Source organism: Zea mays, chromosome 7 (assembly GCF_902167145.1).
Source record: "Zea mays cultivar B73 chromosome 7, Zm-B73-REFERENCE-NAM-5.0, whole genome shotgun sequence".
Taxonomy (NCBI): domain Eukaryota; kingdom Viridiplantae; phylum Streptophyta; class Magnoliopsida; order Poales; family Poaceae; genus Zea; species Zea mays.
This window is the reverse complement of record NC_050102.1, coordinates 148,128,594-148,200,139: the sequence shown is the minus strand read 5'-3', so window position 1 is coordinate 148,200,139 and position 71,546 is coordinate 148,128,594. Positions and strand designations below refer to the sequence as shown.

Here is a 71,546-nt window from a genome sequence, read left to right as displayed (position 1 = left end):
GTCTTAACTAACAAATCCGGCAAGGTAGTTGCCAAGTATGTTGGGGGCAAGCACAAGGGGTCAAAGACTTGTGTTTGGGTACCCAAAGTTCTTGTATCTAATGCCAAAGGACCCAAAACCATTTGGGTACCTAAAGTCAAGAACTAAACTTGTGTTGTAGGTTTATGCATCCGGGGGCTCAAGTTGGATCATCGACAGCGGGTGCACAAACCACATGATAGGGGAGAAGAAAATGTTCTCCTCCTACGAGAAAAACCAAGATCCCCAACGAGCCATCACATTCGGGGATGGAAACCAAGGTTTGGTCAAAGGATTGGGTAAAATTGCTATATCTCCTGACCATTTCGTTTCCAATGTTTTTCTTGTAGATTCTTTAGATTACAATTTGCTTTCAGTATCTCAATTATGTCAAATGGGCTACAACTGTCTTTTTATTAATGTAGGTGTCACTGTCTTTAGAAGAAGTGATGATTCAATAGCATTTAAGGGTGTGTTAGAGGGTCAGCTATACTTGGTAGATTTTGATAGAGCTGAACTCGACACATGCTTAATTGCTAAGACTAACATGGGTTGGCTCTGGCACCGCCGACTAGCCCATGTTGGGATGAAGAATCTTCATAAGCTTCTAAAGGGAGAACACATTTTAGGATTAACAAATGTTCATTTTGAGAAAGATAGGATTTGTAGCGCATGCCAAGCAGGGAAGCAAGTTGGTGCTCACCATCCACATAAGAACATCATGACGACTGACAGGCCACTGGAGCTCCAACACATGGATCTATTCGGCCCGATCGCTTACATAAGCATCGGCGGGAGTAAGTACTGTCTAGTTATTGTGGATGATTATTCTCGCTTCACTTGGATATTCTTTTTGCAGGAAAAATCTCATACCCAAGAGACCTTAAAAGGATTCTTGAGACGGGCTCAAAACGAGTTCGCCTTAAGGATCAAGAAAATTAGAAGCGACAACGGGACAGAGTTCAAGAACTCTCACATTGAAGGCTTCCTTGAGGAGGAGGGCATCAAGCATGAGTTCTCTTCTCCCTACACGCCACAACAAAATGGTGTAGTGGAGAGGAAGAATCGAACTCTATTAGACATGGCAAGAACCATGCTTGATGAGTACAAGACTTCGGATCGGTTTTGGGTCGAGGCGGTCAACACCGCCTGCTACACCATCAACCGGTTGTATCTACACCGAATCCTCAAGAAGACATCATACGAACTCCTAACCGGTAAAAAGCCCAACATTTCATATTTTAGAGTCTTTGGTAGCAAATGCTTTATTCTTGTCAAAAGAGGTAGAAAATCTAAATTTGCTCCTAAGACTGTAGAAGGCTTTTTACTAGGATATGATTCAAACACAAGGGCATTGTTGGAGACTTGTTCTCAAATGCTAAGAGTTAAGAACAAGGCAACATAGAAAATGTTAATCGTTAATATCCTTCGTCCTCCGAAACATTATTTCCCTTAGGAGATAATGACTTGCGGACGAAGGTGATGAAGGTCATACCTTCATCAATTCATCAAACAATGACGAAGGGTGAAATATAAAGAATGTAAAAGAAAACGTGAACAATCATTTATTATTATTGAGCATAAACAAAGATATTATTGAATTACAAGTGTACCTTCAATTGGAAGGAAATGACAGTACAAGCGTGACGCGAAAAGCGAATGCCCAGTCAGCGTGAACAGTACGGGGATACTGTTCACCTATTTATAGACACGGGACACAGCCCTTACAAAATTACATTCATGCCCTTTACATTTGATAATAACTCTATAGTAGTCTATTGAGGTCTGAATAGCCTTTTCATCTTTAAGTCGGTTCCATTCTTTGCTGTCGCGCCGAAGCTTTCCTGCTCGCACCTTCGGCTCTGAGTCAACCTTCGTATTATTCCGGTCCACTGCAATGCCGACTTTAGTCCGAGGGTACCTGTTTACACATTGTACTGCAGGAATACTGTTAAATCCTGTTTTTGAGGACCTTCGGACGCCGAAGGTCCCCAACAGTAGCCCCTCGCAATATTAATTTGTTCGAAATAATAAATTTAGATTGCGATATGGACGAAGGCTTTTCGCCGAAGGTCCGAAAAAACACCTTCCCTTTGCTAGAATAGCAACATTCAATGACAAGTGGGGTCTTTCAGCTTTCAACGCACCGAGCGTATAAATACGGCCATACCGCAAACTCATTTTGGTACGTGCACTTGCCATCTGCCCCTGCTTACTCAATTTTATCTCTTGCGCGCAAAAATTTACTGAGCTTTTAGTTTTGAAGCTTCGGCACTGAAAACAATTTTTAGCATTTCCGAAGATGTCTGAAGACAAAAAGGCCGGTCCCGAGATGAAGCTGAGTCTCTCTGAAGAGAAGAACCTGGGGTTCCTTATAGCGATGGCGGAGACCAATACGGAAAAAATTACCAAGGAGATACTGGAAGGCTTGTCTGAAGATACTGGTGACAGCGACAGTTACGATGTAGAAAGTGGTGGGGAAGAGTCCGAAGATCGGCCATGGCGGCCAAGTCACGCGGTTTTCGGGAAAACCACCATTAAGCAGAGTCATATTGATAATATGAGGGGCCGATATTTTCAAGATATATCTATTGTGAGAGCTGATGATGGAGAAAAAACTTCTCCCACCCCCGAAGAAGATGAAGTCGTAATCTTCCGAAGCTTTCTCAAGGCTGGGCTTCGATTCCCCCTGAGCAACTTTGTTGTTGAAGTTCTGAAAACATTTCAAATCTACCTTCATCAAATTACTCCCGAAGCTATCCTAAGAATGGGGATGTTTGTCTGGGCTGCGAGAAGCCAAGGTTTAGAACCAGATGCCAAAAGCTTTTGCAACATTCATGAGTTGTTATATGAGACGAAGCCCTGGGGGAAAGAACAATATCACAACAACTTTGGGTGCTACAGCTTCGTTGCCCGCTCCGGGTCAAGCTGCCCTGTGCCGACTTTTCGGAAAAGATGGCCCGGAGCCTGGATGACTGAATGGTTCTATGTAAAGAATGACCTGACAACGCAAGAAGATGTCAAGAGTATCATTATGCGCCCCATCTGGCAACGCTTCGGACTTCGAAGGCCGAAGGTTAAAATGGATGAAGCAGCCGAGGAATGCCAAAGAGCCTTCGGCGTAGTCTGCTCTTTTATTGGGACAAGGGACTTGATTCAAGAACACATTGCCTTCAGGGTGTGGCCACTTGCAGGAAAGTGGGAAATGCCGAAGGAGACCATCAAGGAGTCCGACGAAGGCGGACTGGTCAGACTAAAATACACATTCAAATACGGGGATAAATTTGTTGAACCCGATGACGACTGGTTGAAAAACATTGAAACATTAAGTGATGAACTGCTTGGGGCATATTCGAAGGCCGAGAACACTGCAATGTCAGCAGCCTTCGGAGGCCGAAAAAAGAAGAGGCTGAATCGGGTATTTGATGCCATCGGGTTTGTCTACCCTGACTATTGCTATCCCACCCGAAGGCAGAAGAGAAAAAACACAACCTCTGCAAAGGAAGAAACTGCGGCTGCTCCTAGCGAGCCAGAACCGAAAAGGAAGAAGATAAAGGTTCTTACGCATCGGCCGCGCTATATTGAACCAGCTTCAGTGCCTGAGTTTACCGGAGAAACTCCTTCGGCCACCGAAGCTGAAAAACCAGCCGAGCCAACTTTTCTGCCAGAAGTCATAGAAACGGCCGAAGTGCCAACAAAGACAAAATTGGAGCAATCAAAGATTTTGTTACCGGAAACGAAAGAGAAGGCCGAGGTGCCATTCACAGAAAAAATGGAAGAGGTAAAAGAAGCAACTGAGGGCTCCAAAACATCAGAAGTTTTGAGTCCTACAGCAATCACTGAGACAGCAAAAAATGAAAAAGTGCCAACCGTAACTCCGAAGAGAAAGAGAATGGCTAATGTGCTAGATGTACTAGAGACGATTAAATCTTCGAGCACACCTCCGAAGAAGACTGCTGTTACTTCTGAAACAACAGCTGAAATTTCTGGTTCTACAGCTCCAGAGCAAGAAATTGAAGCCGAAGCTGGGCCCTCAGAGCCCGCAAAGGCAAAAACGTTGGAAAGTGAGGCAGAAAAAATAACAAAGCCAACTTTTGTTGAAGAAACTGGTGTTGTTACCCCCGAAGCATCCCCCAAAATTCGTGATTATATTTTTCGTCATGCTTCGGGGAAAAAATTATCAGAAAAAGAAGAACAAGAGGCCCAGCATTATGCCCAAAAGTTGAAATATCCAAAGGGGGCATTGATATTTAATGGCAGTGGAGAAGAAGATTTCTTGTATTGTCTCCCCGACAGCAAGAAAATTTCTGTCTGTCGGGAGATGAGCAGAAGCTTCGGATTCCCAACTTTAGAAGACGGACTTTCGGTGCTATCGAAGAACGATCTGGCCGACAGCCTGGCTTACAATAGTTTAAAGGTGCGACAAATAAATAAATAAAAAATTTTCGTTTGACAAAACCTATTGACGCACACATATGTCTTTTTGCAGGGCTTGATACTTAGCAATGCCCTCAGGGCACAGAAAGATGCCGAAGACGAAGGGTGTACTATAGCCCTGAGCAACCTTCGTTCCGAAGTAATTGAACTGAGGAACGAAGGTCTCGAAAAAGATAAAATATTATACTCATTGATAAATAAAATAAAGGAAGACGAAGCTGCTTTTAAAAGTCAAGCTGAAGCTCAGAAACGCGAAATTGAAGACCTTCGGAAACAACTGGCCAGAGCCAAGGAAGAACGCATATTGGAAGAAACAAAGCGTGAACTCAGCGATCAATGGGCAGATCACCTAGAAGTGACTGTTGAAGAGCTTCGTTCATCCAAAAAGAGATGCTACAATAAATCTATAGATTGTGTTAAGAAATTAAAGGCTAGCTTCGCCAAGGTTGGCGCATTCTCAAGTGAGGAAAACTTTTCGAGAGGCAATCCCGAAGGTGTCATTGAATGGATTGACCACGAAGCTGAAGCCTTCGAAGAAATTTTAAATAGCCGAGGAGATATATGTGCCTTCTCTGGCGCCAGAGGGATTGCCACCATCTTAGAGAAGAAGGGCTGCGAACATGTAAAAATTTTAGCACAGTCCGAAGCTGCCTTGTCCTTTGAAGATACAAGAGATCCCTCGGCCGAAGCTAGCATAATTGGTGGAAAGTTTTTTACCGATATCTGGGATAATGGTGGCCGAGAAATGGCCGGAGAAATTATTCGAAGAAGTGAAAAGGGCATCCATGATGCTAGAGAAGTAGCTGAGGCTGCTGAAAAGAGCGCAGAGGCCGAAGGTCAGATAGGTATTAAATAATAGTTTTTATCGTGTTGTAATCTTGGGCTTTAAGATTTATTTGCAATTTGTAATAGCAAAGTAGCCGTGTCCTGTCCTTCCTCAGATCCTACTGAAGTATCTCCGGGTGCACGGCCTAAGGGTGACGATGAGATTAAAAAGATGGCTGAAGCTATTATGGATGAAGTTGTCGATCGACTGCTGAACGAAGCTGCAGAAGTGGTACTTAGGGAAGACTAGATGCTATTGTAAAAATATTTTAAATGTAACATGTGTAATATCTTGTAATCCTGTATGTAACATATTTGTTTTATTTTTCTTTATGGTTCAATTCTTTACGATGCATGAAACTTTACATACGTACCTTTTTTGAGTCTTTGGCGAAAAAACACCTTCCCTTCTTTTCATGCTTCGTGAAGAAAAAATTTTTATGTATCACAACAATGTCCATAGTGCTCAGATGAAGAATATCAAGCTTCGTGAAAACATTCTCCGAAGCTATACTCCGAAGATGAAGATTGTGTCTCCTTGTGACAACACGATTTTCACTCTAAGCATACTTCCGAAGATCAATATTGTGTCCCCTTCTTGTGTCATATGCAACATGATGTATGATGCTTATGCTATGCAAAATGATGTGATGATGTTATGTTACGTAGATGACATTTGTTCCGAAAGATACACACATATCCCCACACAATATTTTTGCATCAGCGCTGATTCTTCGCTGTAAGCTCTGCATTCCCTTAGGAACGTCTTTGGAGCTTCTTCGCCTTTTACTTAGGCGGTATAAGCTCTGCATTCCCTTAGGAACGTCTTTGGAGCTTCTTCGCCTTTTACTTAGGCGGTATCAGCGTTGACTTTTCGCTGTATGCTCTGCATTCCTTTTGGAACGACTTTGGAGCAGAAAACTTACACTGCGCTCCCTTCGGAACGACTTTTTGTGACTTCGTCAAACTTACTCTGCGTTCCTTAGAACGACTTTTTGTTGCTTCGAAGAATTTTCGATAGTCCGAAGGTCCTTTTTATTATCACAAACCTGTGAAGAAAACATATTTTTCTTGTAGGAATCAACGAAACTAATTACATGAAACCTAAACAATGTCCTTTATTACAGAAAATAAAACTGAATGAAAAAGATTGCTATTAAGGTAGGATATTTGTCAATAGATGTGCTTTGATTCTGGCACAGTGCTATTGACCGTGCGAGCTTCGGACTGTTCTCTGAAGTCCCTTTGATGCGGAGCATATTGGCTCCCTTCTGGCTGCTGGCCTTGTTGCAACGGAGGTGGAGGCGGAGGCTGTTGCCAGGAAGCTTGAGGCTGACTTGCCGAAGCGGCAGAGGCTGCAGGATGATTGCCCACATATTCTGGGATGTAGGGCGAATGATACGAAGCTGTATGCATGACCTGCTTCGGCTGGGCTTGTTGTGCTGCTGCTTCAGCTATTTCCTTTTGCTTCTGTATAGTAACATGACACATCCTGGTAGTATGGCCTTTATTCTCACCGCAAAATAAGCAAAAGATTCTTCTCGGCTGATCGCTAAATCTTCCTCCAAAGCCCCTGGCGCCTCTGCCTCTTGGAGCTGGTGGCCGGAAGGAGCTTTGCTGTTGTCCAGAAGCCTGTGAGGAGCATTGTGGCCTTTGCTGTTGGCTTCCTCTGTCATCATTTTGTGTAGAATTGTGAATTGATCTCACATGCCTCGGGTAAAACTTCCCTCCAAAGCCCCTGGTCATTTCAGAAAACCTGAAAGCCTCCTCCCTTCTTTGGCGAAAATCATTGTCGGCCCGAATGTATTCATCCATTTTCTGGAGAAGCTTCTCCAGAGTTTGAGGAGGCTTCCTGGCGAAGTACTGAGCTGACGGACCTGGCCGAAGCCCCTTGATCATGGCCTCGATGACAATTTCATTGGGCACCGTTGGTGCCTGTGCCCTTAGACGCAAGAACCTTCGGACATATGCCTGAAGGTATTCTTCGTGGTCCTGAGTGCACTGGAACAGAGCCTGAGCAGTGACCGGCTTCGTCTGAAATCCTTGAAAGCTGGTTAACAACAAATCCTTCAGCTTCTGCCATGAAGTGATTGTTCCTGGTCGAAGGGAGGAATACCAGGTTTGAGCAACACTTCTGACAGCCATAACGAAAGATTTGGCCATGACTGAAGCATTGCCACCATACGAAGACACTGTTGCTTCGTAGCTCATCAAAAACTGCTTCGGGTCTGAGTGGCCATCGAATACAGGGAGCTGAGGCGGCTTGTAGGACGGGGGCCAAGGTGTAGCCTGCAGCTCAGCGGACAGAGGAGAAGCATCATCAAAAACAAAATTCCCATGATGGAAATTGTCATACCAATCATCTTCGTTGGGAAAACCCTCCTGATGAAAATCTTGATGCTGAGGCCTTCGATGTTGCTCGTCCTGAGCAAGATGACGAACTTCTTCAGAGGCTTCGTCTATCTGCCTCTGCAATTCAGCTACCCTGGCCATCTTTTCCTTCTTGCGTTGAACCTGCTGCTGAAGGATTTCCAGATTTTGAATCTCCTGATCTAGATCATCCTCCGGAGGTGTTGGACTGGTAGCCTTCCTCTTCTGGCTCCGTGCTTCTCTAAGAGAAAGGACGTCTTGATTGGGGTCCAGCGGCTGCAGCGTGCCAGCCCCTGGTGCTGAAGCCTTCTTCGGCGGCATGACGAAGGTGATGCTTGCCGAAGATGTTGAAAAGCTCAAGAAATGGAAGTGAGTTCACCGGAGGTGGGCGCCAATGTTGGAGACTTGTTCTCAAATGCTAAGAGTTAAGAACAAGGCAACATAGAAAATGTTAATCGTTAATATCCTTCGTCCTCCGAAACATTATTTCCCTTAGGAGATAATGACTTGCGGACGAAGGTGATGAAGGTCATACCTTCATCAATTCATCAAACAATGACGAAGGGTGAAATATAAAGAATGTAAAAGAAAACGTGAACAATCATTTATTATTATTGAGCATAAACAAAGATATTATTGAATTACAAGTGTACCTTCAATTGGAAGGAAATGACAGTACAAGCGTGACGCGAAAAGCGAATGCCCAGTCAGCGTGAACAGTACGGGGATACTGTTCACCTATTTATAGACACGGGACACAACCCTTACAAAATTACATTCATGCCCTTTACATTTGATAATAACTCTATAGTAGTCTATTGAGGTCTGAATAGCCTTTTCATCTTTAAGTCGGTTCCATTCTTTGCTGTCGCGCCGAAGCTTTCCTGCTCGCACCTTCGGCTCTGAGTCAACCTTCGTATTATTCCGGTCCACTGCAATGCCGACTTTAGTCCGAGGGTACCTGTTTACACATTGTACTGCAGGAATACTGTTAAATCCTGTTTTTGAGGACCTTCGGACGCCGAAGGTCCCCAACAGGCATATAGAGTCTTTAACAAGTCCTCGGGACTAGTTGAAGTTTCTTGTGACGTTGTGTTTGATGAGACTAACGGCTCTCAAGTAGAGCAAGTTGATCTTGATGAGATAGGTGATGAAGAGCCTCCAAATGCACAAGATCAACCATCCTCCTCCACGCAAGCATCTCCACCAACTCAAAATGAGGATGAAGCTCAAGTTGATAAAGTACAAGATCAAGCAAATGAGCCACCTCAAGATGATGGCAATGATCAAGGGGGAGATGCCAATGATCAAGACAAGGAGGATGAAGAACCAAGGCCACCACACCCAAGAGTCCACTAAGCAATTCAACGAGATCACCCCGTCGACACCATCCTTGGCGACATTCATAAGGGGGTAACCACTAGATCTCGTGTTGCACATTTTTGTGAGCATTACTCTTTTGTTTCCTCTATTGAGCCACACAGGGTAGAGGAAGCACTTCAAGATTCGGATTGGGTGGTGGTGATGCAAGAGGAGCTCAACAACTTCACTAGGAACGAGGTATGGCATTTGGTTCCACGTCCTAATCAAAATGTTGTAGGAACCAAGTGGGTCTTCCGCAACAAGCAAGATGAGCATGGTGTGGTGACAAGGAACAAAGCCCGACTTGTGGCCAAAGGATACTCCCAAGTCGAAGGTTTGGATTTCGGTGAAACCTATGCACCCGTAGCTAGGCTTGAGTCAATTCATATATTATTGGCCTATGCTACTTACCATGGCTTCAAGCTCTATCAAATGGACGTGAAGAGTGCTTTCCTCAACGGACCAATCAAGGAAGAGGTCTATGTTGAGCAACCTCCCGGCTTTGAAGATAGTGAGTACCCTAACCATGTTTACAAACTTTCTAAGGCGCTTTATGGGCTCAAGCAAGCCCCAAGAGCATGGTATGAATGCCTTAGAGATTTCCTTATCACTAATGGATTCAAAGTCAGAAAAGCCGATCCTACACTCTTTACCAAAACACTTGAAAATGATTTGTTTGTATGCCAAATTTATGTTGATGATATTATATTTGGGTCTACTAACGAATCTACATGTGAAGAGTTTAGTAGGATCATGACACAAAAATTTGAGATGTCTATGATGGGGGAGTTGAAGTATTTCTTAGGATTTCAAGTGAAGCAACTCCAAGAGGGCACCTTCCTAAGCCAAACTAAGTATACTCAAGATATTCTAAGCAAATTTGGGATGAAGGATGCCAAACCCATCAAGACACCCATGGGAACCAATGGGCATCTCGACCTCGACACGGAAGGTAAGTCCGTGGATCAAAAGGTATACCGGTCGATGATAGGTTCTTTACTCTATCTATGTGCATCTCGACCGGATATTATGCTTTCCGTATGCATGTGTGCAAGATTCCAAGCCGACCCTAAGGAAGCTCACCTTACGGCCGTAAAACGAATCTTGAGATATTTAGTTTATACTCCTAAGTTTGGGCTTTGGTATCCTAGGGGATCCACATTTGATTTAATTGGTTATTCCGATGCCGATTGGGCGGGGTGTAAAATTAATAGAAAGAGCACATCGGGGACTTGCCAGTTCTTGGGAAGATCCTTGGTGTCTTGGGCTTCAAAGAAGCAAAATTCCGTAGCTCTTTCTACCGCCGAAGCCGAGTACATTGCCGCAGGCCATTGTTGCGCGCAACTACTTTGGATGAGGCAAACCCTTAGGGACTATGGTTACAAATTAACCAAAGTTCCTCTTCTATGTGATAATGAGAGTGCAATTCGCATGGCGGATAATCCCGTTGAGCATAGCCGCACTAAACACATAGCCATTCGGTATCATTTTCTACGGGATCACCAACAAAAGGGAGATATCGAAATTTCATACATTAATACTAAAGATCAATTAGCCGATATCTTTACCAAGCCTCTTGATGAACAAACTTTTAACAAACTTAGGCATGAGCTAAATATTCTCGATTCTAGGAACTTCTTTTGTTAATTTGCACACATAGCTCATTTATATACCTTTGATCATGTCTCTTTCATATGCTATGACTAATGTGTTTTCAAGTCTATTTCAAACCAAGTCGTATGTGTATTGAAAGGGAATTGGAGTCTTCGGTGAACACAAAGGCTTCCACTCCGTAACTCATCCTTCGCCGTCGCTCCGAGCAACTCTCCATCTTTGGGGGAGAGAGCCTGAGTCCAAAGCAAAAGGACTCCGTCTTTGGTATAATCTTCACTCATATATTTGCCAAAGGGGAGAAAGTAGTTAGCTCAAGGGCTCCCATGATTCCGTTTTTGGCGATTTATGCCAAAGGGGGAGAGAGTATGAGCCCAAAGCAAAAGGACCGCACCACCACCTAATTTTAAAATAATTTTCAATTAGAAAATTTTCAAATTGGTATCTTATTGTGTTCAAAAGGGGGAGAAAGTAGAATTTCAAAACTGATATCTCAAAACCCTCTTGAACACTAAGAGGAGAATTTCATTTAGGGGGAGTTTTGTTTAAGTCAAAGGAAAAGCATTTGAAACAGGGGCAGAAAATTTCAAATCTTGAAAATGCTTCGCAAAATCTTATTCACTTACCTTTGACTATTTGCAAAAGAACTTTGAAAAGGATTTACAAAAGAATTTGCAAAAACAAAACATGTGGTGCAAGCGTGGTCCAAAATGTTAAAAATAAAGAAACAATCCATGCATATCTTATAAGTATTTATATTGGCTCAATTCCAAGCAACCTTTGCACTTACATTATGCAAACTAGTTCAATTATGCACTTCTATATTTGCTTTGGTTTGTGTTGGCATCAATCACCAAAAAGGGGGAGATTGAAAGGGAATTAGGCTTACACCTATTTCCTAAATGATTTTGGTGGTTGAATTGCCCAACACAAATAATTGGACTAACTAGTTTGCTCTAGTCTATAAGTTATACAGGTGCCCAAAGTTCACACTTAGCCAATTAAAAGACCAAGAATTGGGTTCAACAAAGAGAGCAAGGGATAACCGAAGGCAGCCCTGGTCTGGCGCACCGGACTGTCCGGTGTGCCACCGGATAGTGTCCGGTGCACCAGGGAACATCAAGCCAAACTCTTCACCTTCAGGAAAATCCAGAGCCGCTCCGCTATAATTCACCGGACTGTCCGGTGCTCCAAGGAAGAGCGTCTCTGGAACTCGCCAGCTTCGGGAATTCGCTCCGCTATAATTCACCGGACATGTCCGGTGTGCACCGGACTGTCCGGTGAGCCAGCGGAGCAACGGCTCCTTCGCGCCAACGGTCACCTGCAGCAGCAATTAATGCTCGCCAGAGCGCGCAGAAGTCAGGCACGCGCGAAGTGGCGCACCGGACACTCTACAGTCCATGTCCGGTGTGCCACCGGACATCCAGGTGGGCCCAGCAGTCAGAGCTCCAACGGTCGGAACCCAACGGCCTGGTGACGTGGCTGGCGCACCAGACAGTGTCCGGTGGCGCACCGGACTGTCCGGTGCGCCATGCGACAGCAGCCTCCACCAAACGGCTAGTTTGGTGGTTGGGGTTATAAATACCCCCAACCACTCCACATTCAAGTAATCCAAGTTTTCACACTTCCAACCACTTACAAGAGCTAGGCATTCAATACAAGACACACCCAAGTGATCAAATCCTCTCCCAATTCCACAAAAGCTTTAGTGACAAGTGAGAGTGATTTGTTGTGTTCTTTTAAGCTCTTGCACTTGGATTGCTTTCTTCTTTCTCATTCTTTGCTTGTGATCAAAACTCAATTGTAACCAAGGCAAGAGACACCAATTGTGTGGTGGTCCTTGTGGGGAAGTTTTGTTCCCGGTTGATTTGAGAAGAGAAAGCTCACTCGGTCTAAGTGACCGTTTGAGAGAGGGAAAGGGCTGAAAGAGACCCGGTCTTTGTGACCACCTCAACGGGGAGTAGGTTTGCAAGAACCGAACCTCGGTAAAACAAATCCGCGTGTCACACTCTTCATTTGCTTGCGATTTGTTTTTGCACCCTCTCTCGCGGACTCGATTATATTTCTAACGCTAACCCGACTTGTAGTTGTGATTAATTTTGTAAATTTCAGTTTCGCCCTATTCACCCCCCCTCTAGGCGACTTTCAATTTGTACGAGTAGAATATAGTTTTGGAACTATATCACTAAATAAGAATTGTTCTACTATCATGGATTTACAAGTTTGGTATAGTGGTCATTAACCAAAACCTCCTGGATTCCAAACCACACTAGCTCAAACTTTTCTCCAATCCACATATCAAAAGCAACTTCTCCATCCTTTTAAAGCAAAGTTACTCATTAATCTTAAATAGGGAGATCATAATCTGCTGCTACCCTCTTTTTGCCCTATAAGCCACATCCTTGTTTTCCCTCTGATCCCTGCCTTTGTTGCGATCTCAATTATGATTGTGAGACTTGGTCATTTTCAGTTTCAGAGATGGAAAAAGAGCCACTTGACATGGTTGAGAACTCGGTTCGAGTCATCGAGACACATGTCGACATCATTCGCAGTCTAGTGACTGATGGGGTTGTGGATACTAGTGAACCGGAATCAGTGTACACACTTAAGACCACTTTGTTTCATATTGGAGATGTATGCGACATGCTTGAGAAGTGTGCTCTGTCCATCAAAAAGTATGCTGACTCCAAGAGGGCTAAAATTATTCAAGATGAAGCCCTGCAATATGCTGAAGATGGTGAAGCTGCAGATGATTTGGAGGAACTCCCAAGCCCAGATCTCCTTACTCAAGCCGACATATTGGAAAAATATTTTGGAATTGAATATGATAGCGACCAGTCAAGGGGTTGTTGATGTTTAGTCCTAAACAACACGATATGAGTATCGTAGGTTTCACTCTAGGGTTGTAGTACTGGTATGCACAAGGTTGTAGTACTGGTATCCCTGCCTTTGTTGCGATCTCAATTTTGATTGTGAGACTTCTCTCATACTCTCTCTTTAGCATTATTCTAGTTGTCGATCATGTCAAAAGCTTGATAATGTTTTTTGTATGAACCTCTTAGAGAGTGTCAAGTCAATGAACTATCTTCGAGTACTATTGGGAAGTGGATCTCTTTGACGTATTTGTTTTCCCTAGTGATATCGATGGTGCCGAGTAGCACCAAATTTGGACTTGTGTCCATATCTATAGATGCTAGTAGTTGAGCACTAGCGCCTACAATCTTGACTACCTCATCCCTATTCTCTGTTTGGGACTTATATGGAGAATGGCTTCGGCTGAATGCCTGAATCGGGCCGGGAAGCACGGAGCAGATAGAAGTGCACTTTCCAATGCAGTTAGATAGAGAAGGCATGGATGTGATGTTATAATGCTGAAGGACCCCAAGAAGAGATTATGACATATCATTTACCACCACTGCCCGTTATTTGTGGGCTTCACCGAGGGCTGGAAACATTTAGTGGCAGCAAACGACCTTCGGACTGTGGACGTCTGCGAGCTTGTTAAGGGGCCAGACGATGGTGAGCCGGTGTACTCTATCCGGATGTAGATGAAGACACCCGCAAAAATGGAAGGATTTAGATGAAGACACCCGCAATAAGCTATGGGCTAAGTTGTCTGAGTCATTCAAGGTCCCAAAAGGCATAGAGGATGCAGTAAGGAAGTCGATGCTCTCTGCTATGGCCAAGATGTTTCGTGGGTGGAAGGCCGAGATGAATAGGGAATTTGTTAAGAAGAATAAGGTTCCTCCGCCCAAGAAAATGGGGAAAATTACTCAAGCTCAGTGGGAGGAATTTGTTCGTAAGAAGATCGAACTAAAGGCCAAAGAACTGGGCAAAACTAATTCTCAGAGAGTGAAGATGAACAAACACCCCCATCGCCTGGGGTCAACCGGATATCACCATAAAGTTGTGCAGTGGAACAAGATAATCGAGGAAGCTATAGCTAACGACACTTTGGACCCAATATTAAAAGATATCGATGAGCGAGTTATTCGTTGGATCTTAGGTCGGGCATGTTTGAGTGAGGACGGCAAACTTTTGCATCCAGAATTGGTAGGCGAAGTTTCGACAAAAATTCAAGAATATGCAGATAAGAGAAAGAAGGGCGAATTTAAGCCTCGGAGGGAGAATGACGTACTAACTGCAGCACTAGACAATCCTGAACACACTGGACGGGCTCGGGGAATCTCTTCTAAGATTTCCTGGAGAGAGGCATTTCCAGAGTATGCGGCGTCATATAGGAAATACGAGAAGACGAAAAGGACCCTTGAAGAGACTATTAATGAAAGGGTACAAAAGGCTATTAATGACATGATGAACAAAATGAAGAAAACAGAATGCATATCATTTGAACTCAAGCCAGGCCACATGAGTCCACCTATAGTCCCTAGCAGCGTAGGATCTGTGCAAGAATTCGTATCGGGCACCAAGTACCCTGTAGACGATACTGTTGAGGACAAGCCTTGCTTTCTTCATATTTCAATCAATCGATCTGGGACAAAAACAAAACAAGCTGCTATTGGTTTGGTAAAACCAGGACTTGTTAACTACAAGGATAATCCTGTCTCGCCACACTATGTTGTGGTCCAAGTTCTAGAGATCACAGACAGTGGTTGTGAAGATTGGGAGATAGACTTTCCAGTTGAGGGGATCATAACTTTGCAGGAGGCAATGAACGAGTTGGTCCTTTGGCATCGACGCGACATCAAGTTGGGTGATGAGCCGATATTAAGCCGTGTATCGCGTCATAAGTCACCAACGCCGAATTCAACACCAATTCAACAGAAAGATAGTTCGATCATTCCATACCCCATGGTGCAGGAAAATATAGCACCGACCTCCACAAAAATCATTGAAACAATCATATCACCTCTTGCGAAGGAACTCGATGAGGGGGACATAGACAAAATTGTTCCTTAGAATGTCGACGCAAACATCAAAAAAGAAGCAAAGGTTGACACCAATGTTGAAGGGCCAACTACTTCAAAGAAAATTCATCAGCGAATCGCCACTGACGATTTCAAGAAACCGTCAAAATCAGTGGCACGCTACCTGCAAAAATTGTAGAGAGTTATGACAAATCAATCAAAAGCGGAATCAGCATCTCGTGGAGTATGCACACGGTCCCAAATAGACAATTTCGAAGTATAGGAAGAAGATGGAATGATTCATACTCGAGAATCATTACGTCTTAAAATCAATATCCCGATATACAAGAAGGAGGTTGTTCCTCCTAAATTTGTGAATGGGAGGCCGTTCTTGACGACGGTGCAACTTTCTAAGTTGTCGACTCCGGAGATTAGAATGCATGAGTGGTACATGGTGGCTAGAAACAAATACAAACTCGAGGACTTCACATTTGTTGTGCCAGAAGATGCATTTTGGAGCAAAGATAATATAGATCCTGTGCGACATTTATTCTTTGACGATCTCTGGTCGTTGTACCACCGACAAAGGATGGAAACCAACTACTTAACCCTCTTTTTCTTGTAAGTACCTCTAAACTTTCATATTTGTTAGTTTTGTACACGCACACATAAACGAGAGTCTAACGATTAACACTTTTACACGTAGGATGCAATACATGGATGATAAGAAGAAACAACTTAAGACAGGGTTTCTTGACCCGTTGATGTTATCCCAAGCTCGCTACAAAGAAGTTGCTCGGAGACATGGAGAAGAATACAAAGACTTGGATGATGCTGAATTTGAGAAAGCCGTCAAACAGAATCAGAGAAAAAAATGAAGGTAATGGCGACATATATTGGACGAGCCATGTATAATCATGTACAACATGGCAAGGACTTAATAATAGCTCCGCACCACTTTAAGTAAGTTCTCGACATGGTTTTGAACTACAAATTATGGCAATTGTGATCTTAACATGTGTTTTCGTCTATGTCTATATAGTGACCACTACATTTGTATCATGATCTTTCCAAAGCATGGTAAAGTCGTGGTCTTCGACTCACTGAGAATGGAAAAGGCTACGTATAATGACTTCTTGAAGATTTTAGAGAAGTATGAATATTATTGCACACTTGTACTTATTACAACTTAACAAATGTATTCTTAATCTCACAATGCTATTCTTATATGCAGTGCATACCGTTTTTATTGGAAAGATCTTGGCGACGAACATCAAGAGGACAAGCCTAATTTGTCAATATCATTATTTCCATATGGTGACAAACAACCTCCGGGTACTGTCCTATGCGGTTATTATGTATGCAAATGGTGTCGTGTCACCTTCCATTACATGGTCAATCGTGAGGATATAAGTTCGCTATCATTGTCTATGTTGCAATTTTTATGTTATATTGTTGCTGATCACATTACTCTTAGCACTGTTTGCTTTTTGCTTTCATTGCAGGTTCCTAAATCCAAGATCAATGCTGAATGGTTAGAAAGAGATATGGTTTCCGTCGACGTGGCTAAGGTTGTAAAAGACTTGCTTTACTTTATGCGCCGTGAAGTTCTTCATCAACAAGGGCTATTCTACAATACAAATGGAAATTTGCAACACTTCCCAGAACTAAGTTTGTACACGATATCACACAGTGTTTAGATCTTTAGTTAGGAACTTTAGATGTTTAGTTGTCTATGGAACTTTGAGATGTTGAGTTGTTATGCAACTTGATATGTGTATAAATCTGTGTATGATGGAACTTGATATGTGGATGAATCTGTGTATGGAACTTGTTATGCAACATATCTGTGTTTGAATCTGTGTTTGAATCTGTTATTAATTCTGTATATGAATCTGGAATCTGTATATTGAAATACAGTCGGACTTATATTTAAAACCGCCTGTGATGTGTGGCTAACACAAGAGGCTAGGATTAGAAACCGCCTGTGATGTGTGTCTATCATAGGCGGTTCCTTTAAACTGGACCGCTTATGATGTGTGTCTATCACAAGCGGTTTTTGATTGACCGCCTGTGATGTTGTTTTACATCACAAGCGGTGCACCACAAGCGGTTCCTGGAACCGCCTGTGTAGAGGCTAACCGGACCGCCTGTACAGAGGTTTATTGTGATGTTGTTTTACATCACAGGCGGTGCACCACAAGCAAGTTCATCCATGATTATTTTGTGTGATCATATGTCCAATTTCTATGTGCAAATGTATGTTTGAACCATACTATATGTAAAATACGAGTAGTACCATTTTTTGTATCCATGCGAATGCAATTCACTACCGGAATTACGTTCTTTGCCGCTATTTTACACTCGACAAACATTTTATCGACAAAGAATTTTTTGCCGAGTGTCGAAAAGCACTCGGCAAATAAAAACACTCAGCAAATTAAGAATAGCAAAAAACCAAAAAATAGCAAAACTTTTTTTATATTATATGTACAACCACTACCTATTACCATACCTATCGCCCAATCAATTTTCACTATTATTTTGAATCAAATTTACATGTTTTGTTAATGGTAAATCTCACAACCTCTCTCGCGCATACCCTTCTCTACCACTACATTACTACATCAATTATGTCTATACTACGTTTTCATTCCTCATGTACTATAACAAACCGAGAGTAATTTGATTATTTAAGACACTAATTGAATTCATTTGAAAACGTGACCAACTATAAAGTTGCATAACTTTTTAAGGTCTACAAGTTCTATTTTTATAGTTTCTACATCCGAGGTCGTTTACAAAATTTGAATTTCAAATTTGAAAACTTCACACGGATTTTTCAATGATAAAATGATCTCAAATCAAAAAATTGTCAATTACAAAGTTTCATTACATTTCAAGACCTACAACTTTTATTTTGGTGGTTTTTCCATCCGAGGTAGTTTCAAAAATTCAGATTTTAAAATTCAAACATAGTTTTGCATGATAAGATGAGTTCAAACCAAAACATTGTCAACTACAAAGTTTCATAACTCTTCAATACCTACAACTTTCATGTTGGCGGTTTTTTCTTTCGAGGTCGTTTTTAAAATTCAAATTTTAATTTTTTTTGAATTCAGACGTAGTTTTAGTTAACAAGATGACTTCAAATGAAAAAGTTGACAACTACAAAATTCTAACTTCTCAAGATCTACAAAGTTTCTTTTGTTGTTTGGTCATTTGTTCATCTCACATGATGATTCTAACAATATGCACAAATCTAATACATCTCTCGTAGTTTCATAAACTACGAGAGAGGTATAGGTTTTATGAACAAATTTACTTTTATTTTGTCATATGAAGAAATGTTTAAAATATAAATTGTACATCATGATGAGTTATACAAATTTGTAGTTGAAAACTTTTTCATTTGAATTAATTTACTGCATTAAAATGTGATTTTTAAATTGTCTTTGCCTAGTGTTGAAAAAAAGCACTCGGCAAAGAAGCTATTTGCCGAGTGTTATATATGTCCCCTTGGATCAACATCATGTGGTTCAAATTAGAAGTTTGCATGGTTGCACCAGATACGTTCCCGTTATATATTTGACACTCGCCAAACAAGCTTTTTGTCGAGTGTTAAAAAAGCACTCGATAAAGAAACTCTTTGCCGAGTGTAAAAAATAAAACACTCGGCAAAGAGCTTATTTGCCGAGTGTTTTCTTTTACCGATGGTTTTTGTTTGGCACTCGGCAAAGAGTTTATTTGCCGAGTACCCAAAAAAACACTCGGCAAAACATTTGGCACTCGGCAAAGAGCCGAATTTCGGTAGTGATTGTGAAATGTTTGAAAAGTCTACATGTTTTTATATGCAATTGAAACCTACTATCGACGTGTATTGAGCAAACAGGAGATTTGTCAATGGATTTTGTCGATGGTTATCGTTGGTGCCTTTCCTGGGCGCCAATCACTCCGTGAGAACCGGCGACTCCGCTCTCTGCACAGGCGCGGAAGGTCCGCGACCAGGGGCCAGATGCTCCGCGACCTAGAGCAGGGCTTAGGGTTTCCTGCCTGACGGCCGGATGGTCCGCGCCTACAGGCCGGATGGTCCGCGCGTGCTCAGGGGCGGTGCCTGGATCTCGCTCCCGGGAGGGACCCCGTCGGGGAAGAGAGATCCTAGGTGTTGTCTAGGATCAGTAGGCCGGCCTAGACTCCTCTAATCGACATAGAGTCGAAGAGAAGCAGAGAATTTGGGGATTGGAAGGCTAAACTAGAACTAGACTAGAACTACTCCTAAATGTACAAGAAATAAATGCGAGATGAACTGATTATTGATTCGATTGATGATGCTTAATCGACCGTAATCCTCTGTATTTATAGAGGAGGGGGATGGACCCTTTATAAACTAACCTCCCGAGCTAATTCCGCGAATTTAGCTAACAACCGTAGCACAAAACTCAAAACCCTAATCTGCTCTGCGCACGCGCGGACCGTTCGGTCCTCATTTTGGTGCTCAACATATGCCTCTGTCTTTTGGTGGAGCTGAGCGAACCAAAAGCAACTAACCCGATGTGATCACATCGGTTTTCTTAGGCATCTTGCCACCTACTAGAATAGTACGCAAGGGTCTTGGTCCCGATGGTTAACTCAATAGACGTGACCCGTTTAGCTTTGATCGAACTGTCAGTCCCAACACCGCCGAGTTTCGTACTGGTCCTGACCAATTCGTCATCTTGCTTTCCTAATTTTTTGAGTGTTCTGGCATAGCTCCGTAGTCGACCAGGTATTCTCCTTGCAGGTCGTCTTCCTCCATGGGTGTCGGTACGTCGTTGGAGGTGTCTTGGTGTAGTGCGGACGGTTCGGCCTCACGGATCGGACGGTCCAATGCATCCGCGCGTGGTCCGGTCTTTATAGCCGGACTGTCTACCGTACATGCAGAGAGCTGCACAGTTGTTGTTTTATTTTTCGCCTTTGTGGCTGTTTGGTTTTCCTCAGCGACCTTTGGTCTCCATCTCTTCTGTGGTGGCGGGTACTGCGGATGGTGTCATTGAACATCTTTTCTGCCTCCTTTTCCTGGTTCTCCTTTGCTCTTAGGCGCTGTAATTTTTGCTTTTGTGATCGTGTCAATCCCAATGGGCACCATCGGGGCCTGGAGTATTTTGGATCGATTGTTTTGTTGACAGTCGTGTCTGCTTTTTTGCTTGTGTTGGCCGATTCACCAATCATCGGTCCTTCAACATCTGTCGTTCCTATTTTGATGACTTCTCCTTTTATCGTCCTATTGCAGGCTGTAGCTATATGCCCCTCTCTGGATTAATCAGTCTTTGCGTCCGAGTGGTCCGAAAATATTGTTGGGCCCGTGCTCGTGGACCAGACTGAGGGGCTTTAAATCGGTCTTGTACTGGAGGCGTCAACCTACCAAAAACAGATGATTGAGGTGCCCCTAGGCGGGGTATTGTGGTATCCTGAATGGATATGGTGGCACACCTCACATCTGATTCGGGATATATGGTGGCGGTAGTATGTATGTATAATGACATGACATGGGTGTACGTGGAGGTGGAAGTGTCCACACAGGTGCGTTAGGTCTTAATTGAACATTATGACCTCCTGTCCTTTCTGATTGGTGAGGTGGTCCAATCGGCCTAACCTGCTGTCGCTCCTGGGTGGGTAAGCGAGGTCGCTTTGGTGGTCGGTCACTGGGCCCGACCTTATTTTTCACATATTTAGACAATAATTGATCAAAGGTCAGACTGGATTTGACCAACCGACCAGCTTCCTCGAACGTGTTAGTTTTCCACGTACCTATTTCTGGTTGTCGTGGTTTGAAGGTATGTGGTCGCCGTGGCTCCTTGGCGTTGCCAGACCGTGTACTGGAATGACCCAGACTGTCTGGCGAGGTATCAGACTGTCCGCGTCTGTGTACCAGACCGTCCACGATGCGCAGAACAAGTTCCCGCGTTCGGTCACCTGTTTGCGATTGCCCCCAGCGTTTGTGATGGTAACCTTCAGAGTCTCCCCTCTATCAGGAGTCTTCTCGCCAACCACCTTCCTGCAATAAATTTTATTATTCCCATCGGCCTTTCGTGCATTGCCGATAATGACTTCCTTGCCTTCGCCCTTATCGGTCGTGCCGGGCCGAATTAGGACTTTCTTGCCCTCGAAGTCGATTACATTCATTGGGAAGGGCTCTGTCTCCTCCTGAAATTTCAATCGTCCCTCATTAATGGCCGATTGGATTTGTCGTCGAAACACATTACAATCTTTAGTGGCATGTGAAAATGAGTTGTGCCACTTGCAACATGCGTGATGTTTTAGTTCATCGGCGGGTGGAATACTATAATCTATCTTAATGTTGCCATTTTTAGTAACTCATCGAATATCTTATCGCATTTGCCAACATTGAATGTAAACTTAACCTCCTCTTGATGTTTCTTTTGAACTGGCTGCAAGGAGGAACAAGTCGAAGACTTGGTTTGCTTGGGCCAAACCATTTCGGCAGCGTAAACTTCCTTTGATTCGTCGTCCGAACTATTTTGATGGCATTCTATTATATGGACATCGTGACGAACTGTTTTGGCTAGTTCTTTGCTTTGGCTTTCACAAGCCAAAGCTCATTGATGTAACTGTGCTAGCGTAAAGAACTCGACGCCCTCTAATCTCTCTTTTAAATAATAGCGCGATCCATCAAAGGCTAACCCCGCCAATTGTTTTTCTGCTAAATGAATTTGAAACATCGGTTTCTTGTATCTCGGAATCTCCTGATGTAATCATTAACCGATTCATCTTTCCCTTGTCGTAAGGCCACTAGGTCTACTAAATCTAGCTCGTAATCACCAGAGAAGAAATGGTCAAGAAAGTTTTGTTCTAAGTCTCCCCATGACAAAATGGAATTAGGAGGGAGCGTGGCATACCATGCGAATGCAGTCCCTATTAAAGATAATGAAAATAAACGCACACGGAATGCTTCGGTGTCGGCCAATTCTCCTAATTGTGCTAAGAACTTGTCTATATGCTCACGCGTGCTCTTTCCTTGGTCACCCGAAAACTTTTGTGAATTCGGGTATTCTGGTCCCCTATGGGTATGTGAGACGGTCAAATTGGCTATCATAAGGTTTCCGATATGACTGCCCCCTAGGGATTATGCTAACTCCGAGCTTATCTCGGAACGCCCCAGCTATTTCCTCTCTTACTATATCGATGGCAGCCAGTGGGAGACCACCGACTCTTTGGTCTTATACGGGTGAGGTTATTTGGATGTTGGTATGTTATTTTCTTCCCATTGGTTTGGGTTTTGCGACGCGTTAATACATGTCCAATGAGGCTCATAGGACTGGCCATTTCCTTCTGGCCTTCTAGGGGCCGGAAAGTACTCACTCTCACGGGTTTGGTAGGTTATATTATGGTGTTGGTGTGTCGTATGGTGTGATGGGGAGTCTAGCTGGGACGGATGCAGAGTTGGATATCCATCCTCCTCAAAAAACTTTGTGCTAGACTGTCCGGTTAAATACGCGGACCGTTCGGCTACGTGCGCGGACTGTTTGGCGCCATACGCGGACTGTCTGAATGGGTTATCTAGGGTTATCAAGGTATGTGGCGGCTTGGGTGCAGGCCTCGATAATTCACTTCTAAAAATGGGACCGGCTGCCGCTGGCTCGGACGGTCCGTGCTCATGTGCGGACGGTCCGGACATGCGCAGATCGGTGAGTTTATCATCGATGTGCGTAGGAGGCTGTGGTTTTCTAGAGTAAGTGTACCTCAGCATCCCATAAAGGGGTTGTGACTGGTCGTGACAACCTGTAGCCGATGAATCACGCGTGTATTCCCTCAGTTCAACCTCGTGCGAAGGAAAATTTGCAATAGTAGACTTATCAAGCGCACGCACTAGCATTTTATGATCATTTTGTATATCCCCTACGATATGTTGCATCTTCTCTCGTTGTTCGTCTATGTAAGCTTTAAGAGATTGGAGCTCATTGGTGCTACTTACATTGGGGATATATGTATTAGGTCGGAGCGAAGCCAGATCTGTCGCCCGTTGTCGAACGACTTTGTTGTTCCTGTCCACCTTGAAATCGGCCAGCAATTTTGCCTTTGCTTTCTGGATCAGCTGCTCCTGGCGCTCCTCGAACAGGAGCTGTTCTTCTGCCGGCATGGTTTCCCATGTCGGCTTGATGATAATGCTGGTGGAAACTTCAGAGCTATCCTTTGAACTGGCCATTGAGGGCCAATTTTGATAGGTCTATATGAAATCGTCTCCAGCGGAGTCGCCAAAAGCGTCTTGGTGCCTTTTTTGGGCGCCAATCACTGCGTGAGAACCGGCAACGGTGCTCTCTGCACAGGCGCAGACGGTCCGCAGCCAGGGGCCGGACGGTTCGCGACCTGGAGCAGGGCTTAGGGTTTCCTGCCTGACGGCCGGACGGTCCGGGCGTGCGCAGGGGCGGCGAAAGTCACCGGCGACGCCTGGATCTCGCTCCCGGGAGGGACCCCGTCGGGGAGGAGAGATCCTAGGTGTCCTCTAATCGACGTAGAGTCGAAGAGAAACGAAGAATTTAGGAATTGGAAGGCTAAACTAGAACTAGACTAGAACTAATCCTAAATGTACAAGAAATAAATGCGAGATGAACTGATTATTGATTCGATTGATGATGCTTAATCGGCCGTAATCCTCTGTATTTATAGAGGAGAGGGTTGGACCCTTTACAAACTAATCTCCCGAGCTAATTCCCCGAATTTAGCTAACAACCGTAGCACAAAATTCGGAACCATAATCTGCTCTACGCATGCGCGGATCGTCCGCACCACCAGTGCGGACCGTCCGGCCCCAGGACCGGACCGTCCGGTCCTCATTTTGGTGCTCAACTGTTATCCTTGCAATCCTCGATAACAACCGAGCGATAATCAATGGTTAATTGGTTATCGACTATTTTGACGAGCGATAATCGTATACCCCTGTCGCAGGATTAGAATGCTTTCATCTTGTTCATAGTCAAGCTGTCGGTTCTCTCAATAACAAAGGCTATCAATGGCAGCAGCGACGAGAACCCATCGTCAATTTGAAACCCATGAACGACTCGAACCAAATTGATGAACTTAAGCAAAGGATAACTTTTTTTTGCTTTGCATGTAGCTTGTGCCATCGGACTCGGAGGGTATTGATGGGGGCACGACTGGCGACGGCCGATGCACGGCAGAGCAGACCCCGTGGCCGTGGTCTAGCCAGGTCCAGTGACTATGGTCGATGCATGGATTTTGCAAATATGCATGGAGTGAAGATGTGGAGTATTTCATATGATGTTAGATGTAGACATATCTCTACTACTCTATAAGATTATAATGTAAACCATCAGTACACGGTAGCTCTGCCTCATGTAAACCATCAATTTGTGCATCGTGGCTCTGCTTCCCTCTGCTTTCTCTCCGACAGGTGGGCCCAAAATGTCGTTTCAGCCGTCCACTCCCAACGCCCGCCCGTTCCTCGAGATGGCCGTCGCCCCGAAACCCCCATTCGCGCCTCATCCCGCTGCACACTCCCCACCCTCCCCGCTAGGGTTTTGCCACCATAGTCGCTGCCGTTGTATAGAGGCTCCTCTCCCGTCGCGCCTCCTCGTTATCCCTCTTCGTGATCCTCCGCCGCAGTGCTGCCCAGGAGCAGTCGCTGCTGGTGCACCTAGCCATCCTCGTGACGGTCTCCTGCCTTGGCTTCTAGCACGATGGCATGGTGGGGACGGCTACGTCTCGACGTGCCCCGGCTTCCCCTCCGCTCCTCGTGCCTCGTAGTAGCGATGGAGTCCCTAGGCGTGCGGTGGCGGTGGTCACCAACTGGTCATCTTCTCTAAAGGTCACCCATTTCTCCTATTCCTCAATCGGACGACGCTGTACCAAATCTCCACACGTTGCTTGGGTTGCTTGGTATGCTAGAACCGATTCGGTTGATCGACTGGTTGGTACATGTGTCGTTTGATTGACTGGTTGGAATGGGTACTTTTCATGGGAATCAGAGGTAAATTTAGGTTTCATATTTTTTTATTTATTTGCCACTTTTGTTTATTTATTTTTCACTCTTGTAATTGTTGCTCTTAGGACCGTGGTTGTTGATTTGTTGTCCTCTAATTCTCTAGTCATTAGATATTTGGTAGACCTCCGCTTTATTTTCATGGAACCTTAGCTTGTTGCCCTATTAACCCATAACTGACATAAAGATGTCCTTCACAATCACATATTTGTGCAAAGTGAGTTGCTGTAAGGCTCCATCCGAAGAATTTAGAGGATTTAGCTCATGGTGCTGACATTGGTAGTTGTGTTGAGTTGCAACCAGTGTATTAAATCGCGGGCTAAGAGGTTTAGCGGCTGGGTTCCAGAACAGCTAAGTCCAGCTATAACCGGCTATAGCGGAAGCTAAACATTTTAGCGGATTTGCAAAAAAATAGAGTATAAATTTAACACAGATGAATAGACGACAACTTTGATAGTCATACATATTGCCATACATATAGGAGTTCAGCTCTATACATGACTGCTGTAAAATGTCTGAGCAGCTTAACTTAAAACAAAATGTCTAAGCTCCAAGACATTGAGATCATTAGTTTAGTTCACAGTTCACCCAAAATGACTGTCCACAAGGTCAAATATAACATTGTAATCTAGCATCAATCAGAATCAAAGGCATGTGGAGACTTATCAGATTCAGAGGATTCCATTGCAATGTCACCATCTTCTGAATCTGATGAGGACTGCTGCACTTGAACTTGAACATCACGCATCAGAGACTGGAGGCTTCTTAACTTCTTTCTAGGCTTCATAGACCTCTTTCTTTTTGCTTGTACTTGAACTTGTGCTTGTGATGTTTGTTCTCCCTGTGATCTTCCATCTTGCGCTGGTTCAACAACATCATTCGGAAGAGGTACAATACCAGTAATGAATTCATTGTCATCATCACCAACAACATCATCTACTTCCCTCTCTAAAGGATGTTTGTCTATTCTCTCCTTCTTTCCCCTTAGCTTGGAGTTAAATTTAACAAACACAAGGTCTCTCATCCTATCATGAAGTAGCCTGTTTCTCCTTTTTGTATGAACCTATGAGTGAAATTGTGAACATAAGATAACATGTTTGAAACAAGATTTGAAACAGTACAATAAATATGGTTTTCTATGCATTTGGATAGTAGAGCTTGCAGTTTTACTACTAAAAATATTCACAAGTGGCCAAATAGATCCCACATAAGTGTATTTACCTGTTCAAATACGGACCAATTTCTCTCACAAGCTGAGGAACTACATGTTAGATTTAGAATTTTTGAAGCCAATATCCTCAGATTAGGTGTGTTTGTACCATGGTTTAGCCACCACTTTGCTGCATAAACAAGTTAATAATTACATAATTGTGAAAGAGGCAAGAAACAAATTGAATTCTGAAACCATATATTCAAAATAGAATCACCTGGATTAAAGTTCTTGTTTCTCCTTTGCCTTATGGCAATTTCATGTCCAAATGTCCCTTGTTGATCTTGGTACATGTAGAGTTCTTCAATTATTTTGTCTTGTGTTTCTTCATCACCAATCATCTTTGTAATGCAATTAATCACTCCAGATCTAAAGGATCCATCATGCTCATTTCAGACTTCTTTGGATAATAAAAGTAAGGATTCAAGTAGTACCCAGCTAAGTGAAGCGGAATTTTGAGCTTGCTATCCCACCGCTTATCAATAATATCCCAAGCAACTTTGTAGCGGCTCTCATCATTGTCAAACCTCTCAGAAATTTCTTTCTTTGCCTCAAGCATTAATCCATGAAAGAATTCCATTGCCGGTACATCACTGTCCAGTCTCCTCAACACATTTGCCAATGGTTCAAAAAAATTTACAGCTATATCAACATTTTTCCAAAAGGTTTCAGATCTCACAACTTTATTGGCTTTCTTTCCCTTGTCCTTTTTCAAGTAACCCAACTCATTAAGTTCATCTGATCTGAACAACCTTGTCAATTCTTTCTTGTTATCAAGCAAGCTTTTCAAGTTCAAGTAGGTAGTAGCAAATCTAGTAATCCTAGATCTCACCAAGTCTTTCTTCAGAAACTTTCTCATCAAATCTAACACCCTTGTGTGAGCATACAAGAAATTAGTGATCTGCCTTGCACTTGTGATAGTTTGCTCCACTGGCTCAAGCTTCCCATGATCCTCTAGCATGAGATCTAGGCAATGAGCAGCACATCCATTCCAAAATATTGAGGGCCTCTTTGCTGTCAATAGGCTTGCTGCTGCTGTATTGACACTAGCATTATCAGTCACCACTTGGACAACATTTGCCTCCCCAATCTCCTCTATGCATTTGTCCACAAGGTCAAATATGTACTTACCATCTTTTCTCTCACCCGAGCAGTCCACTGAATCTAAGAAGCAAACTCCATGAGCACTATGGACGACTAAATTCATCACTCCCCTACCCTTCCTATCTGTCCATGCATCTGTCATGATTGTACATCCTGTTTGCTCCCATGATTCCTTGTGGTTCTTGAAACCATCCAATACCTTTTGTTTCCTTTTCTGCAAGAATGGTCCACTCATCTCATAAGGACTAGGCCCTCTCAAACCTTTACCAAATTGCCCAATGGCCTCAAGCATAAGTGCAAAGCTAGGAAGGGTGACTGTGTTGTGTGCAATACTAGCTTCATAAAAAAACTGACATATGTACTCACAAGCCTTATCCCTTCTCTCTTCTCTTTTCTGAGTTGACAATGTTGTTTGAACCTTGTTGCTAAGGTTAATTCCTTTATGCATCATCTGAACAGATTCTTCAATAGTAGAAGGTTTATAAAATCTGTCAATAGTGCCACCACGTACCACTGTTCTACAGCTAAGGCTACTAGAACCTTTTGTTGGCTTTTGCTTCACCACAAGGACTTCATTCCCAAGATCAATATCCACTTGCTCACAACTTTCATCTTCTGAGATGTCTAAGTTAATTTCATCTCTCTCTTTCCTTTTCTTTTGCTTTATGGTCCTTTTCTTCTGTATTCTTTGTAAGCAAAGCAATCATATCTTCTTTCACATCACTTGGAACCTTCAAACACTTTGTAACATTATTCCCTTTAATACCAGCAAGGTGCCACTTAATTCTTGTAATCCCAGCTTTGCATAGCTTGTCACAGTACTTGCACTTCAGCCAATGCTTCTTGTTTGCATCTGGGCAAAAACAATGAGCCCAGGCTACATCATCTGAGTTGATAATAGCTTGTGGTGCTGCTGCATTTGATACAGAGGCAGAGGCGACACTTGATGGAATAACTACACAATTTGAAGACACATAATGCATAATATTAGGAAAATGAAAAGCTTTAAATAGATGAACATCTATTGAAGAATGTGTTGCAGCCTACCGCCTACATCAATGGAACTACTACAACTATTTTAATCACGTATAAAGCAAGATACTGATAAGAAATTTAATTGTCATTACAGTATTGCTTGCCACTACGACGTACGTTCTGGCATGTGAAACCTTGACTTCTTCAAAAATACGAGTTGCAATATTGCTTGTATTCAGGTTTCAAAGTATATTCGTGTTGGAAATCCATAAAAAGCAGTTAGCGCTAACCAAATGTTCATCAAGCTTGTGAGCCAGAGTAGGGATCAATAACGAAACAAAAAAATAAGTAAAAATCATGAACGCTAATTATTCCACTGCATTAAAAAAATAAGGTAAACTGGTCGAAGTGGATACATTTGTCAGCAAGAACATTTCTTCACGTTAGCACCATCTTAAATTATAGTTCAGCTGTTGACCAGGTTTAGGTACATGGTACACGGAGAAGTCAATAAAATTGTTTTAAAAAGGTATCAATAGAGTGTCCAGATTGTTAATCTATTTGCAATATCAAATGCCCCATCGCAGCTCCACCTTTTTTTTGCAGTGTCTATACTTTTATATATATCCACCATGGAATATTTTGAATTAAAGTTCATCTGAAAGAAATAGGATGATACTCAAGTGAATGATACGGTAAAACAATCATAACTACAAGTCAATTGGTTGTCTCAAAAGACATCGACGGCAGAAGTAAAGACAAACCATGAAACCGTAAAAGATGTGGAGCTTACTTTAATCACCAAAAAAATGCTGCAGAAAACATAGCTACAAGGGACTACACTACATGTCACATGAACATCTATTGAAAAATACATGCCTGTTTGCTTCTCTTGCTGAGACATGGTGTCGGCCGGTTCAACTGAACAACAATTGGAGGTTGGAGAGTGGAGAGAATACTATTGGAGTGCTGCCCTGATTGTTGCTACTTGCTTCATTGCTTGCCGCTAGCAGGGAACCAACGTGTTGAACTTGAACTGTTGAAGCTAGCCGCCGCCATCAGGTTGAAGCCAGCCGCAAGTGCCTTTTGGAAATGAGAGTCTGAGCTAGGGTTTGCAGTTTTGCACAAGAAAAGGCAGAGGGAGATAATGGGCTGGGTCGGACGCGCGCAAGAAAATGGCCCAGGTTTGATTTAGCTGCCGCTAGAAGATGGCCCATTTAACGGATTTCGCCGGCTAATAGCGGCTAATAGCGGTCAGCAAGCAATAGCGGCAGAATTGTAATCTCCTAGCGGCATTGTTTGCCAGAAGCGATCTCCGGCGATAGCGGCAGCGATCTCCGGTGATTTAAAACATTGGTTGCAACCAGAGGTTAGCTTGTCCATCCCATTTAACCTTTTCAAATTTTTTATCAACAATCACTATTTTTCTGCAGCTGATTGTGTCGATGGTCTTGTTTTCTGTAGTCCAAAAGCCTGAACTGAAGAAATATAATTGGATCTGCGAGTCCTATAAATTTGATGAGGTCTTCAGTGAAAGTGCTTCACAAAAAACTGTGTATGAGGAAGTTGCAAAGCCTATGGTTGATGTAAGTCATGCATTCCAGATGCCACTGTTTAAATAGTCTTGTTGCGCATGTATTCTACACTGAAGAATTACAGGCCATTGTTCCTTTAGAACGACGTGCATGTCTCATTACAATTCTTTTTCTATTCTTGATCAGGTATCTTCCTCTAGGATGCTTTGACCTCAGAGAAACGCCATTTATTTCATCTAAGGTAATTGTATCTAGCAACTGTCCTACATATTAATGTGATAACTAATGAAAATATATATGGTAGAGTGTTGGTTAGACATTGGTGCTGGACCAACACAAAGTTGATAATCTTTTTAATATAGTTCCATTAATGGCAAATCTAGTATGCAAGTTCTATGATGGCAGTGTCCTTCATATTTACAAGTTTGTTTACTTCCAATGCTCTATGGATTTGTGGCATACTCATGGTTTATGAGTTTATTTGGCCGATACTAATTTATACTTGTTTTATCCATTATCAGGTTCCTTCTGCTGGTATTAAGTCTTCTAAAAAACATGAATATTATGGTAGGTCGCTGTCATGCAGCGCATGATTACAAGCACGGTCTTTCCTGTGGTAGACGAGGATTAGTCTAGCACTATGCCAAGGTATAAAAGTTGTGGATGGAGGATGGAGGTTGATTCTTGTGCATGTAGGTTTGATTTATTCATTCCCAGATTGAATATGTGGTGTGTTTGATCTAGATTTATACTAATACAATCTTCCATTTCCTCTATACCTCAGGCTTGTAAATTGTAAACAATGCTCTGAGGCTATATATCGGTGTTTGGCCCGCGGGTACTGAACCAACCAATAAATGTGCTGCATGACTGACTCTAGATGGTGTGCAAGAAGACACAAGCGATTATGCTATTTTAGGCTACTCAAGGCCCTACTTCCAATAGAGAGGACACGACTTATATTACTCGCACCATGGTGCGTGTAATAGGGGTTTACAATCATTGTGGGAGAGGGGAAATCCCCAAGTCCCTAGATATGATTGAGGCAAGTTCCAATATCTAAGACAAAGTGGAGAAGTGAGCGTTTGTCTATGTGTGTCGATGTGTGGGTGTCGATCTTGATCCCCGGTCCGTGGAGGGACCACTGCCCTATTTGTACACCAAGGAGAGCGTCCTTAGTGAAGCCGGGTCTTGTATTCGAAGGAGAGATGCCTGGCGTCTAACGTGACGATGAATTGTGCAGTTGATTCATGCCTGCTCACTTCTCGTAGAGAGCCGAGGCCGCCCATGCTATAGTGGTTGTCAGGGGCGGATTCAGGCCTGTGGCCACTAGAGCCCAGGCCCTACTCTTGGGCCGACTAATTGTGTAATAGCAGCCCAAAAAATGTGAATAGTAACCATAAATAGCCCAACTAGTTCGGTTTAGGGTTTGGCTATCTAGCGTCTGCGTATTGGAGCCGAGAGCAAGAGTAGATAAGCAAGTAGCCACCAGCAAGCAAGCAGGAAGTAGCCTAGCAGCGCAGCCGAGCAGAGCAGGAGCAGCGAGCAGGCAATCCGGCGGCTGGGCAAGCAACAAGCAAGCAACTGCGCGCAGGGACGGAGGGACCGGCCACCGACTGGTTGGGCAAGCAAAAGCAAGCAGCGACTGCTTGCAAGCAGCGGCCTGCAATTGCAAGCAAGCAGCGATTCGAGCCGCGCCGCATAGGGGGCTGGCCGGCCGGGCAAGGCAAGCAAGCAGCGGGCACCGGGCAGCGACGCAGCGCAGCAAGCAGGAGCAGCAAGCAGGCAAGCAGAGCAGCGCAACAAGCACCAAGCAGGTTTGTTGACTGTTGTTGTTTGACACCGAGAAAAACATGTTGTGTTTGTGTCTAGAAAGTTTCATAATTCATAGCGATTTGTGTTACAATTACAGTGTACAATATGAAGAGAGTTCGAACAATTACATCATTTTATAAAGTCGTGTCATATCAAGAATCGAATGAAATCATTCAAAACGTACAAATTGGGACTAATTTGGATGAAAATGAAAACAATCCAGAATCACTAGATGTTGGGACTGCACAAAATAATACGGAATCAATAGATAGTGAGATTGTTGGTGATCCTGGACTTGGAAAACCAATTGAAGAGTTAGATGTGAACATTCGAGATGTTGTTAGAAGAGAGTATTTATTGTTAGGCCCTTGTCAACCAAAAGGTCACATATTCCCCAAGAAGAGAATAGGAGATAGATAAAGAAGTTTTCAGGAACCATGGTTCAAAAAGCATGAATGGTTGGAATACAGTGTTGCTAAAGATGCGGCCTTTTGCTTTTATTGTTTCCTTTTCAAGCAACCAAGAAGGGAAAACTTTGGTGTTGAAAGCTACACTGGTGCGACAGGGTATAACAATTGGAATAATGCGATTAAGTCATTTGATGTACATGTGGGTAACATTGATAGTGCTCATAATAAGGCTAGAAGATGTTTTGATGATTTTAAAAATCAAAGACAGCGTGTGTCACATGTAATGTCACAAGTGAGTAGGAAACAAGAAGAAGAATATTTGGGACGTCTTATTATTGTCTTAGGTGTTATCAGATTTCTTCTATTGCAAGGTCTGGCTTTTCGTGGTCATGATGAGTGTACTAGCTCAAATAATAGAGGCAACTTCTTAGAAATGTTTGAATGGTACAAAATGAAGGATTCAAGTGCTAAGAAATTGTTGGATAGCACTCCTAAAAATTGTATGTTGACTTCACCGGAGATTCAAAAGCAAATTTGTGAGGCTTGTGCAGAAGAGACCAAAAAAGTCATCTTAGCTGAAATTAGGGATAAGAAATTTGCTATAATCATCGATGAGGCCCGAGACACATCTATCAAGGAACAAATGGCTTTGATTTTGAGGTAAGTTATTGATGTAATTATTACATTTTTTATAAACAATGCTGGTAATTTATATTGATTTACTTTCCCATGTAGATTTGTCAACAATCAAGGCCAGGTGATTGAGAAATTTCTTGGAATTGAACATGTTACAGATACAAGCTCATCTTCACTTAAACAAGCTTTAGATGGTATTGAAAGGGAAATAGGGTCAAACCGTTTCCTAAATGATTTTGGTGGTTGAAATGCCCAACACAAATAATTGGACTAACTAGTTTGCTCTAGATTATATGTTCTACAGGTGCTAAAGGTTCAATACAAACCAATAAAAAGATCCAAGTTAGGGTTCAAAAGAAAGGAGCAAAAGAAACTGAAGAGAACTCTGGTCTGGCGCACCGGACTGTCCGATGTGCCACCGGACAGTGTCCGGTGCCATAGGGGTCGTACAGACTGAACTCTTCACCTTCGGATTTCTCAGGCGCTGCTCCGCTATAATTCACCGGACTGTCTGGTGTGCCAGCTGAGCAACGACTATCGAGCGCAACGGACAAATCCAACGGTCGCCAGCAAAGGTGAACAGTGCGCGGACAGTTCGCGCAGAGTCAGAGCAGTGCCAGAAGACGCACCGGACAGTGAACAGTGCCTGTCCGGTGCGGCACGGACTGTCCGGTGCCCCAAGATGTCAGAGCTCCAACGGTCGAAACCGTCAGAACCCTAACGGTTGGGTGATGTGGCTGGCGCACCGGACAGTGTCCAGTGGCGTACTGGATTGTCCGATGCGCCCATCGACAGATAGCCTCCCCAACGGTTGGTTTGGTGGTTGGGGCTATAAATACCCCCCAACCACCACCACTCCAAGCATCCAAGTTTTTCAGACATCTCATTCAATACAAGAGCTAGTGCAATCAATACAAGACACAATTCAAAAGAATCAAAGCCTCTCCAAGTCCCAAATACACTCCAATCACCTAGTGACTAGAGAGAGAGTTTTGCTCGTGTTCTTTGAGCTCTTGTTTTTGGATCGCTTTCTTCTTTCCCATTCTTGTTCTTCAAAGAACTTGTAATCAAAGCAAGAGACACCAATTGTGTGGTGGTCCTTGTGAGGGGTCTAAGTGACCCGTTTGATTAAGGAGAAAGCTCACTCGGTCTAGGTGACCGTTTGAGAGAGGGAAAGGGTTTAAAGAGACCCAGTCTTTGTGACCACCTCAACGGGGACTAGGTTCTTTGGAACCGAACCTCGGTAAAACAAATCATCGTGTCATCCGCTCTATTTCTTTGGTTGATTTGTTTTCCCTCTCTTTCAGACTCGGTTTTATTTCTAACGCTAACCCCGGCTTGTAGATTGTGTGTAAAGTTATAAATTTCAGATTCCGCCTATTCACCCCCTTCTAGGTGACTTTCAATTGGTATCAGAGCCTGATACTTCATTAGAGTCTAACCACTCGAAGTTGTAACATCCCAAAATCCTAACCGAGGTTTGAAACCCTAATCTACCCCCTCCCTTTCCCTCCTTTTCATCCTTTATTTCCAAGAACTCCCTTAGATTTTCTTTCATCATATACATACACCTTGTTTGATCACAAGCACATCACTTGGATTCTATTTTCCAGCACCTAGTTTACCCACAACATAATTTGTTCAAAAGAAAAAGATGCAAAAAGGGAAATAGGATTTAGAAAATAGAAAGAAAAAGAGAAAAACCCTTCTCCCCCCTGCTGGGCCTTTTCCCAGCCCAAACCCGCGGCCTCCTCCCCCTCGCGCCCGCGCTCCTCCTCTCTCGGCCCATCTCTGACCTGCCTCCGCGCGCGCGCGCCAGCCCGCTCCGCACCCCGCCTCCCTCTCACTGGCAAAGTGTCCCCACCCGTCAGCCGCCCTCTCTCTCGCGCGCTCGCTCCCTCTGGCAGAGTGGCCCCGCTTGTCAGCTGCTTCGTCGTCCTTCCATCGTCCCTTCACCGCAGTCACCTCCGGCCATCGCCTCTGTCCTCCCCTCCGTCTCCTTGCCGCACAGGGAAGTTTGGCACCGCTCCGTCCTCCCCTCCCCTTGACCAGCGTCCTCGCCGGTACCGCCCCGCCGTGGTGTCCCCTCGGCAGCGCTGTGCGGCATTTATGGGCAGCACTGTGTTGCTCACCGGAGCCAAGAAGCTCCACCGCCCCCCCTTCCCTCGCGCGCCTATAAAAGGCTCGCCCCGAGCTCCTTCTTCCTCGCACCAGCCTCGACCATCCCTCTCCTCCCCTTACCCGAGCTCAATTCGCGAAGCGCCGTCGTCGTCCTCCTCTCTGGTGAGTCCTTTCCTCCTCCTCCCTCTCCCTCTCCGTTGGTCCAGCAAGAAATTAAGTGAGCCGAGCAGCTCCCTCACGAGGCCACGAACCCAAAGCACCACTTCCCAGCCCCCGTCCCCCACCTAGAGCCCACCGGCGGCGATCCCCGCCGCGGAACTCCGCCCCCTCCCCGTGGGCAGCCCCCTCCCAACCCTCTCCGGCCGAATTGAGCCTACCCTTAGAATCGCCAGCCTCCGCCCGTGCTAAACCACCCTCCCTTGGACCGAGAACCGGGCCACCGGCGGCAAGCCACCGTCAAGCTCACCGGCGACCGGCCCTTCTCCCTCGCTCGGCCGGTTTGCCACGCCGTCTGGCCGCAACGCCGTTCCCCCCCCCCCCCCCCCCGCTCTCGCTGGCAAGTGGGCCCACAGCGACGCCGTCACCCTCGCGCGCAGCGCCGTCTCCCCCTCGCTCTTGGGCTGCCGCTGGGCCGTAAGCGCTTCCGCGCGCGCGCTCGCGCCCGGGGTGGGCCAAAAACCTTGTCCCCAGCCCAGGAAAGGAGAAATCCCTTTTCTTTTTTCCTTTTCCACCCCTTTTTCCCATTTAAATAGTTTTCTCAATATTTTATGCACCAAAAATTATCAAAAAGGATTTCCAAGGTTACATACAATAATGATGTTAGAAAATGACACACTATAATTGGTAAACCACTATTGATGTATTGTTTTATTGCCTGTTTCCTAGAAGAAGCGGGGACCGCAGATCCGGATCCCGTAGCTCCGGAAGAAGGGCCGGAGCCCGAACTTCCGGAAGTAGATCTTCTGTGCCAGGAGAGCTTCAACGAAGGCAAGTCCATCCTTCCCTTGATGCATAAATTACCTATTCTCTCTACCACTGCCTAGGCCGGGAACTATGGGGGAATATTGCATTGTGAGTGAGAGATGGCCCGCATTAACATATACATTCTGGATACCAAATGTGGTTTGGGAAGAAGGGCAATGTGTTTCTCCAAATAAAGTCTCTTTTTGGAAAGTTTTGCGATGAAGGGTACTCACCCTCATCACCCTGGGAGTGGGATGATCAGGGACTCCCTGGTTTAGGGGAGGGCCTAAGGTGTTGGCTCAGCTGGTTTAGGCGTGAGCAGAAGGATTGTCCCCTCATATAAGGATCGGCTTGTCATTTTCACTACCTGTACTCCTTTATCATACAACCACTCGAGACTGTGTGGGCAGTCACTCAATCCAAACTCGTGCGGTCCAACCCCAGAGTTAAGAAGGCTGGGGAGCACCGGGAGGATAAGGAGGGGGAAAGTTTTGTCCGGTTTGGACATGGTGTTGGCCTGACTCCTTCCGGATAACCGTTAAGGTTAGGACGTACGAGTAAGGAAAGAGATCCGGCATTCGGGTCTCGCGACGGTGAGATCACAGAAACCGGGCTAGTGGGTAAAGTGTACCCCTCTGTGCAGAGTTGAAACCTATTCGAATAGTCCGTGTCCACTGGTATGGACGAGTCTGGTATGGTATGGCAATTAGAACTTTTTCTAGGAGTTTCATGAAAAGGGGAATGTGTGAATAAATAGGTGTTAAGAAAGAAACTGAGGCCATGGGAGCGGGAAGCTCAGTGGCGGTTGAGTTTTTGGTTATTTTTAAGACTATGGGAAAAACCTTCAAGTAACTACCTTTCTCTAAGAAAATGATGAGTGACCACAACTCCACCAAATTGAGCATGTACATCATAGGTCTCTTTCTCTCTACGGGAGCGGGGTGGGCTTGCGGAATACCTAGTGTATTCACCCAGATTTATTTATGTTTTTCAGCAGCCGAAGACTTCTTTTCTGCTATGCTTGATTGAGAGGGTTGTGTCTGCACCCAGTTCTACCTGTGGCTTGGGCTAGTATATTTTCCTACTGCGCTTCTTAATTTGGCTCTCTCGAGCTTGTACCCCGGTATTGTAATAACCTTTATTTAAACTCTGAACTATTTGAAGTAAGAAATGTGTTTACTAGCCTCCTGGGACTAGTATTTGTATCACATTTGAGTCTCAAAGGATCGGGACGCTTCAGGTGGTATCAGAGCCATAGGACTGGCCGTAGGACGCAGCCCTGACCTTAAAAACTTGCCCTAAAAAGAAAATACCTCTTACCCCAAGAAAAGTTTTCTCTTCTCTTCCCCGATTTTAACAAGACCCTTCTTTTCCTATTCCAGATGGAAGACTCTCTGGCCATTAGGACCTCCTACTGCTCAGAGGTGGAAGGGTTCCCGCATCTCTTGCAAAGTTGTGCGCTTCGCATGGGAATCCGCAAAAGGCCGGAATACGTCTGGACGGAGCATATCGAAGGCAGAATGGAGAAATGCTCTATGGCAGTCTACCTGGGAGAAAGCCGAAACTATCCAAACCATCCTTCCTTTAAAGTCACTTTTACCGGATACCACTTCCCAGATACTTGCCAGAATGTCGCCCGAAAAGCCCTCCGACAACTTTGCCAGAACTACAACAAAGTGATCTTTGAAACCCCCCTTCGCTACTTTCCACCCAGCAACAAGAATACCCCCACCTGGAGGAAAAGACTTCAGGCCCTATCAGGAGGAGATCCTATTGAGAATGATCCCACCATTGTCTACATGGCCGGATACCTTCACACCCTTGACAACCAATATGATGACCTCGCCCTCCACTGCACCTCCCTAACCTCCCAGGTGGAAAGCCTGGAGCAAAAAGTCAGGGAACTTTCAGAAGAAAAGGCGTCCCTTCAAGAGAGCCTCTCAATAGCTAAAGGCGAAGAGACCAATACCCGGAAAGCCTACCGCACCCTAAAAATGGACTATGACAAGAAACTGGAGAAGCTCGCCCCCGCAAGGAAAATCCGCAAGAAGACCAAAAGTCAAGGATGTCAGACTGAGCAGAAGGAAGAAAACCCTCCAAGGAACCCGTCCGACACCGAAGAGATGTCCCTGGCCAGCCTTGATGACCTTCTCAAGGAATTTGGGGACACTTTAGAGAAGGAGTTCGGGAGTACCCTAGATAGCACCCGTGTGTGATGAGCTTGTGGTAGCAGTGTGCTGTGTTATGTAATGGCTTGATGTAATGAATAAAATAACTAGTTAAAAAAATGGCATGTGCATAATAGTGACTCTTTTCCCATGGCAGATGGCTTCGGATAAAACCACGCCTACCGCCTCCGGGATTGGAGCAAGACTTCCTCTAGGAGCTGATGGAGAGGCTGGCGGAGAAGGGAGTGAGACCCACCTCCCCGCACCTCCGGAACTACCACTAGACCTAGCCCAAGTTCTAGCCAATCAAACCCGACTCATTGAAGTCCTCACTCGAAGTCTGGAAAACCAGCGCCCAGGCGGTGGAAGGCCACAGGACAGGATGGGAGAATTTTTGAGACTCAAGCCTCCCACGTTCGCGAGGTCCAGCAATCCCCTCGATGCAGATGACTGGCTTCGCACGATTGTAACACCCTGAATTTGGGGGTATAAAATTTCTTTGCTCATATTCACAAATTCAGGTGTTACTTCCCTTTTCTCATCCTTCCTCATTCTTTTCTTTCTTATTTCTATAGGAGAGAAGTGCTTATTTTATTTGTAATTATAGTTTATTATGTTAAGCCCTAAGGGAGTATGAATTCTTGCATCATGTTGAACCCTAGATTTCACTTTTGCTTGGTGCATAATTCTTTGAAAGTTTGATTTGAATTTGTGGCTCATTTGGATTTGAATCAATTGGAGAAAATAAAAAGAAAAAGAGAAAACAATTCCAGAATAAAAAGAAAAGGAAAAGAAGCCCACTCCCCCGCCCTCCTCGGCCTTTCGGCCCAGTCGGCCCAATCCCGCGCGCGCGCCCTCTTCCCCCCCGCTCTCTCTGCCCTGGCGGGCCCGCCCGTCAGCGCAGCCGCTTCTCGCGCGCCCGCCTCCGCTCTCCCCTCTCTCTCTGCTCGCGGGCCCGGGCTGTCAGCCCCGTCGTCCCCGCGTAACCGCCACCGAGCTGCGCGCGCCCGCCTTCCCCGCGCCCACGTCGCGCGTGGAGCTCGCAACTGACCCGCCCCTGGCCACTTGAGCCCCGAGCCCCACTCGCCCTCTCCCCCTCCCCCATTTGCGCTCCAGTAGACCCTCTTCCCCCCTCGCTGCGCGCACGCAGAGCGCCGCCGCCATAACCCCCGCTGTCCCGAGCTCGGTTCCCCGTCGCCGTTGGAACTCCGCCGCGCCCTTTGCCCCGGTGAGCTCCGCCCCGACGTCCGCAACCCGGGACGCGCCCCAAATCCCTCTCCCCCTCCCTATTTCTCTTTGCCCGCGCTCACCCGCCGTTCCCCGTGCAGCCGCGGAGGTCCCCCACCGTCGCCCCGGGCCACCGTCGCGCCATTCCCGCCGCCGAGGAGTCCCCGGAGCCCGCCTTGAGGTAAGGGACCTCTCCCGCCCCTATCGACCTTTGTTTTGCTCTCTGCCGCGTGTAATTCCTCGCCGGAGTAGAGTAATCCCGCCGCCGAGCCGCTCCGCCGTGAACCGCCCCCCTCCGGTGCTCCTGCCCCGACCCAGACCCCACCAGAGGACTCCCCGTGCCCTCCCCAACCTTCCCGGCCACTCAGGTCGCCCCAGAGGCCCGCCAAACGCCCGCGCCCCTCGTCTCCGGCGAGCCCTCCGCCGCGGGGACGAGCGCCGCCGCCCCAGCTAGCCGTAGGAAAGACCCAGGCCGCCCACCCGATCCCCGCCGTTCATCCTAGATCGGGCGGCCCTGATTCAACTCGCCCGGACCCAATCCTGGCCGTCCGCCGGAGATCCAGCGGCCCAGGCCCACTTTCCCCGCACCCCGTCTCCCTGCCGTTTGGGCCCCGCCTGTCAGCCCGCCCCGCGCGCGCTCTGCCCGCCGGCCCCGCCTGTCAGCCTGCCCGCGCCCCGCGCTGCCCGCCCGGTCCCGCCTGTCAGTCGCCCAGGCCGTCGCGCGCTCGCGCGCCCGCCCGCAGGATCTAATCCTAGCCGTTCGCTTTAGATCTGACGGCCGTAGTAGCCCGATACCCCTTCGCCCGCGCGTTTTCTTAAAGAGACCCCCGGTTTTCTGGAATTTGAACCCGCCGTCCCTGGTTTCTCGCAGATAAGTCCCTGGACCTTTTATTTAATTCAAAATAGGTATTTAGGGTATAATTTTAATCCCCAAACTTGTAAAATTCATAACTTTGTCATATGAACTCCAAATGAGGTGCTTCAAATTGCAAAATGCTCATTATGTTTTTGTCTATCTATTCAAACAATGTTTCCCTGCTGTTTCCATGTACCAATTAATAGTTAATCACTAGGATAGGATTAAGACTATTGGAACCTTATTTGAGATAATTAGAAATTGGTAGACTTTAATAAAAGTTGGATTACTTAAGTTTATGGACCTAAACACCTAAGTTTAGGAGCTTAAAACCAGGTAATGATTTAATTCCACCACTGACTTAAACTTGATTAGTGGATAATGAATCACTTTGTATAGTCCTCTACTCCAGACCTAGGGAACACCAGAGTGCCTATCCCTTTTCAACTATGAACTTGTGATCTCTCTGCTGCATATGTTTGGAATGTTGCTTTTTGTTTGTTATCTTCCCAAGTGCATAGTGTGAATGATTACTTTACGTAGACAACGAGCAGTCTGTGTTTCCCGAGGAAGTTGCAGAGGAAGTCCCTGATCAGCAGTTTGGTGAAGGCAAGTGTCCTCTGTCCCATTATGTCCTATTCATTTATAACTTACTACCCCGCACTACTTACTTGAAACCTAAGGATTGACTAGCTTTACATTTTAATTTATCCTTGATGACCTTATGGGCTATTATGGTTAGCACTTTGCTATTGCTTTAACATAATCAATGAACATGATGTGACTATTTATGATACTGTTATCCTGATGATGTTGATGATCTTGTGATACTCTAGGGGGCTCAGGCTATTTCCTGAGTACCTCTCCGTAAGGACTGGTTCGTTGAGAGACCACCCGGGATAACAGTGCAACCATGAGGGTGAAATGGGATGCCCTTAGCTGATTAATTAGATGAACTAGAGGTGTAGTTGCTTAGCCGTCGTGCCGTCAATGGGGTCCAGGCACAGTGCTTGCTCTGCCGAGGCTGAGTGCCGAGGTTCTTTCGTTTTGCTCTTTGTTAGTCACTCTCCTGCGGGGAGGGGTACTGTGTTTATCAAACTGGAGAAACCTAACGGGCAGCTATGATCTCTAGGGAATCTTTGTAAAAGCTACGTAGTGATGCCCTGCCGGACCACCTAGGTAGTGGTCAATGGGGATTAGCTCTCCCCGGGTAGAAAGGGAATCATGACTCATGGGTAAAGTGTGCAACCTCTGCAGAGGGTAGTGAAACTGGTATATCAGCCGTGCTCACGGTTAAGAGCAGCCTTGGGATCCTCTTTGATTAGAGATACAGATGGTTCGAGATACAAGGATTATGTTATGGTTTTGGTTCGACTATGATGATGTTGTTCCTCGATGAGGAAAATGGTTTACGGGTTGGTTAATGCTAAAATCTGGCTCCTACTAATGATAAATACCTGACCAACTAAAAGCAACTGCTTGAGCCTAACCCCACATAAAGCTAGTCCACTTCAGCCAAACGGGACATTTGCTGAGTACGTTGATGTGTACTCATCCTTGCTTTACCACAAAACACCAGGTTGTCCGCATTGTAACCACTGCTCAGGAGAAGGTGAAGCCGTGGAAGGAGACTTCCAGGAGTTCCAAGACTACGATGAATTCTAGGTGTGGGTTGGCGGCAACCCCCAGTCAGCTGCCTGTGAAGGCCTTATCTTTACTGCGTTTCGCTAGTACTTTGATTTACTTGTTAAGACAATGACTATGTGGATGTCTATGACTCGGTGATGTAATAAGTACTCTTTTATGTTATTATTCGAGCATTGTGTGATGATGTTCATTTATGTAATCGCTGTGTACGTGAGTTCTGATCCTGGCACGTACATAGTTCGCATTCGGTTTGCCTTCCAAAACCGGGTGTGACATAAGTGGTATCAAAGCCCATGCTGACGGTAGGACCGCTGACCTAGAGTAGCACTGGTCGTACTAAGGACTATTGACCCTCCCCCTCACCTTGACATCTGATGTTACTTCAAAAAGTCGGTCACCTCGACCAACCCTATGTTTTACTATCTATCTATACTATACCTTGTTAAAATTTTTATCTTATTCTATCTTGGGTTTATTCACTTGTCATATTAGTTCTGCTCTTACTCTTGTGCTTGCGATGTCTTTTGTAGATGGCTCGTCTTAGACACACTGCACGTAAGTCGGTGATTCCTTTCCTGCCGTCTCGACTTGCGGAGCGTCCTCTGCACCGCACCGTGTCTGGTCAGTCGAGTCACCTGGAGAGGCTGCACCACCGCCTGCGTGAGGAGCAGGAACGCCGGCGCCAGCACAGAGAGCAGCAGGGCTCTTCCTCCCCACCCCAGCGAGAGGTGGAGTCTGTGAGGCCCCGTTCCTCTGTGGCCCAGCTGGAGGCGCCCCCTGCACCACCGCGGGACGCCCCGGCTGTTGGAGGAGCTACTGGAGGAGACCCCGACGACGACGACTCAGACCACAGCATGGTGTCTTCTGAGCCGCAGGAGGCGGAAGGATGGGTCGCCCGACCCATCACCCATGACGCCGCTCGCGGTTGTCACTTCCACGACGCACTCGACACCTTGTTGCGCCAGGCTTTCGACCGGCACACCTGGTCGATCGAGTATCGTTGTGTAGTCTACCAGCACAGTCGCGGGAGGTACCCGGACCGCTGGGAGGCTACCTGCCTAGTTCGCCGTCCGGAGGATGACCTCCGGGGTGCGGAGACCGTTTCGGAGCACTATTCCATCTCCGAGAGGGACACTGCAGAGGCGGCTATGCAGGATGCAGCACGACGTGCACTCTCCCAGTACTGTTCTTTGTTCGGTGGCGTGGCCGACGGTCTTAACCTTCGGTACTACCCCCGCCGTCCTACTGGCAGCACAGAGAGTGTGGTTGTCTCACCTGTTGGTGAGGCTAACCCTAGGTTGAGCAGCACAGTCAACCTAGTCGCAGTGCTTAACACTGAGCTGGATCACTCCCTGGACGAGCTAAGCAGGGCTCGAACGGAGATTGCGGAGTTGCGTGCTGAGTTGGCAGAGCGCCATCACCAGGAGGGTGGTTCTCCCGCTCCTGTTGGGACTCAGCACCCTTACCGCTCACCGCCACGTGGTCATCACACTTATGGTTCCCCTGTCTGTAAGACCAGGATAGATCTAGATCCTTAGATCGTTAGCGTCGGAGTTTGTAATAATTCTTAAGTCAGATGTCTCAGTCTTAGGTAGTCAGTTTAGTTTGCTTATTAGTTGCTTCCATTTAGTTTAGTTTGCTTATCAGTTGTTTGCATGCTTGTTATGATGAACCTGTGTTGGATTTGGATCTTTGTAATGACTGTAGCCAACATGAGGGTTTCCCCTGCAGTTTGGCTTAGCTAGTAATGTTAATGAAGCCAGTTGTTTAGTTGGGAAACCATTTAATCTTACTTTCCTTTCTTATCCGAGAAGCTGTGTTGAATCATGAATGAGGATCAGTGAAGCTCTTTGTTCACTCAGTGTCATGAAGAATTCTGTATCCTCTTTTCTTATGCTGAAGGGTTGTAAGATCAATGCTGACGTATGAATGTCTTCCACAGATGTCTGACAACAGGCGCCGATGCAACAGGCGTGCTCAGCAAGAGCAGCATGACCAGCAGGAGGAACAACAGAGGCAGCCTCCCCCACCACCCCCGATGTCAGTGGAGCAGATGTTCTTGATGCAGACCCAGGCAGTGCAGGCCATTGGGCAGACTCTGGCAGCCATGCAGCAGGCTCAACAGCAACCTCAACCCCAATTGCAAGTGCAGATGCCCCAGATGCCACGGGATAGGCGTGGTGAGTTCATGAGAGGGCACCCTCCTACCTTCGCCCATTCTGCTGACCCCATGGATGCAGAAGACTGGTTGCGCGCAGTGGAAAGAGAACTGCGCACCGCCCAATGTGATGACAGGGAGAAGGTTCTGTATGGTCCCCGCCAGCTAAGGGGAGCAGCCCAGTCCTGGTGGGAGTCCTACCTCGCCACCCATGCTGACCCTGAAGCCATCACTTGGGAGGAATTCAGCGAGAATTTCCGTCGGTACCATGTGCCAGAGGGACTGATGATCGTGAAGAAGGAGGAGTTTCTGGCTCTGAAGCAGGGACCCCTGTCTGTTAGTGAGTACAGAGACAAGTTTCTGCAGCTGTCTCGTTATGCACCCGAGGATGTCAACACTGATGCTAAGAGGCAGTACAGGTTCATGAGAGGTTTGGTGGATCCCCTGCATTACCAGCTGATGAATCATACCTTCCCAACCTTCCAGCACCTGATCGATAGGGCAGTGATGACTGAGAAGAAGCGTAAGGATATGGAAGATCGGAAGCGCAAGATGAGTGGACCCCAGACCGGAGGCATCAGCCGTCCACGTTTCTCAGGCAGTTCGTCTCAGCAAGGCAGGCCTGGTCACCCACAGGTATATCAGAATCAGAATCAGCATCCGCATCAACAGCAGTTTCAGAGGCAGTACCCACAGCAGCAGCAGCAGTATCGTCAGCACAGCCAGCAGGGAGGTAATCAGTATCAGAAGCAGAACAACCAGGCACCTCGCCTTCCTGCCCCAGCAGCGAATCAGAACAACCAAGCAGCCCCAGCACAAGGAGGAGGCAGAGGATGTTTCCATTGTGGAGAACAAGGCCACTGGGCGATGCAGTGCCCAAAGAAGATGGCTCAGCAGCAGACCAACCCCAATGCTCCAACAAGGCAAGGTGTACTGCAGCCGGCAGCAGGCAATCGTAACCAAGCGTACAACCGTGGAAAGGTGAACCACTTGGAGGCCGAAGCAATCTAGGATGCACCAGATGTGGCAGTAGGTATGTTCTCAGTCGAATCTCATCCCGCAAAAGTGCTATTTGATACTGGTGCAACTCATTCATTTGTCACTGCAACATGGGTAGAATTGCATAACATCTCAGTAGAGGCAATGATGCCGCCCATGAGGATTAATTCGGTTGGTGGCAAGGTGCAAACAGATAAAATATGCTCAAATATAATGGTGGAAATAAGGGGAATAGGATTCCCCAGTGACTTAATAGTAATAGACACCCCTGGGATAGATGTTATTCTAGGGATGAATTGGTTAATGAAGTATGAGGCAAATGTTAGTTGTGACAAGAGGACCGTAACATTGAAGTCCCCGTCAGGAGAAGAGGTAGTGGCCGAGCTATGGATGCCTAAATCAGAAGAGGGAGCCTGTCACCAGATTTCAGTTGATAGTAAAGAGCCCAACCCGCTCAAGGCTATCAAGGTTGTGTCGGACTTTCCGGATGTGTTTCCCGAGGAGCTAACGGGCATGCCACCCGAGAGAAAAGTCGAATTTGCCATAGAGCTTATCCCTGGTACCGCCCCCATTTCCAAAAGAGCCTATCGAGTGTCTGGACCAGAATTGGTGGAACTCAAGAAGCAGATAGATGAGATGTTAGAGAAGGGTTACATCAGGCCCAGCACCTCGCCTTGGGCCGCTCCAGTGTTGTTTGTAGAGAAGAAAGATGGTACCAAGAGGATGTGCATAGACTACAGAGCCTTGAATGAAGTCACCGTCAAGAACAAGTACCCCCTGCCCAGGATAGAAGATCTATTTGACCAGCTCAGAGGTGCCAGCGTATTCTCGAAGATAGATCTGAGGTCAGGCTACCATCAACTCAGAATCCGACCCTCGGACATACCGAAGACGGCATTCATCACCAAGTATGGGTTATATGAGTTCACAGTTATGTCCTTTGGTTTGACAAATGCGCCAGCCTTCTTTATGTACCTGATGAACAGCGTGTTCATGGACTATCTAGACAAGTTTGTGGTAGTGTTCATCGATGACATTCTCATATACTCTCAAAGTGAGGAAGATCATGTAGAGCATTTGAAGATGGTATTGCAAAGACTTCGAGAGCATCAGTTGTATGCCAAGCTGGGCAAATGCGAGTTCTGGATTCATGAAGTCTTATTTCTGGGTCACATCATAAATCAAGAGGGGTTAGCAGTGGATCCAAAGAAAGTGGCAGATATCCTGAACTGGAAAGCACCGAAGGATGTTCGTGGGATCAAGAGCTTCATTGGGATGGCCGGATACTATAGGCGTTTCATTGAAGGCTTCTCAAAGATTGCTAGGCCAATGACAGCGTTACTAGCAAAGAAGGTTGAGTTTAAATGGACTCAAAAGTGTCAGGAAGCATTTGAAGAACTGAAAAATAGATTGACTACAGCTCCTGTGTTAGTCCTGCCTGATGTTCACAAGCCATTCTCAGTGTATTGCGATGCTTCTTACACCGGATTGGGATGTGTGCTAATGCAAGAAGGAAGAGTTGTAGCATACTCATCTCGTCAGCTGAAGATCCATGAGAAAAACTACCCCACACATGACCTGGAGTTGGCAGCAGTGGTTCATGCCTTAAAGACCTGGAGACATTACCTGTATGGGCAGAAGTGCGACATCTACACAGATCATAAAAGTATGAAGTACATATTCACCCAATCAGAGTTAAACATGAGGCAGCGAAGATGGTTGGAATTGATCAAAGACTATGAGTTGGAGATATATTACCATCCAGGCAAAGCCAATGTTGTTGCAGATGCTCTGAGCAGGAAGAGTCAAGTCAATATGTTGGCCTCGTACCCGATGTCGTATGAGTTAGCCAAAGAATTCGACAGACTGAGCCTCGGTTTCCTGAACAGTACGCAAGGAGTAACAGTGGAATTAGAGCCCACCCTAGAGCGGGAGATCAAAGAAGGGCAGAAGGATGATGAAAGCATCAACAAGATCCGACAGCTGATCTTAGAAGGAAGAGGCAAAGACTTTCGAGAGGACGAAGAGGGAGTAATATGGTTCAAGGACCGATTGTGTGTTCCCGACCTCAAACCTATTCGGGAGCTGATCCTCAAGGAAGCTCATGAGACAGCCTACTCGATACACCCTGGAAGTGAGAAGATGTACCAGGATTTAAAAAGAAGGTTTTGGTGGTATGGCATGAAAAGAGAAATCGCAGAATATGTCGCCATCTGTGATAGCTGTCAGAGAACCAAAGCAGAGCATCAAAGGCCCGCCGGATTGTTGCAGCCTTTGCGGATTCCTCAGTGGAAGTGGGATGAGATCGGGATGGATTTTATAGTTGGCCTACCTCGTACCCGGGCCGGTTATGATTCCATCTGGGTGGTTGTGGACCGCTTAACAAAGGTGGCCCATTTCATACCCGTGAAGACAACATACACCGGAGCAAAGTTAGCTGAGTTATACATGTCACGGATAGTCTGCTTTCATGGTGTGCCGAAGAAGATAGTGTCAGATCGAGGAACGCAGTTCACCTCTCATTTTTGGCAGCAGCTACAAGAAGCTTTGGGCACACATTTGAACTTCAGCTCAGCTTATCACCCGCAGACAGACGGTCAGACTGAAAGAACTAATCAGATCCTAGAAGACATGTTGAGAGCCTGTGCGTTGCAAGACAAGTCAGGATGGGACAAAAGGTTACCGTATGCAGAATTCTCCTACAACAACAGTTACCAGGCCAGCTTGAAGATGTCACCGTTTCAGGCACTCTATGGACGGAGTTGTAGGACTCCGCTGCATTGGGACCAGCCTGGAGAGAGACAGGTGTTTGGCCCCGACATTTTGCTTGAAGCCGAAGAAAATATCAAGATGGTTCGGGAGAACCTGAAGACAGCCCAGTCAAGACAGCGAAGCTATGCAGACAGAAGGAGAAGAGAACTGAGTTTTGAAGTGGGAGACTACGTCTATCTGAAGGTGTCACCTATCAGGGGAGTCAGAAGGTTCGGAGTAAAAGGCAAGTTAGCACCCCGGTACGTCGGACCATATCAGATTCAAGCAAAGCGTGGAGAAGTGGCCTACCAGCTTGACCTACCATAGAGCTTGTCAGCAGTGCACAATGTGTTCCATGTGTCGCAATTGAAGAAGTGTCTGCGAGTACCAGAAGAACAATTGCCAGTGGAGGGTTTGGAAGTCCAAGAGGATCTGACATACATAGAGAAGCCAACGCAGATTCTGGAGTTTGCAGACAGAGTCACCCGGAGGAACACCATCAGGATGTGCAAAGTCAGATGGGGCCACCACTCTTAGGAAGAAGCAACCTGGGAACGAGAAGATGATCTGAAGGCCAAATACCCTGAACTCTTTGCTGACCAACCTTGAATCTCGGGGCGAGATTCTTTTAAGGGGGGTAGGTTTGTAACACCCTGAATTTGGGGGTATAAAATTTCTTTGCTCATATTCACAAATTCAGGTGTTACTTCCCTTTTCTCATCCTTCCTCATTCTTTTCTTTCTTATTTCTATAGGAGAGATGTGCTTATTTTATTTGTAATTATAGTTTATTATGTTAAGCCCTAAGGGAGTATGAATTCTTGCATCATGTTGAACCCTAGATTTCACTTTTGCTTGGTGCATAATTCTTTGAAAGTTTGATTTGAATTTGTGGCTCATTTGGATTTGAATCAATTGGAGAAAATAAAAAGAAAAAGAGAAAACAATTCCAGAATAAAAAGAAAAGGAAAAGAAGCCCACTCCCCCGCCCTCCTCGGCCTTTCGGCCCAGTCGGCCCAATCCCGCGCGCGCGCCCTCTTCCCCCCCGCTCTCTCTGCCCTGGCGGGCCCGCCCGTCAGCGCAGCCGCTTCTCGCGCGCCCGCCTCCGCTCTCCCCTCTCTCTCTGCTCGCGGGCCCGGGCTGTCAGCCCCGTCGTCCCCGCGTAACCGCCGCCGAGCTGCGCGCGCCCGCCTTCCCCACGCCCACGTCGCGCGTGGAGCTCGCAACTGACCCGCCCCTGGCCACTTGAGCCCCGAGCCCCACTCGCCCTCTCCCCCTCCCCCATTTGCGCTCCAGTAGACCCTCTTCCCCCCTCGCTGCGCGCACGCAGAGCGCCGCCGCCATAACCCCCGCCGTCCCGAGCTCGGTTCCCCGTCGCCGTTGGAACTCCGCCGCGCCCTTTGCCCCGGTGAGCTCCGCCCCGACGTCCGCAACCCGGGACGCTGTAACACCCTGAATTTGGGGGTATAAAATTTCTTTTTTAATATCCACCAAATTCAGGTGTCACCGTCTCAGTTCCTCGCTTTCCTTCCCTTTTTCCTAAAAAAATGGAGAATTATTTTGTTATATATACGTTTTAATCTTAGTAAAATAATGCCCTAAAGAAGCTTTGACTGTTGCATTCATGCCGAAGCACAATTTTTGTTTGCTAAAAAAATAATCTTGGCAGTGTTTATGTTTTGAAGAAGGAAAAACTATAGAATTTAAACTATTTGAGCATGGTCTAAAATAACCAAACATATTTATATATAAATAAAGAGAAAATAAAACTCCTCTCTTCACCTTTTCCCAAGCACGACCCACTCTACTGTACGTGCGCGCCGAGGCGCTCGCCCTGGTCCTCTGCGCATCAGCTGCACAAGAAACCCCCCCCAGCAGCCCGCCTGTCATTGGCATCTTCCCCCAACCGCCTCCTGCTTCACTCGGTCATCTGGGCTCTTGGCTCATACCCACAACGTGGGCGTGACCAGAACGAAATTGTCGCTCAACTCGCGTGTCGCTCGCATAATTCTATTCTCCATACCGCTCTCTTCTCCCTCGTCTCGTTCAGCAACCACTCCCGTGGACACGGCAAGGCAGGGCCGGGCCTCTGCGCACGGCGTCCGGCCGGCTACAACCCCTAGCCGTGGCCATGGCGGCGGCCAGCCCCGCCCCCCAGTCGACCTCGGCTCTCCGGTGAGCTGCCCTCCATGTCCTGGCCGCTCAGTCGTTCGCCGCGCCGAATCGCCCAGGAAGATCTGCGATGCTCTCGTCGTTGCCGAGGTTAGTGGCCGAGTGAGGCTCCCTCTTCTCCCTTTATCCCTCTTCCTCTCTGGCTGCTCCCTCCCTCCCCACGGGTTCTTCCCCGGCGAGTAGCCCTCTCTGCCCCCTGCCAAGCAGTTCGTCTCCTCCCGGCGAGCCCCTGCGCGGCTCCCCTTCCCTCCGATGTGTGGCCCCAGCGCATGGCCATGGCCGAGTCCCTGCAGTCGTGCCCCCCTGCACGTCCTGTGTGCGCAAGCGCCGTTGGCTGGTGGGTCGCCGGCGAGCCGCGCTGCCCCAGGCCCCTACCCCTGCTAGCCCATGCCCCTCGGCCCTCGCCTGGCAAGCCTCCATGGCTACGGCCCTGGCAGCGGCTCCCTAGCATGCAGCGACTACCGAGGAGCGCCCCTGGTGGACGGCCCCGGCCTTGACCCTGGTGCGATTCTGCTCTTGCGCAGCTGCCCAGGTCGTCCGAGCTTTCCCCAGCGTCCTTGTAGTTGAAGAATGGAAGATTGGAGAAGAAGCTGCCCACTTCGTGCGTGCACAGGAAAAAGAATCGCATGTGCTCGCATGTGCGGTTACAGCAGAGAGGAATAAGTCCATGTAGCCACATTTGATCCCATTCACTTTGACCGGTTGTGGATGAGATCATGTGACCCTTGGTGTGGCACGATTCTGACCGATAGGATCGTGCCACATCGTTGTTAGTGCGCTATTTATTAAAATATGTATTAACTTTGGTGTTAGATATTCGATTAATCCATTCCAGTTATATTAACCGTGTAATGATCTCGTGCACATGTTATAAATTTGTTTCGACTCGTTCTAGTTGCGTTAGTTTGATAATAACGTTGTCTACATGTTAGAAACATTGTTTGGTCGTGACAAATGTTTTATTTAATTAATAAAGTAATTGTTTATCTCTTGGTCATTAAAATAACTAATTCATAGTTTTAGTTACGATTTATAAACACATGTTAGTGTGATTAATGACTACACAAATGTTTTAATTTAATACTTGTTTAGTATAGACGCAACATCTATTTAGTAGTTCCCGTGTTGTCGCACTATCGTCGCGCTGTTCGCGTGTGATGTGCTCGTCGTCGTGCTGTGCGCGCACCGTGTGCGTGTCGTAGTGTTGTTTTGCACGCGGTTGTCGCAGGCTGTTCGCGCGCATTGTCACATGTCATTTGCTCATGGTCACACGTGGTTGTGCGCTCTTTCTGTGTGCTCCTTCACGCGTGACGCACGAGCTGTTCCCACATGTGGCGCTCGTTGTCGTCAGGTCGCATGTTTTAGTCGAATAATTAATTATTGGTTTATTCGAGGGTTAATAAAATAACAATTTATTTAGAACAAGTCTATAGTTTTAACTCGTGCTTTTATAAATATAAATGTTAATTAACTTGATTAATACCAGCTTAAATACTCTTAATTAATTAGTTGTTTGTTGTTGTTCGCGCGCGGCATCGTTTGCGCGTCGTCGTGCTGTTCATGCGCGTAGTCGTGTTGACTCATGCGTGTCGCGCACTGTCGTGCGTGTTGTTTCTCGTGCCATCCGCACGCTATTCCATATAGTGTCGCGTGCCGCCACACGTCGTTTGTCTGCGTCGCGTGTGCCATTTGCATGTGTCGCTTGCCTTGCCGCGCGTTGTTAACGTGTATCTCGCGTGTCGATCACCTGTGTCGCGCGACGTCTGCGCGTGATAATAAATTAATTTCGTTTATAAACGCTCATGTTAGTAACGTTAGTTCATCAGATCATATATGTTAGATAACTAACTTATGGGTGACTCGACTAGTATTTATTAGATTAATATTCTGGTTGGATTAAATGTGTAATGTTTAACTTGGACTTTTATAATAAACGTTATCATGGCTAATATTAACTAACTACTTTCTATTTATTTAACATTTGCCTAGTATAAGCGTGTTCTCTACTTAGTATTTTCTCGCCTGTCGCGCGTGCTGATTCGCACGATATTCACGCTGGTCGCACGCACTGTTTCAGGCGTCGTCCGCGCGCTAAATCGCGTGTGGTCGTGCGTGTCCAAGCGTCCTTCTGCACGCTGTCGTGTTGTTTCATGTGTCGTAAATTCGCATCGCCTATAATCTCTCGCTTTAATTAAATTACTAGTTAACTAATAGCTGCTAGTGTAACAGGTTAAGTGAAACTAAATATTAGATATAATTTATATTTGATAACGTCGAATCAAATGTTCTAACTAATATTTTTAGAGTAAACGCGCTAACTTCTCGACCGTAGCTCCGACTATCGCGTTTCTTTTCATCGCGTGACTATAGTAGCACACTCTATTTCATTTTGCATGTTTTATTATGTTTTTATTTTAATGGTGTAATGTTCTTATGCATATACATATGTCTGTTTGTTTGTGCCTGTTGGTTTTCACTGTGTGACACAAATAGACTGTGATCCATTTCCGAGCTTCGAGGAATCGACGATCAAGCTTCGACGATCAAATGACCCAGCTCTTTGAGTTCTACAAGGCTGAAGATTCTGAGCATCTGTTTGGTGAAGGCAAGTGTCCTCTGACCCATTATGTCCTATCTACTTATAATTCACTGTCCCGCATACAATGATCAACCTAAGGATTGACTAGCTTTCTATTTACTTATCCTTGTTTACCCTTTTGGGTTATCATGGTTAGCTTTATGCTATTGCTTTACTTTAATCAATGAACATGATGTGAATATTATGATACGATGATGTTATCCCAAGGATGATATTGTGATACTCTAGGGGGCTCGGGCCTTTTCCCTGAGTACCTCTCCGTAAGGACCTGTTCGTGGAGTGACCACCCGGGATAACAGTGCAACCATGAGGGTGAAATGGGATGCCCTTAGCTAATTAATTAGAGGAACTAGAGGTGTAGTTGCTTCGCCGTCGTGCCGTCAATGGGGTCCAGGCACAGTGCTTGCTCTGCCGAGGCTGAGTGCCGAGGTTCTTTCGTTTTGCTTTTGTTAGTCACCCTCCTGCGGGGAGAGGTACTGTGTTTATCAAACTGGAGAAACCTAACGGGTGGCTATGACCTCTAGGGAATCTTTGTAAAAGCTACGTAGTGATACCCTGCCAGACCACCTAGGAAGTGATCAATGGGGAGTCATGATCCCCGGGCAAAACGGGAATCACGGCTCATGGGTAAAGTGTGCGACCTCTGCAGAGGGTAATGAAACTGATATATCAGCCGTGCTCACGGTTAAGAGCAGCCTTGGGATCCTCTTTGATTAGAGATACAACTGGTTCGAGACTCAATGGTTCTATTAATGTTTTTGATTCGATGATGATCATGATGTTCCTCGAGGAGGAAGCTGTTCACGGGTTGGCTATTACTAAAACTTGGCTTCCACTAATAATAAATACCTGACCAACTAAAAGCAACTGCTTGAGCTTAACTCCACATAAAGCTAGTCCACCTCAGCCAAACGGGACATTTGCTGAGTACGTTGATGTGTACTCACCCTTGCTTTCACAAAACACCAGGTTGCCTTTGGGGCAATCTATGCTCAGGTAAAGAAGAAGGCGTCGAGGCGGATCCCCAGGAATTCCAGGACTTCGACGAGTTCGAGGATTAGGCTAGCGACCTCCCCCAGTCAGCTGCCTGTGGTGGGTTAATTTACGTTGGCTACGTTTCTATTCTGTGTACTTTGATTATATTATGTAAATGACTCTAGTCTTTAATACTATGACTTACCCTTTATTGTTACTCGAGGCATTGTGCTATGATGAGTCATTTATGTAATCGCTATGTACGTGAGTTCTGATCCTGGCACGTACACGGTTTGCATTCGGTTTACCTTACAAAACCGGGTGTGACATAAGTGGTATCAAAGCCGTGCTGACTGTAGGACCGCTGACCTAGAGTAGCATTGGCCGTTTTAAGGACTTATTGATTATTACTTCATCTCATCCTTGATTATGCTTCAAAATATTAGTCACCTCGACTAATTCTATGTTGTGCTCCTATATGCCCCTTGCCAAAAAGTGTTTTATTCTAGTATGATCTATACTTCTCTCAATCTATTAGATCTGATCTCACTCTTGTGCTTGCGACATCTTTATAGATGCCCCCTGACCACAACCTTTTTGTCTGTTGGGGTTCTTTCTTCTTCCGTCATTAATTTGCTACCCCTTGACTATCTTTATTCCCTTGATATTGACATGCTCGTACCCCTAGATTCTTTAATACTCTTGCTTTAAATACTTGCCTAAAAAACTCTGTTATCTATTTAAACATTCCAGTTTATATGTCCATGAACTTCTGGTCTTCTGAGATCCCTTACTATTCTAATGTTAAGTCTTTATCCTTTGCCTTATTCCATTCCCTTGTCTTGGTATGCTCGTATCCTTGGAATCTTGCATGCTCTTATATTCTTATGTACACTTATTTTCATACCCCAATGTCTGTTCAAGACATTTTAGTTAACATATCCATGACCACCCTTGTTTCCTAATGATCCATGAGCGGTCATCTTATTTTGCACATACTTGGTGATCTTGCTAATTCCTTGTAACTTCTTTCGGTTATGAATATCTATTTCAACTCTTCTGTTGGAACCTTACTTATCTTATCCTTGATTGTTTTCTCCACTCCACTTCGTGACTTTGTAAGTCTTGCCTTAACTCTGTCCATGGACTATGCTTTTCATCATCATCACCTTTACCCTTATCATCTCTATATCTTACTTTGATGTTTATCTTATACCCGCCCTTTAAAACCTCTTCTTTTCCATCTTGATCTGAGCGTTGTACTTTGCCTACTTTTCCCTTGGTCGTGTCCTCTTCTTTGTCACCTGCGAGTTTTTAACTCTATCATTTGTTGTGTTTTTGTTTGTTATTTCCTTTACCCTTCTCAGCACTCTATCCTACCTTGTGATTATGTTATGTCTGTTATTTAAAATCTCCAATCTCCCATCCCAATTTGGGAGCGGTGTTTTACTTACCTCACCCTTGGCAACATCCTCTTCTTTACCGCGTGTAAGCCTTGATGTAACTCCATTCTTTGTTGTACTTATACCACTGGCTCTTCTGTGCCTTCATCTTTTCCCTTATGCCCTTGTTTATTATCGCATTTGACCCTTGCGATATTTATGTCTTCTACCTAAATGCTCACCTTGAACTTATCCTTTAAAAGCCTCCCCTTTCTTTCAACCCAGTTTGAGGGTTGCGAGTTACCTATCTCTCCCTTGATTTCCTTTCCCTCCATGTCGCCTTACAAGTCTTGTCTAATTCCATCCTCTGTTGTGTTTTTATTTGCTATCACCATTTCCTCGCCATCCATCGATCTTACCTTCATACTTATCTTTATGCTTGCTCCTTAAAAATCTCCTCTCTTCCACCTCAATTTGAGAGTGGCAGTTTACCTATCTGGCCCTTGGACACACCTTCTCCTTTTTCATTTACAGGTTCTGTCTTAACTCCATCCTTATGGTACTTATATCCGTTGTTCTTATGCTGATTTACCTTCTTTCCTATATCCTTGTCCGTTATCACCTTTAAAACCCTTGTGATACTTATGCCCTTGTCTTCCTGCCTACCTTGAACCTACCTTTTGAAGCCTCCTCTTTTCCATCCATGTTCGGGGATAATGCCTCATCTATCTCATCATTAACTGCTCCCCCTTCTCTAACACCTTGCAAGATTTTCCTCAAATACATCCTTTGTTGTGTGATTGCCCGTTATCACCTTAACCCTTGTCATCCCTCGATCTTTACCATGATGCTTATCTTGCACCTGCATTTTAAAGCCTCCTCTCCCATTTCATTTCAATAGTGATGCCTTACCTATCCCACTCTTGTTCGTTTCCTTTTCCTCTGTCGCGTTGCAAGTCTTGTCCTAACTCTATCTTTTGGTGTGCTTTTGCCTTTCATCTCCCTTACCTTTGTAATCTCTATATCATTCCATGATACTTATCTTATGCCTACCTTTTGAAATATCATCCTTCCCATCTCGATTTGAGAATGGTGTTTTACCTATCCTGACCTTGGATGCATTCTCTCCCTTGCCGGTTACAATCCTTACTTCAGCTTCATCCTTTATTATGCTCATGCCCGTACCCTACATGTCTTATCTTGCCCCTTGTCTTTCGATGGCCTTAGAGCAGTTTCCCCTTGGTAAGGAAAGACCACCATCTAGTTAACATTAACGTATAGCAACGAGATGTTTGTTGTTGTATGCTTGTGTTGTTTGTCTTTGTGTTATGACTGATTTGCCTCTTTGTGATGGGTGTTGATGTATTGTGGTCGTTGGTCCGCATTGACATCAGTTTACTAGCGGAGTGCCGTGGATTAAGTAGCTAGGTGCTCTCCCTTCTCTCCCTTTAAGCCATCTATGCTTACCTTTTCTATCTTACCTTTTCTATCTATACTCTTCCCTTTTGCACCTGTCCGGTTGGCATCCTCCAACCTCTCCCAATCAGTCAAGATAAGAGTCGGCGGCATCTGCACCAAGTGCGTATCAACGCTCCTGTTAAGGGGGTTAGTCGCTAACCCCAATGAAGACAATGTGATCAACGTCAACCGACAAGATCAAAGTGGTGCGGCGAAAGCGTGTGTGGGTCCTAACCCATAGGTCCAAGAGATCCTCAAGTATTGCATCAATCGGCCTCAAGCATCTCAAGGTTAAAGCAACCAGTCCACAAGTTAAAGTTGCCAGAGTCAAAGTCAACTCAAGAAAGCCGTGAACAACCAATAAACCAATCTCATTTTTGTGCTAGCCTCTTCTTGAATCTCGAGGGCGAGATTCCTGTTAAGGGGGTTAGATTTGTAACACCCTGAATTTGGGGGTATAAAATTTCTTTTTTAATATCCACCAAATTCAGGTGTCACCGTCTCAGTTCCTCGCTTTCCTTCCCTTTTTCCTAAAAAAATGGAGAATTATTTTGTTATATATACGTTTTAATCTTAGTAAAATAATGCCCTAAAGAAGCTTTGACTGTTGCATTCATGCCGAAGCACAATTTTTGTTTGCTAAAAAAATAATCTTGGCATTGTGTTTATGTTTTGAAGAAGGAAAAACTATAGAATTTAAACTATTTGAGCATGGTCTAAAATAACCAAACATATTTATATATAAATAAAGAGAAAATAAAACTCCTCTCTTCACCTTTTCCCAAGCACGACCCACTCTACTGTACGTGCGCGCCGAGGCGCTCGCCCTGGTCCTCTGCGCATCAGCTGCACAAGAAACCCCCCCAGCAGCCCGCCTGTCATTGGCATCTTCCCCCAACCGCCTCCTGCTTCACTCGGTCATCTGGGCTCTTGGCTCATACCCACAACGTGGGCGTGACCAGAACGAAATTGTCGCTCAACTCGCGTGTCGCTCGCATAATTCTATTCTCCATACCGCTCTCTTCTCCCTCGTCTCGTTCAGCAACCACTCCCGTGGACACGGCAAGGCAGGGCCGGGCCTCTGCGCACGGCGTCCGGCCGGCTACAACCCCTAGCCGTGGCCATGGCGGCGGCCAGCCCCGCCCCCCAGTCGACCTCGGCTCTCCGGTGAGCTGCCCTCCATGTCCTGGCCGCTCAGTCGTTCGCCGCGCCGAATCGCCCAGGAAGATCTGCGATGCTCTCGTCGTTGCCGAGGTTAGTGGCCGAGTGAGGCTCCCTCTTCTCCCTTTATCCCTCTTCCTCTCTGGCTGCTCCCTCCCTCCCCACGGGTTCTTCCCCGGCGAGTAGCCCTCTCTGCCCCCTGCCAAGCAGTTCGTCTCCTCCCGGCGAGCCCCTGCGCGGCTCCCCTTCCCTCCGATGTGTGGCCCCAGCGCATGGCCATGGTCGAGTCCCTGCAGTCGTGCCCCCCTGCACGTCCTGTGTGCGCAAGCGCCGTTGGCTGGTGGGTCGCCGGCGAGCCGCGCTGCCCCAGGCCCCTACCCCTGCTAGCCCATGCCCCTCGGCCCTCGCCTGGCAAGCCTCCATGGCTACGGCCCTGGCAGCGGCTCCCTAGCATGCAGCGACTACCGAGGAGCGCCCCTGGTGGACGGCCCCGGCCTTGACCCTGGTGCGATTCTGCTCTTGCGCAGCTGCCCAGGTCGTCCGAGCTTTCCCCAGCGTCCTTGTAGTTGAAGAATGGAAGATTGGAGAAGAAGCTGCCCACTTCGTGCGTGCACAGGAAAAAGAATCGCATGTGCTCGCATGTGCGGTTACAGCAGAGAGGAATAAGTCCATGTAGCCACATTTGATCCCATTCACTTTGACCGGTTGTGGATGAGATCATGTGACCCTTGGTGTGGCACGATTCTGACCGATAGGATCGTGCCACATCGTTGTTAGTGCGCTATTTATTAAAATATGTATTAACTTTGGTGTTAGATATTCGATTAATCCATTCCAGTTATATTAACCGTGTAATGATCTCGTGCACATGTTATAAATTTGTTTTGACTCGTTCTAGTTGCGTTAGTTTGATAATAACGTTGTCTACATGTTAGAAACATTGTTTGGTCGTGACAAATGTTTTATTTAATTAATAAAGTAATTGTTTATCTCTTGGTCATTAAAATAACTAATTCATAGTTTTAGTTACGATTTATAAACACATGTTAGTGTGATTAATGACTACACAAATGTTTTAATTTAATACTTGTTTAGTATAGACGCAACATCTATTTAGTAGTTCCCGTGTTGTCGCACTATCGTCGCGCTGTTCGCGTGTGATGTGCTCGTCGTCGTGTTGTGCGCGCACCGTGTGCGTGTCGTAGTGTTGTTTTGCACGCGGTTGTCGCAGGCTGTTCGCGCGCATTGTCACATGTCATTTGCTCATAGTCACACGTGGTTGTGCGCTCTTTCTGTGTGCTCCTTCACGCGTGACGCACGAGCTGTTCCCACATGTGGCGCTCGTTGTCGTCAGGTCGCATGTTTTAGTCGAATAATTAATTATTGGTTTATTCGAGGGTTAATAAAATAACAATTTATTTAGAACAAGTCTATAGTTTTAACTCGTGCTTTTATAAATATAAATGTTAATTAACTTGATTAATACCAGCTTAAATACTCTTAATTAATTAGTTGTTTGTTGTTGTTCGCGCGCGGCATCGTTTGCGCGTCGTCGTGCTGTTCATGCGCGTAGTCGTGTTGACTCACGCGTGTCGCGCACTGTCGTGCGTGTTGTTTCTCGTGCCATCCGCACGCTATTCCATATAGTGTCGTGTGCCGCCACACGTCGTTTGTCTGCGTCGCGTGTGCCATTTGCATGTGTCGCTTGCCTTGCCGCGCGTTGTTAACGTGTATCTCGCGTGTCGATCACCTGTGTCGCGCGACGTCTGCGCGTGATAATAAATTAATTTCGTTTATAAACGCTCATGTTAGTAACGTTAGTTCATCAGATCATATATGTTGGATAACTAACTTATGGGTGACTCGACTAGTATTTATTAGATTAATATTCTGGTTGGATTAAATGTGTAATGTTTAACTTGGACTTTTATAATAAACGTTATCATGGCTAATATTAACTAACTACTTTCTATTTATTTAACATTTGCCTAGTATAAGCGTGTTCTCTACTTAGTATTTTCTCGCCTGTCGCGCGTGCTGATTCGCACGATATTCACGCTGGTCGCACGCACTGTTTCAGGCGTCGTCCGCGCGCTAAATCGCGTGTGGTCGTGCGTGTCCAAGCGTCCTTCTGCACGCTGTCGTGTTGTTTCATGTGTCGTAAATTCGCATCGCCTATAATCTCTCGCTTTAATTAAATTACTAGTTAACTAATAGCTGCTAGTGTAACAGGTTAAGTGAAACTAAATATTAGATATAATTTATATTTGATAACGTCGAATCAAATGTTCTAACTAATATTTTTAGAGTAAACGCGCTAACTTCTCGACCGTAGCTCCGACTATCGTGTTTCTTTTCATCGCGTGACTATAGTAGCACACTCTATTTCATTTTGCATGTTTTATTATGTTTTTATTTTAATGGTGTAATGTTCTTATGCATATACATATGTCTGTTTGTTTGTGCCTGTTGGTTTTCACTGTGTGACACAAATAGACTGTGATCCATTTCCGAGCTTCGAGGAATCGACGATCAAGCTTCGACGATCAAATGACCCAGCTCTTTGAGTTCTACAAGGCTGAAGATTCTGAGCATCTGTTTGGTGAAGGCAAGTGTCCTCTGACCCATTATGTCCTATCTACTTATAATTCACTGTCCCGCATACAATGATCAACCTAAGGATTGACTAGCTTTCTATTTACTTATCCTTGTTTACCCTTTTGGGTTATCATGGTTAGCTTTATGCTATTGCTTTACTTTAATCAATGAACATGATGTGAATATTATGATACGATGATGTTATCCCAAGGATGATATTGTGATACTCTAGGGGGCTCGGGCCTTTTCCCTGAGTACCTCTCCGTAAGGACCTGTTCGTGGAGTGACCACCCGGGATAACAGTGCAACCATGAGGGTGAAATGGGATGCCCTTAGCTAATTAATTAGAGGAACTAGAGGTGTAGTTGCTTCGCCGTCGTGCCGTCAATGGGGTCCAGGCACAGTGCTTGCTCTGCCGAGGCTAAGTGCCGAGGTTCTTTCGTTTTGCTTTTGTTAGTCACCCTCCTGCGGGGAGAGGTACTGTGTTTATCAAACTGGAGAAACCTAACGGGTGGCTATGACCTCTAGGGAATCTTTGTAAAAGCTACGTAGTGATACCCTGCCAGACCACCTAGGAAGTGATCAATGGGGAGTCATGATCCCCGGGCAAAACGGGAATCACGGCTCATGGGTAAAGTGTGCGACCTCTGCAGAGGGTAATGAAACTGATATATCAGCCGTGCTCACGGTTAAGAGCAGCCTTGGGATCCTCTTTGATTAGAGATACAACTGGTTCGAGACTCAATGGTTCTATTAATGTTTTTGATTCGATGATGATCATGATGTTCCTCGAGGAGGAAGCTGTTCACGGGTTGGCTATTACTAAAACTTGGCTTCCACTAATAATAAATACCTGACCAACTAAAAGCAACTGCTTGAGCTTAACTCCACATAAAGCTAGTCCACCTCAGCCAAACGGGACATTTGCTGAGTACGTTGATGTGTACTCACCCTTGCTTTCACAAAACACCAGGTTGCCTTTGGGGCAATCTATGCTCAGGTAAAGAAGAAGGCGTCGAGGCGGATCCCCAGGAATTCCAGGACTTCGACGAGTTCGAGGATTAGGCTAGCGACCTCCCCCAGTCAGCTGCCTGTGGTGGGTTAATTTACGTTGGCTACGTTTCTATTCTGTGTACTTTGATTATATTATGTAAATGACTCTAGTCTTTAATACTATGACTTACCCTTTATTGTTACTCGAGGCATTGTGCTATGATGAGTCATTTATGTAATCGCTATGTACGTGAGTTCTGATCCTGGCACGTACACGGTTTGCATTCGGTTTACCTTACAAAACCGGGTGTGACAGACGCGCCCCAAATCCCTCTCCCCCTCCCTATTTCTCTCTGCCCGCGCTCACCCGCCGTTCCCCGTGCAGCCGCGGAGGTCCCCCACCGTCGCCCCGGGCCACCGTCGCGCCATTCCCGCCGCCGAGGAGTCCCCGGAGCCCGCCTTGAGGTAAGGGACCTCTCCCGCCCCTATCGACCTTTGTTTTGCTCTCTGCCGCGTGTAATTCCTCGCCGGAGTAGAGTAATCCCGCCGCCGAGCCGCTCCGCCGTGAACCGCCCCCCTCCGGTGCTCCTGCCCCGACCCAGACCCCACCAGAGGACTCCCCGTGCCCTCCCCAACCTTCCCGGCCACTCAGGTCGCCCCAGAGGCCCGCCAAACGCCCGCGCCCCTCGTCTCCGGCGAGCCCTCCGCCGCGGGGACGAGCGCCACCGCCCCAGCTAGTCGTAGGAAAGACCCAGGCCGCCCACCCGATCCCCGCCGTTCATCCTAGATCGGGCGGCCCTGATTCAACTCGCCCGGACCCAATCCTGGCCGTCCGCCGGAGATCCAGCGGCCCAGGCCCACTTTCCCCACACCCCGTCTCCCTGCCGTTTGGGCCCCGCCTGTCAGCCCGCCCCGCGCGCGCTCTGCCCGCCGGCCCCGCCTGTCAGCCTGCCCGCGCCCCGCGCTGCCCGCCCGGTCCCGCCTGTCAGTCGCCCAGGCCGCCGCGCGCCCGCCCGCAGGATCTAATCCTAGCCGTTCGCTTTAGATCTGACGGCCGTAGTAGCCCGATACCCCTTCGCCCGCGCGTTTTCTTAAAGAGACCCCCGGTTTTCTGGAATTTGAACCCGCCGTCCCTGGTTTCTCGCAGATAAGTCCCTGGACCTTTTATTTAATTCAAAATAGGTATTTAGGGTATAATTTTAATCCCCAAACTTGTAAAATTCATAACTTTGTCATATGAACTCCAAATGAGGTGCTTCAAATTGCAAAATGCTCATTATGTTTTTGTCTATCTATTCAAACAATGTTTCCCTGCTGTTTCCATGTACCAATTAATAGTTAATCACTAGGATAGGATTAAGACTATTGGAACCTTATTTGAGATAATTAGAAATTGGTAGACTTTAATAAAAGTTGGATTACTTAAGTTTATGGACCTAAACACCTAAGTTTAGGAGCTTAAAACCAGGTAATGATTTAATTCCACCACTGACTTAAACTTGATTAGTGGATAATGAATCACTTTGTATAGTCCTCTACTCCAGACCTAGGGAACACCAGAGTGCCTATCCCTTTTCAACTATGAACTTGTGATCTCTCTGCTGCATATGTTTGGAATGTTGCTTTTTGTTTGTTATCTTCCCAAGTGCATAGTGTGAATGATTACTTTACGTAGACAACGAGCAGTCTGTGTTTCCCGAGGAAGTTGCAGAGGAAGTCCCTGATCAGCAGTTTGGTGAAGGCAAGTGTCCTCTGTCCCATTATGTCCTATTCATTTATAACTTACTACCCCGCACTACTTACTTGAAACCTAAGGATTGACTAGCTTTACATTTTAATTTATCCTTGATGACCTTATGGGCTATTATGGTTAGCACTTTGCTATTGCTTTAACATAATCAATGAACATGATGTGACTATTTATGATACTGTTATCCTGATGATGTTGATGATCTTGTGATACTCTAGGGGGCTCAGGCTGTTTCTTGAGTACCTCTCCGTAAGGACTGGTTCGTTGAGAGACCACCCGGGATAACAGTGCAACCATGAGGGTGAAATGGGATGCCCTTAGCTGATTAATTAGATGAACTAGAGGTGTAGTTGCTTAGCCGTCGTGCCGTCAATGGGGTCCAGGCACAGTGCTTGCTCTGCCGAGGCTGAGTGTCGAGGTTCTTTCGTTTTGCTCTTTGTTAGTCACTCTCCTGCGGGGAGGGGTACTGTGTTTATCAAACTGGAGAAACCTAACGGGCAGCTACGATCTCTAGGGAATCTTTGTAAAAGCTACGTAGTGATGCCCTGCCGGACCACCTAGGTAGTGGTCAATGGGGATTAGCTCTCCCCGGGTAGAAAGGGAATCATGACTCATGGGTAAAGTGTGCAACCTCTGCAGAGGGTAGTGAAACTGGTATATCAGCCGTGCTCACGGTTAAGAGCAGCCTTGGGATCCTCTTTGATTAGAGATACAGATGGTTCGAGATACAAGGATTATGTTATGGTTTTGGTTCGACTATGATGATGTTGTTCCTCGATGAGGAAAATGGTTTACGGGTTGGTTAATGCTAAAATCTGGCTCCTACTAATGATAAATACCTGACCAACTAAAAGCAACTGCTTGAGCCTAACCCCACATAAAGCTAGTCCACTTCAGCCAAACGAGACATTTGCTGAGTACGTTGATGTGTACTCATCCTTGCTTTACCACAAAACACCAGGTTGTCCGCATTGTAACCACTGCTCAGGAGAAGGTGAAGCCGTGGAAGGAGACTTCCAGGAGTTCCAAGACTACGATGAATTCTAGGTGTGCGTTGGCGGCAACCCCCAGTCAGCTGCCTGTGAAGGCCTTATCTTTACTGCGTTTCGCTAGTACTTTGATTTACTTGTTAAGACAATGACTATGTGGATGTCTATGACTCGGTGATGTAATAAGTACTCTTTTATGTTATTATTCGAGCATTGTGTGATGATGTTCATTTATGTAATCGCTGTGTACGTGAGTTCTGATCCTGGCACGTACATAGTTCGCATTCGGTTTGCCTTCCAAAACCGGGTGTGACAACGATCAAGAGGAAGTTGGAAGCCATCGCTTGTCCCGAGAATCAGCGTGTTCAACTGGCAGCTCACCAGCTTTCAGGAATGGCTTTAGCATGGTGGGACACTTTCAGTGAAGCCGTCAGAGATGCTACCTGGACAGAATTCGAAGCAGCTTTCCGTGAACACCACGTACCCCAGGGGATAGTTCAACTCAAGGAGGATGAATTCCGGGAGTTAACTCAAGGCGGAAGGATAGTCAGTGAGTATGTGCACAAGTTCACAGAGCTGGCCCGCTACGCGCCCGAGGATGTCAGCACCGAGGCCAGAAAAATGGCCCGTTTTCTGAAAGGATTAAGACCCGAGCTTAAGACCATCCTCGCCAGCCAAGACTTCCACAGCTTCTCTCACCTCTCCAACAAAGCTATCCAAGTGGAAAGGGCAAAAGAGGAAGAAAAAGGGCACATCAAGAGGAAATTCCAAGTCCTCCGAGCGCAACAGCAAGAACATCACCAGAGAGCTCGACCCTTTGGGCTTCCACCCAGGGGACCAAGCTTCAATAAACCATCTGGACCCACTCCATCACGCTACAGTCAACAGAGTCAAAGCTCCCTTCAGGCACCTTCCGTTGCAAGCAACCAGCCGCCAGCAAACGCCTGTTGGCACTGCGGAGACCCCAGTCACTTCAAGAACAACTGCTCTCAGTTGAAGGCACCCGGACCAACCTACTCCAACTCGGTGAATGGCCCCAAGATTCCATCGGCACCTACCTCCAAGGCACTTCCTTCAAACAGCCACCAGAGCAGGACTCAGTATCAGGGCAGAGCCCGGGTCAACCACGTCGACGCTCAAGAAGCTCAGCAAGCCCCGGGAGTAGTGCTCGGTGAGTTCCTTGTTGAATTTACTCCCGCTACTGTGCTTTTTGATTCGGGAGCATCCCATTCTTTTATAGCCACTAAGTTTGTGGAAAAGCATGGCATCCCCTCTACACCCCTGGCTATCCCTTTGGTCACCCGAACCCCGGGATCAGACCTCCTGTGCAAACTCAGGTGCTCCCAAGTCAGAATTCTCTTAAGTGGGGTAGTGTTCCTGGCAGACTTAACCATCTTGCCATCCCAAGGAATTGATGTAATCCTAGGGATGGACTGGCTAGCTAAGCACAAGGGTATCATCAGCTGCGCAAGCAAGACTGTTCTTCTCACAGATCACCAAGGAAAGGCAGTTTCCTGTCAAGCCCAACCACCCGCGAACGACCCGATGATGTTTAACCTGACAGCAGAGAGCATGTCTGTAATCAAGGAGTTTGAGGATGTATTTCCGGAAGAGTTGCCCGGGATGCCACCAGAAAGAGGAGTAGAGTTCTATATAGATCTCATTCCCGGCACTGCGCCCATCGCAAAGAGACCATACCGCATGGCCCCCACTGAATTGGCAGAATTGAAACTTCAGATTTCAGAACTACAGCAAAAAGGGTACATCCGTCCCAGTTTGTCTCCCTGGGGAGCACCCGTTCTTTTCGTTACCAAAAAGGATGGAAGTATGAGGATGTGTATTGATTATCGATCCTTGAACGAAGTTACAATCAAGAATAAGTACCCTCTCCCTCGAATTGATGACCTCTTCGACCAACTACAGGGAGCCAAATACTTCTCCAAGATAGACCTCAGGTCAGGGTATCACCAACTAAGGATCAAGGAAGCAGACATTCAGAAAACTGCATTCGTCACCAGATACGGGCAATATGAATTCACAGTGATGCCATTTGGGCTAACGAACGCACCCGCCTTTTTCATGAACCTCATGAATAAGGTATTTATGGAAGAATTGGATAAGTTTGTCGTGGTCTTTATCGACGACATCCTCATATATTCCAAGAGTCGCAAGGACCATGAGCATCACCTTCGAATCGTCCTCGGAAGACTCAGAGCACATCAACTTTATGCTAAACTCAGCAAGTGTGAGTTCTGGTTAGAGAAGATAGCTTTCCTGGGGCATATCTTGACTGCAGAAGGGATAGAAGTGGACCCATCCAAGGTAGAAGCTGTTTCAAATTGGAAGCAACCATCCAACGTCAGTGAAGTACGAAGCTTTCTAGGAATGGCAGGGTATTACCGCCGCTTTATCAAGGGATTCTCCAGCATAGCAAAACCCATGACCGAACTTCTCAAAAAGGACAATAAGTTTGTGTGGACCCCCAAATGTGAGGAAAGTTTCCAAATCATCAAGGAGAAGCTTACAACCGCACCAGTTCTGACTCTGCCAGATATACACCAGGATTTTGTCATCTTCTGTGATGCTTCCAAGCAAGGCTTAGGGTGTGTCTTAATGCAAAATGAGAAAGTCATTGCTTATGCATCCCGCTTACTCAAGCCGCACGAGCAGAACTACCCTACCCACGATCTGGAATTGGCAGCCATAGTGCACGCCCTAAAAATATGGAGGCATTATCTGATCAGGAACAAATGCCACATCTTCACTGATCACAAGAGTCTAAAGTATATCTTCACGCAACCGGACCTCAACCTCCGTCAAAGAAGGTGGCTTGAATTGATCAAGGATTATGACCTCGAAATCCACTACCACCCCGGAAAGGCCAACGTGGTGGCAGACGCCCTCAGCCGAAAACCTTTCGGGGTTAAAGGAACAAACTTTCTGGAAGATTGGAAGAAAGAATCAGCTCAGCTGAATGCATGTCTGGGAGACAACTGTAGCCTGGAAGTCAAGCCAAATCTAGAAGATCTCATATGCAAGGCTCAACGCCTGGACGCAGAGACAGCCAGGTTTATGGGAAGAGCTCGCAAGGAGCAACTTCCGGACCTTAGGACAGACGAGCAAGGAGTCCTCTGGTTCAAGAACCGCTTGTGTGTGCCAGTGGAAGAGGCACGAGAAACCCTGCTCAATGAAGCCCACAACTCAGCTTACTCTATCCACCCAGGGACCACCAAAATGTACCTAGACCTCAAGGCCAGATACTGGTGGAAAGGGATGAAGAAGGAAATAGCACAATATGTGGCCCGATGTGACACCTGTCAGCGAACAAAGGTCGAACATCAGAAGCCTGTAGGCCTACTTCAACCCCTCCCAATACCCGAATGGAAGTGGGAAGAAATAGGCATGGATTTCGTAACCGGACTGCCCAGATCACAGAAGGGAAATGATTCCATATGGGTAATAATCGATCGTCTCACCAAGGTGGCCCACTTCGTTCCAGTAAAGACCACTTTTGGAGGAGCCGCCCTTGCCCAAATATGCCTTAAAGATATAGTCAGGCTACATGGCATTCCACGGAAGATAGTATCAGATAGAGGAACGCGGTTCACTTCAAAATTTTGGAAGGGCCTTCAGCAAGCAATGGGCACCAAGCTAGATTTCAGCACCGCTTATCATCCCCAGTCAGATGGTCAAACCGAAAGAGTCAACAAGGTCCTCGAAGATTTACTCAGAGCCTGCGTGTTAACTTTCGACAGAGATTGGGAGTCCAGTTTGCCGTACGCCGAATTCTCGTACAACAACAGCCATCAGGCCAGCATCAAGATGTCACCATTCGAAGCACTGTACGGAAGAAAATGCCAGACTCCCCTAATGTGGTCCAATGTGGGGGAAAGGACGCTAGAAGGACCCGACTTTGTTAAAGAGGCCGAAGAGAAAGTCGCTTTAATCCGCAGGAGGCTACTTGAAGCTCAGAGTCGACAGAAGAGTTACGCAGACAATAGACGAAGGGAACTCAGATTTGAGGAAGGAGATTTCGTTTATCTCAAGGTCTCCCCGATGCGTGGTGTCAAAAGGTTCCAAATGAAAGGAAAACTGGCACCATGTTTCGTCGGTCCCTACCCCGTCATTTCCCGATTAGGGCCCGCAGCATACCGTCTTGAGCTACCAGAATCCATGTCAGATATTCACAATGTGTTCCATGTGTCCCAACTCCGCAAATGCCTAAAGGTACCAGAAACCCACATCGAGGCAGATGCAATTCAAATTCAAAAGGATCTCCAGTACCGGGAAAAACCAGTGAAGATTCTCGACTCAGCAGTCAGAAGGACCCGCAACTCAGAAGTGAAACTCTGTAAGGTTCAGTGGAGCAGAGATGGAGAAGAGGAAGCCACCTGGGAAAGTGAGGACTCTCTGAGGAAGGAATACCCTTACCTTTTCTCGAGCCCCGTCTGAATCTCGAGGGCGAGATTCCTTTAAGTGGGGTAGGTTTGTAACATCCCAAAATCCTAACCGAGGTTTGAAACCCTAATCTACCCCCCCTTCCCTCCTTTTCATCCTTTATTTCCAAGAACTCCCTTAGATTTTCTTTCATCATATGCATACACCTTGTTTGATCACAAGCACATCACTTGGATTCTATTTTCCAGCACCTAGTTTACCCACAACATAATTTGTTCAAAAGAAAAAGATGCAAAAAGGGAAATAGGATTTAGAAAATAGAAAGAAAAAGAGAAAAACCCTTCTCCCCCCTGCTGGGCCTTTTCCCAGCCCAAACCCGCGACCTCCTCCCCCTCGCGCCCGCACTCCTCCTCTCTCGGCCCATCTCCGGCCTGCTTCCGCGCGCGCGCGCCAGCCCGCTCCGCACCCCGCCTCCCTCTCACTGGCAAAGCGTCCCCACCCGTCAGCCGCCCTCTCTCTCGCGCGCTCGCTCCCTCTGGCAGAGTGGCCCCGCTTGTCAGCTGCTTCGTCGTCCTTCCGCCGTCCCTTCACCGCAGTCACCTCCGGCCATCGCCTCCGTCCTCCCCTCCGTCTCCTCGCCGCACAGGGAAGTTTGGCACCGCTCCGTCCTCCCCTCCCCTTGACCAGTGTCCTCGCTGGTACCGCCCCGCCGTGGTGTCCCCTCGGTGGCGCTGTGCGGCATTTATGGGCAGCACTGTGTTGCTCGCCGGAGCCAAGAAGCTCCACCGCCCCCCCTTCCCTCGCGCGCCTATAAAAGGCTCGCCCCGAGCTCCTTCTTCCTCGCACCAGCCTCGGCCATCCCTCTCCTCCCCTTCCCCGAGCTCAATTCGCGAAGCGCCGTCGTCGTCCTCCTCTCCGGTGAGTCCTTTCCTCCTCCTCCCTCTCCCTCTCCGTTGGTCCAGCAAGAAATTAAGTGAGCCGAGCAGCTCCCTCACGAGGCCACGAACCCAAAGCACCACTTCCCAGCCCCCGTCCCCCACCCAGAGCCCACCGGCGGTGATCCCCACCGTGGAACTCCGCCCCCTCCCCGTGGGCAGCCCCCTCCCAACCCTCTCCGGCCGAATTGAGCCTACCCTTAGAATCGCCAGCCTCCGCCCGTGCTAAACCACCCTCCCTTGGACCGAGAACCGGGCCACCGGCGGCAAGCCATCGTCAAGCTCACCGGCGACCGGCCCTTCTCCCTCGCTCGGCCGGTTCGCCATGCCATCTGGCTGCAACGCCGTCCCCCCTGCTCTCGCTGGCAAGTGGGCCCACAGCGACGCCGTCACCCTCGCGCGCAGCGCCGTCTCCCCCTCGCTCTTGGGCCGCCGCTGGGCCGTAAGCGCTTCCGCGCGCGCGCTCGCGCCCGGGGTGGGCCAAAAACCTTGTCCCCAGCCCAGGAAAGGAGAAATCCCTTTTCTTTTTTCCTTTTCCACCCCTTTTTCCCATTTAAATAGTTTTCTCAATATTTTATGCACCAAAAATTATCAAAAAGGATTTCCAAGGTTACATACAATAATGATGTTAGAAAATGACACACTATAATTGGTAAACCACTATTGATGTATTGTTTTATTGCCTGTTTCCTAGAAGAAGCGGGGACCGCAGATCCGGATCCCGTAGCTCCGGAAGAAGGGCCGGAGTCCGAACTTCCGGAAGTAGATCTTCTGTGCCAGGAGAGCTTCAACGAAGGCAAGTCCATCCTTCCCTTGATGCATAAATTACCTATTCTCTCTACCACTGCCTAGGCCGGGAACTATGGGGGAATATTGCATTGTGAGTGAGAGATGGCCCGCATTAATATATACATTCTGGATACCAAATGTGGTTTGGGAAGAAGGGCAATGTGTTTCTCCAAATAAAGTCTCTTTTTGGAAAGTTTTGCGATGAAGGGTACTCACCCTCATCACCCTGGGAGTGGGATGATCAGGGACTCCCTGGTTTAGGGGAGGGCCTAAGGTGTTGGCTCAGCTGGTTTAGGCGTGAGCAGAAGGATTGTCCCCTCATATAAGGACCGGCTTGTCATTTTCACTACCTGTACTCCTTTATCGTACAACCACTCGAGACTGTGTGGGCAGTCACTCAATCCGAACTCGTGCGGTCCAACCCCAGGGTTAAGAAGGCTGGGGAGCACCGGGAGGATAAGGAGGGGGAAAGTTTTGTCCGGTTTGGATATGGTGGTGGCCTGACTCCTTCCGGATAACCGTTAAGGTTAGGACGTACGAGTAAGGAAAGAGATCCAGCATTCGGGTCTCGCGACGGTGAGATCGCAGAAACCGGGCTAGTGGGTAAAGTGTACCCCTCTGTGCAGAGTTGAAACCTATTCGAATAGTCCGTGTCCACTGGTATGGACGAGTCTGGTATGGTATGGCAATTAGAACTTTTTCTAGGAGTTTCATGAAAAGGGGAATGTGTGAATAAATAGGTGTTAAGAAAGAAACTGAGGCCATGGGAGCGGGAAGCTCAGTGGCGGTTGAGTTTTTGGTTATTTTTAAGACTATGGGAAAAACCTTCAAGTAACTGCCTTTCTCTAAGAAAATGATGAGTGACCACAACTCCACCAAATTGAGCATGTACATCATAGGTCTCTTTCTCTCTATGGGAGCGGGGTGGGCTTGCAGAATACCTAGTGTATTCACCCAGATTTATTTATGTTTTTCAGCAGCCGAAGACTTCTTTTCTGCTATGCTTGATTGAGAGGGCTGTGTCTGCACCCAGTTCTACCTGTGGCTTGGGCTAGTATATTTTCCTACTGCGCTTCTTAATTTGGCTCTCTCGAGCTTGTACCCCGGTATTGTAATAACCTTTATTTAAACTCTGAACTATTTGAAGTAAGAAATGTGTTTACTAGCCTCCTGGGACTAGTATTTGTATCACATTTGAGTCCCAAAGGATCGGGACGCTTCAGAAGTGATGTCGGGAGGATCCGCCAAGAGGGAGATGAAAACGGACACAAGCCGCGGGAAGGCT

The 71,546-nt window shown here is 46.5% G+C and overlaps 3 protein-coding genes and 1 long non-coding RNA gene across 6 annotated transcripts; 2 read left to right on the top strand and 2 right to left on the bottom strand.

Moving 5' to 3' along the window:
- The first annotated feature begins 24,903 nt into the window (after positions 1 to 24,903).
- LOC109940787 (uncharacterized) lies at positions 24,904 to 32,286 on the top strand. Of its 3 annotated transcripts, none has more exons than XR_002748847.2 (6): positions 24,904 to 25,314; positions 29,791 to 30,146; positions 30,242 to 30,363; positions 30,499 to 30,553; positions 30,834 to 31,004; positions 31,097 to 32,286. It is a non-coding gene; the product is annotated as an uncharacterized lncRNA (long non-coding RNA). The 3 variants fall into 3 exon arrangements; XR_002748846.1 differs by having other exon boundaries at positions 24,924 to 25,476; XR_004851547.1 differs by having other exon boundaries at positions 24,954 to 30,146.
- An 894-nt stretch (positions 32,287 to 33,180) lies between these two features.
- LOC111589790 (uncharacterized) lies at positions 33,181 to 54,080 on the top strand. The gene is made up of 5 exons (XM_023300703.2): positions 33,181 to 33,197; positions 33,273 to 33,367; positions 49,888 to 50,324; positions 52,728 to 52,839; positions 53,803 to 54,080. The coding sequence occupies exons 1-5, from the start codon at positions 33,181 to 33,183 to the stop codon at positions 53,892 to 53,894; spliced, it is 753 nt and encodes a 250-aa protein (XP_023156471.1). The 3' UTR covers positions 53,895 to 54,080.
- LOC100384131 (uncharacterized) lies at positions 49,968 to 51,076 on the bottom strand. The gene is given in 1 exon segment (NM_001176713.1): positions 49,968 to 51,076. A coding segment is annotated over 1 exon segment (627 nt). The 5' UTR covers positions 50,953 to 51,076; the 3' UTR covers positions 49,968 to 50,325.
- A 3,823-nt stretch (positions 54,081 to 57,903) lies between the features above and the next one.
- LOC109940987 (uncharacterized) lies at positions 57,904 to 58,530 on the bottom strand. Its single transcript, XM_020541424.3, has one exon. The coding sequence runs from the start codon at positions 58,528 to 58,530 to the stop codon at positions 57,904 to 57,906; it is 627 nt and encodes a 208-aa protein (XP_020397013.1).
- Positions 58,531 to 71,546: the final 13,016 nt, after the last annotated feature.

What these genes read in the sequence shown, in the direction of transcription:
- LOC109940987 (XM_020541424.3), bottom strand. Translation starts at nt 58,530, where the DNA reads ATGATCTCATCCACAACCGGTCAAAGTGAATGGGATCAAATGTGGCTA.
- LOC111589790 (XM_023300703.2), top strand. An exon ending in ACTTAAACAAGCTTTAGATG is followed by an intron (nt 33,368 to 49,887) that starts GTATTGAAAGGG and finishes GTGCGCGCCGAG; the next exon opens with GCGCTCGCCCTGGTCCTCTG. An exon ending in TGAGCATCTGTTTGGTGAAG is followed by an intron (nt 52,840 to 53,802) that starts GCAAGTGTCCTC and finishes ACAAAACACCAG; the next exon opens with GTTGCCTTTGGGGCAATCTA.